The sequence below is a fragment of the Lissotriton vulgaris genome, chromosome 3_1 (genome assembly GCF_964263255.1).
Source record: "Lissotriton vulgaris chromosome 3_1, aLisVul1.2, whole genome shotgun sequence".
NCBI classification, from domain to species: Eukaryota; Metazoa; Chordata; class Amphibia; order Caudata; family Salamandridae; genus Lissotriton; species Lissotriton vulgaris.
Genome location: NC_141689.1, coordinates 595581131 through 595653219, shown reverse-complemented (window position 1 = coordinate 595653219; position 72089 = coordinate 595581131).

The following is a 72089-nucleotide window of genomic DNA, read 5'->3' as shown; positions in this document are numbered from 1 at the left end:
AAGAAAAACTACTACTATTAACAACTAAGTAACAAAATGTTATTCAATACACACCCTTTACCCATTTAAAAGAAAAAACAAAACACAAAAAATAAACATTTACACCAAATAAATATCAAATAATTAAAATTAAGTAACAGCTATATATTAATTAAGTAAACACAAATTACTTCCCACCCTTTACTCCTATAAACACTAAAGCACACACATAAAATTAATTGCGCAATTACCATAATGAATTGCCAATTAATTAATTAAAATGAATTAACAACTAATTATTAATTCATCAATTAAAAATATTATAATTCCCACCCTTCACATCTATAAAAACTACCACACACAAATATAATTAATTACACAATTACCAAACTGAATTATAAATTAAATAATTAATATTAATTAACAAAACATTATTAATTTATAAATTCAAAATACATTTCTTCCGACCATTTTCACCTATAAATGTAAATGTCCAGTATTTGTAAAGCGTGAACAATTACCCGAAGCTGTCACGGAGCGGAGGGCCGTCGGGAAGATTAAGCGAGCTATTGCCCAGAGTCACATGGTGCTGGGAGACCCCTGCCACGGGAGCCGGGGATCGAACCGTGATCCCCAGTGTCCAGCGTCAGTCGCCCTGCCCGCTGCGCCACACCTCTTCAATAAACATCACAACACACCCCTAAAATTAAAAACACAATTATCATAATTAATTACCAATTCATTAATTAAATTTAATTAAGACCCAAACATTAATAATTTATTAATAAATACATTTACATATTTAACACTATAAAATCTCAATTAACCCCTTCGGTGCTCATGACGAGCTCAGCTCGTCATGAGGCACAGTGCTTCTGTGCTCATGACGAGCTGAGCTCGTCATGACCACACCCGTTTCTATTATGGTCCAGCACAGGAGATAAATACCTCAAGCAGCCAAGGTACTAAACACATATTAATAAATATAAAATAATCAATTAATTAAATATAATTAAATTACTTCCCACCCTAATCCCCTATAAACCCGCAAGCTGCTACGGAACTAAAAATGCAAAAATATTTTTTTTTTTAAATAATACTTTAATATAATCAAATTACCTTCCACCCTATTCCCCTATAAACCCACAACCCGCTACGGTACTAAAAACGCCAAATTCAAATAACAAAAACATTAATACATTTCATATAATCAAATGACTTCCCATCCTATTCCCCTATAAACCCACAACCCGCTACGGGACTAAAAGTGCAAAATTCAAATTTTTATTTCAATAACTATTAAAAATGTAACACATATATTAAAAATACAAACAAATCTTATACAGAAAAACATACATAACGTACATATAAATTCATGACAATAATAAAAAGCAATATTTTTAACAACTATATTTTTGCAAACGATATTTAATACTTCGATAATTTTAAAAACAATATTTCTTTCCTTAAATCGATATTCTTGACCACAATATTCTTGCTGTCGATATTCCTTACCCACGTTATTAAGCCCTTTCGCTGCGGCGGCTATTCCGCCGAAGCGCTAAGGGGGCAGGGGGCCGCGCAGGGCACCCCTGCTGGTGACGGAACCGCTCCGTCACCAGCCTCGGTTGAGCTGTGCTCATGACGGAGCGGTTCCGTCATGGCCCCGCCCACTCAATAGAACGCGCCATGCAGGCGCGAAATCAGCGCCGCGTAGGCGCGTCGAGCGGGCCATGACGGAACCGCTCCGTCATCAGCACAGCGCTACCGTGACTGATGACGGAGCGGTGCCGTCATCAGCGTGGAAGCGGTTAATGACTCAATATTTGTACTCGATATTCTGTCTCAGCACCTTCAGCCATGTTTAAAACCAATATGTTTGACATCTGGGAATGGGGACTATGAAGAATACCATTCCTCAAAGGTTGTCTGATTTAGAGGCAGGAATTGCATGGGATGAGGCGTGCGGGCTGAACCTGAAATAAGCAGGAAACAAGCATCCCATTAGCACTGACTGGGAAGCAGCAGTGTGCTATAAAAATGAAAATAAAAAGAATAGAAGGCAAGAAATGAGAGTCAACTTGAAAAAAGAGAAAATGAAAACTAAAGGCAATCTGACTAGCTCACATACTAAAGAGCATTCATTTTACATTAAATGTGCAGATTGGATTAGACAAATACTCTCACTCACAGGGCAAGTGAGCCAATGATTGTGTTATGTTTCATAGGGTACCCCAACATAAGCTTGAGTAGTTACCTAACCTTTCACAACATTTACCGTACCATTGTACTACATAACGGGATTTGGTATTGACCTTTTACCAAGTTAATCACTGCATAAATATTGTGCTTTATTTCCCCAAAAACTAGCCTAATTAATTATGCATGCAGAGTCTCAAAATCACAAAAGGATTACCATCTTCTTCATATTAACTATGTATAAGCACTGACGCAAGACGCTGAGGTTCCTGCATGCAGACACTCTAGCAGGCATCGGTCTGGCATCCCTTCAAGGGTGTCCATCTCAAGCCCAAGACAAGGTCCCACAGTCTATCACTTCAGGTAATGAGGTTAGCTTCAGCCTAGTGTGCTTCATGGCTCTACACCTACATACCTGCTAGGTACAATTAGGTAAATCTAGTTAGGGTTGCATCGTGGCAGTACGCATTATTATTGACATGTATTTATATGCTCACATCTATTCATTGTTTTAGCACAATGGTCGAAATCTACCATCCTTTTACTCTATTGGTGCTTAATATCGTTTATATATATTTCTGTTTTATGGTTGTTTCAGCACACATATTTTACACTAGAATGACAGTAGTTCAATAAATACTTATTGAAAACGCCCCCATCATTTATTCTGTGTATCTCTCTCTGAGACTGAGCACGAGTGACAGAGTGAAAAGTACTGTACGCTTGGAAGAGACAGAGCGACTTGGCCGTTCCTAGAAGCTTGCACACTGCGTCCAGACATTGGCACAATGCCTGTAGCAGGCTTATGTCCACTACACAAGGAAATAATAAAACTTTACCAAAACCTGACACCGTTCGTTATGAGAACACTCAAATTTCAGCCAACAAGGGCTACACCAGCAGGACAAATTCAGGGATCTACAACCAAAATAACTCCACAATTATTACATGAAGATATGGGTAAAATGCCCAATAAACATGAGCAATGCCGTTCTGGATAGCTCAGAAAATAACACAGTTAGAGGCAGTGTTTCCACACACAAGCCCTCAAGAAAAACACAGAATGCTAACAATCTGCATGCCAATGGGGATAGCTCACCAGATAGTGGATTGTACCTCTTGCGTACAATTTGCGCGGCCATATATACCAGAACTCATGTTATCCTTTCAATAGCAGCAATGCCAGATGAATTAAGAGAAATACAGAATGAGATGGAGCATACCCTGTTCTGAACTTAGGAGCTCATTAGGATGGCTGAACCTATACGAAACACCAAAAATGTTTCATAGGATGGCTGGAATTGAGTTAACAAGTCGTAAAATACAGCCTGCTGGGGTCACATCTTTTCAAAGCCCTCTGTTCATCTGATTGGTATCAATATCCTTTATTTTTGGCCTGTGCGTCTTTCTGTGCTTAAACATTGGTTCTATTTCCCTTAATAAGGATGCTCTGTTTAATAGTGGAGGTGAACATACCCTCCAACCTCCAACCTCCCTGGCTGCCTGATGGACTTTGATTTCTCTGCTGTTTTAATACAAATATATTTCACTTATTGGGTCTGTGCTTCTTATGTTTTTTTCTTTATCTCTTTCATATATTTTTTTCTGTTTCTTTTGTACCTTACTTTGGATTTTAATAATATATTCCCAAACTACATGAAATAGTTAAACCAGTCCCATATCCTTAACAGTTGTCATGTATTCTGACTAATTTACCTTTGATAGTTAAACTGGACGTGCATTTCAATGCAAGGGATCCTTTTTACAACGTTCATAGGTGGAGAGGTATAAGAATGTCAACCATTTGTGTCTCCTGAATTTTTAGGATTTGTATAGTGCTTCATGGCAGCAGTCGAAGTGCATTAAAACAGTATGAATACTGTGATCCTAAGTACAATGGGAAGGGCAAGTACTGAGTGTGGGGCGAGGTCAGAGACAGGATTAAAAAAAGGAAATGCCAACTATTGTTTACCTTTAACCTATATATGACGCAAACACGGTAAATGAAAATATATTGCAGGTAAACTAATCTGTGAAATACGTTTTTCTGTTACAAAAGCTCAGTTGGTTAATACATTCACTTAAGATATCTAACAGGAGTCCCGATTTGAATATTGCCTGGTGCAGTGCCAAATAGTGACACACATTTATATAGCTATGACATCAGATTATGTGACAGAAAGCACTGTGAATATGCACTTCTCTAGTTAAGTAAATGAATTACACACTGCAGGATGGCAATCTGCTATCCTTTGATTAGCTGGTAGTGCACTATAACATACATAGGGTCAATTCCTAGATACCACACACATACTGACTCGTATCTTGCGCGCTAACTGGAATGCCGTGGCAATAGAACCACCAGCCCATGCTGTTGTACAATACCTCACCATCATGAACAATGGGTGGATACTAATCATCTTGTTGGCAAAGGCTATTGGAGGGCACTTCCAGCCCGGCCTTCAGGAGAGATCGGAGACGGAACATGGGCGGGCCTTTGCTCAAGGAAAGGAACGTGGTACTGGCCTACCCGGCCTCTATATCTGGGAATGCCTGGTTTAAGATTATCCCATTCTTTCTGCTGCATATAATGTATTTATCTCCTGTCAAGATTTACAAGGTTTTCCTTAGGGTGAACACTAGCTGTCCTTGTTGCCACCTCCCATCTGAGCATCAGCACAGCACCTCCTCCGCATCAGTGCAGCACCACCAGCGCAGCCCAATCTCTGCACCACTGCTCCACCTTAGCATCAACTCAGTACTAACACAGCACCTCCTCAGCATTACCGCAGTTTTACCTTTCTCTTCTTCCTCTTTCTCTCTTCTGTTTGTCCTACCACTCTTCCACTGACAATTCCCTCTCGCTTCTTTTTCTTTTCCTCTTTGCTGCTCTTTTTTCTGTCTATCTCTAGTCTTCTGCCTTCTCTCTTTCTCTGTCTTACCATCACCCAGGCACTTATACTCTAGTTATTTTAATCTCTCCTATGGTCACTCTCATTCTAACTCGCACTATCTGTTCCCCCTCTCTGGTTCACCTATTTTCTCTCTCACTTACTCTATCTCTCTTTCAAGAGTGCACACCCACCCACACGAACACATGCATACACACAATTTCTTGCTCTTCCTTTGTCTATTGTTTCTCTTTCTATGTCCCCCTTTGTCCTTCCTGTGGGTATCATTCTTTCTATTCCCTTGCTCTTCTCTCATACTAACTCGGACTGCCTTTCTCACATTTATTTCTTTCCCCTACATATACCCCCTTACCTCTGTGTTTCATTCTCTATATCTGACATCAATATATCTATATATATTATAATATACTGATTTCAGACTCTGTACACAAGGTTTTTAATATGTTACATTGCCATAGGCTCAGTCTGCCTTCAGAATCTGGCATCCGTTGATCCACCTCTAGTTTCCGTCTGCTGCTTGTGTGGTAATGCTGGTACTATTTCCCAACCTTCACCCTCCTGTTGTTTACCTCCTCATAACAAAAAATAGCTATAACAAAAAACATTAGAGTGGCAGGAATAAGTCACCAGCATTTCAAAGACAAAAAAATATAAAACATTTTTTATGTTCTTTCGTTTAATTAATAGGGTCATTCATTTGCACTCAATGTCTTTCTTGGTTATATATATGGTAACAAAATGTAAATGTAAATGTATGTATACTTGTGAAGTGCACTATCACCTGACAGGCATCTTGGCGCTGTATACCGCTGTGGAACCCGTCCTGGCTTTCCCTGTGAGATGCTCCATACTGGGCACCCCCAAGGTGAAACCAGACATCCCAGCGCTTTAGGGCCGTTGTGGAGATTAAGCAAGCTATTACCCAGAGTTGCAGAGTGGGGACCCATGATTAGAGTAGGCACAGAAGCGAGAATTAGCGAGTCCGTGGACATTGAGCCCAAGACCCTGCCACGTCGGGAATTGAACCCTGGTCCTGGCCAGACCTCTGCATCAGGGTCTGCCACTCTAACCATTGAGCCACACTTCTCCATAACACTTTTTTTATCATACATTTTCAACATGCCTCGCAGCTGCCACCCTGCTCTCCAACATAGATTAAAGACATTTCTGAAGACAAAAGCTCTGGCTAAACATTTATAAGGTCCCAAACGCGAGACCTATTGGATATGCCAATGCTTGTTTAGTATGTTGTCTGGTTGGATGAGGAGTGGGTGTTATGTTTCATAGGGTACCTCAATATAGGCCTGAGTAGTGTACTAAGCTTTCACCTACATTTACTGTACCATTGCATTACATAACAGGTTTTGGTATTGACCTTTTACCTAGTTAAGTGCTGCATAAATGTTGTGTGATTTTCTCCGAAAACTAGCCTCATTAATTATGCTTGAGGTTTCTCAAAATCACAGTAGGATTACCATCTTCTGCATAATAACTATGTATAAGCGTCATTCCTGCCGTCATCCTCGACAGACATGACACAGCAAGGTAGATTCCCCTGAGGGTACCTTTTGGGTTTATATATACCATATCTTTGTCTGCGCCCGTCAGCGTCCCGGCGGCGTCGGGGGACCTTGACCGGCACTACTCTGGCTGCGATGATCTGCTATTCTTCTGCGTCACTGTGGGACTTGCGGGGCCATTCTAGTTCCTGCCGCTCCGTTTTTCCGGGGCGGTTTAGGGGCAAGCGCTGCTGCCCGTCCTGCGGCTGGAGGCCTGCCTTGTCTTGTGCTACAGTGTCACGCCAGGTAACTGCTGATGCGAGGCATCTTTGTATGCTGCTGAACACAAGGTCGGTAGGTCGTCATGCCCTGCATATTCATGACCTTTTGGTCAGGGAAAATCCTCTGTGCCTGCTACTGACGGAAACCTGGCTCGGAGAGGCATCCCACCCGGACGTCTTCTCCGCCATTCCGCCGGAATATAACATCTTCCGGCAGGACAGAGCGAAGGGTAGGGGAGGGGGAGTAGCTGTGGTGGTGAAAAAGTGCGTCTCCTGCTCAGTACTTCCCTTGAACCCTATTGGGAATGCCGAGTCGCTTGCCTTCACGATCAGATTGTCCCCGGGTCAGGCCCTGAAGGGGTTGTTGATCTATAGACCTCCAGGTCCTGTGGGTTCCTTCTTAGAGGATCTACAGACAGTTGTCTCCGAGCTGGCGCTATCCACTCAGCACTGCATTGTGGCCGGCGACTTCAATTTCCATCTGGATGTGGCGGATGACCCTGATGCGGCCAAATTGATGGATGTTACATCTCCGCTTGGTCTTATTCCCTGCGTATCAGTGCCAACACATGAGAAGGGGCATACCCTGGATCAGGTGTTTTCATCTGTTCCGCTTATGGAGGTTGCTACCCTGCAGATGCTCTGGACCGATCACTGGTTGATCAGCTTCTTGGTGCTGGAATGAGCGCGTCCGGATCACAGAGCGCCTACCTTGCTTAAACCGGCCTCGAGAGCGCTTCATAGAGTAACTCCTGACTTGCTTGAGCAGGCACTGCTGGAGCACCCCTGTCTTCTCTCGGGTGACCTGGATAGTGACACGGAGACTCTGCAGCGTTGGCTTACCGATCGGTTGGAAGATCTCGCTCCCAAGGTTGTCCCCCGGTCCACGGTGGCTCGGCATTCTGCCCCGTGGTTTACGGAGGCGCTCCGTGTGGCTCGTAGGCAGTTCAAGGTGGCCGAGAGGGCCTGGCGCCTTGTGTACGATGGGGAGGCTAAACTTGCCTACAAGGCGGTGTTGAAGGCTTACCATCGGGACATTCTCGGTGCCAAGAGGGTGTATCTAGCTAGGAGGATAGAGGCATCTGCGAACTCCTGCAAGGAGATCTTTAATATTGTGAAGGAGTTTACGATCCCCAGCTCCCATCCGCCCCCTCCAGCTTCGGCGGATGCTTGGGCCTGCGATCTCGCTGGTTTCTTCACAAATAAGATCAAGGCCATTCAGGCCACCTTTGTGGAGGAACCGGATGGAGGGAGTGGTGCGAGGCTGGACCTTGGACTGCCGCAGACTTCGGTGGCAGTGCTGTCCGACTTCCCTACTGTTTCCAGCGAGGCCTCTCTTACGTTGTTGGCCAACCTCAAATCTGGCTCGCCACTTGACCCCTGCCCGGCCAAATTTTTGGCCAGGATGGCGGCAGTGGTGAACCCTTTGGTCAACCCTATCCTTAATGCCTCCCTGAGGGAGGGACGGGTCCCTAGCTCTTGGAAAAGAGCGATGGTGATCCCCCTCCTAAAAAAACCGGGCCTTGACACCGAAGTCTTGGCGAACTACAGGCCTATCTCGCTGTTACCAGCACTAGCGAAGCTTACGGAAAAACATGCTCATGGCGCTCTCTCTGGTTTTTTGGAAGCCAATAATCTGCTCCATCCATCTCAATCGGGCTTCCGACCTAATTTTAGTACGGAAACAGCTTTGATAGAGGTGACTGAGATCATCAGGGAGACTCTGGATGCCGGCGGCAGGGCCATGCTGGTCATGTTAGATCTCTCGGCGGCTTTCGACACCGTCCCCCACAAGGCGCTTTTAACTAGGCTTTATGACATCGGCCTGAGGGGGACGGTGCTGAGGTGGTTTACTTCTTTCCTGGAAGGCCGCCGCCAGACGGTCTGTGTCTCCCAGAGCTCCGCCGAGATGCCGCCATTGGGAGTTGGGGTTCCACAGGGCTCTGTGTTGAGCCCCACATTATTTAACATCTTTATGTCCCCTCTGGCGGCCTTGGTAGAGGCGTATGGGGCCCAGATCGTCTCCTATGCCGACGACACGCAACTCCTCTTCACATGCGGGAAAGATCAAGAGTTTGTGGGAGAGAGAATCCGGGACTGCCTTGCGCTGGTTTTCGACTGGTTCCAGCGGAACGGTCTGAGGGCCAACTCAGGAAAGTCTGAGATTTTATTTTTTGGTTGCGTTGCCGACCCTGAGTGGCAGCATTGGTGGCCGTCCGACATGAGTCCTCCTGCACAGTCCTCAGTGGTGGCCAAAAACTTGGGCGTCAAGCTAGACAATCAGCTGTCGCTCCGAACTCACATCCTTGGCCTGGCCGGCACCTGCTACGGATTACTGAAAATGCTCCGCAAATTTTTGCCTTTGTTATCGGAGGAGCACAGGAGGATTACAGTGCAGGCTCTGGTCGGTTCGAGGCTAGATTATGCCAATGCTCTTTTTCTCGGCCTTCCTGATTATCTGGTCCAGCGCCTTCAGGTGGTGCAGAACTCTGCTGCCCGGGCGATCTTTGGTCTAGGGAGACGAGCTCGAGCGTCTGGGTTGCTCCAGTCGCTTCATTGGCTCCCCATTAGGAAGAGGATCCAGTTTAAATCCTTGACCCTGATGCACAAGCTCTGCATGGTTCAGGAGCGGGATATCTGCAGCGGAGACTGACTTTTTATCGTCCAGCTCGTTCCCTCCGCTCGGAAGCTCTGTGCAGAGCGGTGGTTCCTCGGGTGAGGAAGGCCCGCGCGGGAGGGCGGTCTTTTGGCTACAGAGCCCCCCAGCTTTGGAATCTGCTTCCATTTTCTCTTCGGAGTACTGCTAATCTGCTCCAGTTTAGGAGGGGCCTGAAGACCTGGCTTTTTAACTCCTAGTCTGTTTTTATTGCCCATTGTTTCTGTTCCGTTCTGTTGTTTGTTTTTAGCTGTGTTGTGTTATTTCAATATGAGTTGAGGGTGGAAAGCGTCGGGACACTCCCTGTGAGTAGCTGTACGCTATACAAAAGCTCAATAACATAACATAACATAACATAACAGAGCGGGCAGAGGAAAAAGACTTCCATGCTGATGCACTGACACGAGACGCTCAGATTCCTGGGGGGATTCTTGGCTCTACACCTACATACATGTTAGGTACACTTAGGTACATCTAGTTAGGGTTGCATCATCGGAGTACGCATTATGAGTGTCATGTAGTTATATGCTTGCATATATTCATTGTTTTAGCACTATGGTAGAAATCTACCATCCATTTATTCTATTGGTGCTTAATAGAGTTTATATCTGTTTCTGTCATATGGTTGTTTCAGCACACCTATTTTACACTAGAATGGCACTGGTTCAATAAATACATATTGAAAATGTCCCCACCATTTATTCTGTGTGTCTCTCTCTGAGACAAAGTGAGCACGAGTGACTGAGCAAAACATACTGTGCTGTTTCCACGATCACTGATGGGACAGGGTTGTCATGTTCAATAGTTGCGAAGAACTATTCTCTCCTTGGTAAGAGGAGTTTACAGTGGCACTGTGAGCTAGCTGGTATACATCCAAACATAACCGGTTGCGGTGTTTGGAATCAGTTTGGACACCAATCCTACAGTTCATGGTGTCTAAAAGTGCAGATCCTACATAGGATTAATGGAACTACATGACAAATGAAGTGGGCTGACCCTTACTCAACACTGTATGGTGTTGTGTAGATAGAAGCAGAGCGTAAATAACATACATATACAGCCCAACGCAGAAGAGGGCTGACCCAAACCCCTCTATATGTGTATATGTATTTACTCAAATTGTTTGTTTTGAATGGTGTTTTTAGTACAAGATCCTAACAGACATGCAAGCCCGCAGACTGCCTGAAGAGATTCTACAAAGAATAATTACAGTGCAAATCATTAACATGATGAAATAACAAACCACCCTTACAGGCCTATTGGATTTAACATATCTGCTTCCTACTAAAGAAATCAGGCCTAATACCTTAATCGTAACTTTCATAGCAAACAGATCAGGCCTATGGCATCTCAAATATTTTTCCCAATTAGGAATTCATGCTTATTGCCTTTATCATTGACTTGCCACCTTAATCAACTGAGACTTATGGGTTGGAACATAATATTTTCAGTGAGGCAACAGTCAGGTAACAGTTATTAAATTACAGATATTTGCAAAATTAAGGATGGTTTGACGTTGCAATATACTGTTATCTGCTTGCACACATAACAGTTATGGCCCACAAAAATAATAACATCATAGAACACAGTGGTCAGCAACAAACTTAAATGTATACCTCTTAAATTTACATTAAAAAAAATCTGCCCTTAGAGTTATCGATCACCAGTACAGTACAGTCAAAAATCAGACATCATCAAATGAAAAGGCATGGAATAACTGAAGAGATTTGTCAGACATTACTGAACAATTTGAAGGACTTTAATCTAGTTCCCCACTGCAGGTCCCAAATTTCTATATGGTTTCACAGCATATTTACATCAGACACTCAGATACAGCATGATAATAAAAATGCCCATCCAAACAGATCCCTCCACTTCTCTCTCTCTCTTCTACCATGCCAGCTCAGGACCACAGCTATAAACAAAATAAATCTCAGATTGGACAACCCAGTGTAGTAACCAGGTCAGCAGAATATATCATAAGAAGTACCACAAAAGGGCATGCAGAGCTGTTCACAGTTACCAGCAAACTAAAAATCATAAAACTGTTGTCTATCTCTCTATCTTCATCATCCACCACACTGCTACGTGCTGCTTCCAATAACACAATACTCACCCCTCAGTGGCTATCACACATGACATGGATATACTTCTCACTTAGGATCATTACAAAGTCAATATCCTTTCAACCATACATGGTGTAGCGTGCTACCCATGTAGTCAAGCTCTTCAGCCTCCCACATATAGGTTATATGTGCTGTATAAATGCCGCCATACAATACAGTACAATACAAGCACTACTCAAGGGAACCAACTTGTGGTCCAAACCCAAGCTCTAAGTAATACTTCTGAAAGTTTTTTTTCTATTGATCACATAAGGTTTGCTACAGCTGTGCTGTCAAGCCAGACGTAAAAAGGGGGTTATATCACGGCAAAGGCAATGTTGGAGCTAGGATGTCTATGAGGTATTGGTAAGTCTGGGTCTATAAGAAGGTTGTCACGACTTCTGGGGAAAAAGGGAGGGGCATATTACCAACAACTAGCGATAATTATCGCTATGTTGGTTTAGCTGCAATATTTTTATCGCCTAGGAACCTTGCTATTATCAAGGTTTATCTCCTAAGCGATAAAAATCGGTCGAAATGCATGAATATCGCTGAAAGGTCAGCGATATTCATGCATTACAGAGCTAATGATCTTAGCCATGTTATCCACCTACCATTGGATAACATGGCTAAGAACTGCTCAGGGGCTGGTGTTAGCTTTTGGAGATATTCGCGCTTAGCGCGAATATCTCCAAAAGTTGGTAATAGGAGATAGCGATGTTAGCGACTGTTTCCAGTCGCTAACATCTTGGCACGCCCACTTTGCATGCCATTAGTGATAAATATCACTGACATGCAAAGCGGGGTCCAAGATGGTCGCTATCTCCTACTAGCTGTCGCTAACTGTTGTTAGCGACAGCTACGTAATAGGGAGATAATTTTATCTCCACTTTCTTGGCTTTTAAAGCCAAAAAAGCGGAGATAAACCCACTTGATAATATGCCCCGGAGTTCTTTATTTGTGACAGAGCAGCGCGCAGAAGCAGGAGTTCATAATCGATCATGACGTTTGGTGTATATTTAATCATTATAATTTTGTTTTAGTGCTGTAAGCATGCCTTTCACTCTGTGGTTCCATCATTTCAGTTATATAATCTTTGCTTCTACAGATTTCTGAAACTCTTCAGGTTATGATCTGTACTAAAAAAAAAAAATCTTTTTAAACAAAAAATAATCATTAATGGTATTTCTGGTTTGCTAATTAACAAGTTGTGAGTAGCAGTAATAAAGGAATTTACACGATGAAGGGACATTTGTCCCTTAAATGCTGCAATACTAGCTACCACTGCGGTAATATTTTTTACTTTAATTGGCTTAGGATTATAGCACGATAAACCTATGTGTTCTGATATCCACATTTTACCCTTCATATCAGAGTGAGCCGAAGACATTTCATCTTTTTATAACATCACTCACTTGGGAAGTATGTTGACATTTCACAAAGTAAAGGCTAACTGTACTTAAGCAGAAGGAGGAAATATTAAAATTTAAATCAACTTGCATGTTCTTCAAATACCTTCTCTAAATGACAGGGCAAACTTTACACAGGCTGGTGAAACAACTACATTTAATTCCTAAGAGCACAGGTATTCATCATTACAGCTAGCAGTCTGACCCAGCATACAGTCACCTTACATCAGCTCAGGGTCTTTCATTCCTGACTAATGCACTGCCTCGGCATGGCACTGCATTGTGAAGCTACTTCGGCATTTCAGAATTTGGCTCTGTTTGATGCAAAAATACCTAAAGTCTGAAACACTTTGTGAATCCTCTCGATCTTTCGGCCTTACAAAATGTGTTGAAAATCTGAACTCTGGATAAGGGATGAGATTAATTTGCATTTTGTATCCCTGTGTCATGTTTAAAGACATAGCAGGTTCGAAGAGATTTAGATTTCTTCTTTTTTATTTTTTGCTTTACTGTTTTATTTCCAATGCTTTTCAAAGAGAGGTCTTGTTCACTTTGGGAAAAGAAATCAATGTCAACCACATACACTTGCCTCTGCAACAAATGAAAAACCCTATATGTCTTCAGTGATATGAACAGGGCTCATACATATAAGTGACATGCTCATGAAAGTTGAGCTAAATGTGTCCCTCAAGAAATATCTTCTTTCAGGAAATAAATTAGGAGTTAAGGTGAAAGAAATAAAACCCCTCATGCACTTGGGGCCATATTTACAAAGAATTCACGCAACACAGCGTCACAAGTAAAGTTTCCGTAAATGGAAAGGATCAGAACTGCGTCATATCTTCAAAGATATGGGGCAGTTTAGCATTTTCCCTGTGCTGCCTAGCACCAATACAAGTACTCTTCTGCCATAATGCAAGGGTGCCTGTGTTATGGTCAGGATACTTTTTGAGAAAGGAGGAGTACTCCCTACACAAAACCTATCATTGGGGGCGTTTTCCTCACTGTATGTATGCTGCACACATGCAAAGAGGAAATAAGACAGAGAAATCCACATATTCCTTCTTGTTACTCCAGCGTCCGACAGGTGCACTATTTTGACGCAAACCCATATCTACATCTGCTGTAAATATGGAAAGGGGCGACCACTCGGTCCCCCCGAACGTATGGCAGAGTGCCTCGATCCCCCCGGGAAGCCATTTTGGGCGGGAGGCGCGTCTCGGCTGGTATGCCCGAAGCGGCGTAGCCGGGGCGCGCTTTTTCCCGCCCTAGAGTGGGCTGGCCTAGACACTGACGCGGCTGGCCACGCCCTCGGGGCAGGCAGGGGCGGGTTTACGCCCGCCCTGAAGATGGATAAAAAGGGACGCAAGACCAGAAGACATCCTCTTGTTCCTGTGCTCTGAAGCTGCACCCCCTCGCTGCACGTGAGCTCGAGACGGAACGAAGAGCCAATTTTGAGCGTTTTAATCGTTCTTGTTTGTTTTACAGTTACTTTGTTGGAGAATGCCGAAGAAGGTGGGAAAGCGCATGACTACTGACCAGATGCTGCGTGTTCTCATGAAGGAGATGTCCGAGCTAAAGAAGCGGGGGACAAGAATGAGGAAGGGGGTCCAAAACGTCCTTTGGCGGGAGCAGCCCCGGGAGGGAAAAACAAGAGGCCTAGGAGGGGGGCAGCGGGTGAAGACATCCCGGGTCCCAGTGCCCCGCTCGAGGCTCCAACTCCCGTGCCGGAGGAGGGGAATCCAATTCCCGTTGTGGTCACCCCCGTGTCCGAGGATGATATGCCGCCCGAGCTGGCAGCACAATTGGCAGCGTGGTTGGGTAAAGGTAACGAGGGCGCCACGGCTGTCGATGCGCAGGCGCTGATAAAGCAATTGCGTGAGAAACGGGAAGCAGCCAAGGTGCCCGTGCCGGCTGCAGTAGGGGACAAGACACCAGGGACGATTGCGACCACAGAGGCAGCGTCAGGTGCAGGTAAGCAGCCATTGCCGATTGCGAGGGATGAGTCAACACCCTCTCGGAGAGAAAAGTTGGGGCAACATGTTCCTTTGGCAATTAAGGAAAAGATTTGGGCGGGGGAGTATGTGAACATTTTCTCACTGCTTGTTGATCATTATGAGGTAGAGCATGTAAAGAGTCAGAAGGATCTCATGCATCCGAGTGTTTGGCGCGCAAAAATGGCCACCTTTAAAGTGAATGAGAATATCGGCAATTGGGGCAATGCTTGGGGAATATTTACATCAATCTTGGGGGAACGTAGACCTGAGTTGCTTTCCGAGTTCCCAATCTATCAATCACGAATCATGGGGTACTCGACATCGCACCAGGGTAATCATTGGTTCTGTTACGATAATCTGTTCAGAAAGGAAAAGGAGCATAATAAAAGTTTAACCTGGGATTGTTATGATTCCTTGACTTGGGATAAAATGAAGGAGTCAGGGATGTTGAAAATGCCGTTGGTGGGAAGTAATGTTGGCGAATCCTCCCGGCAATATGCGGGGACGCCCTTTCGATCAGGTACGGGTGCCGACGAGTACTCGAAACCTGCCGGCAGTACCGGAAAAAGGGGTTTCTGCTTTAATTTCAACAGGGGTAAATGTACTAGACCCCAGGGATCGTGTAAATTCAAACATGAATGTAGTGGTTGTGGGTCGTCCCATCCTGAGTCCTCGTGCAGAGCCAGAACGGGTGATAATGGGGGGAGAGGAGGTGCCAAACAGGTCTAATATAGTCCGAGGGGCGCCTTTACCTACCCCGATTGATACCCTGGCGATGATTCCCTGGCTCAGTGAATACCCGGATCGTACTTCTGCTGGGGTGCTGCGGAACGGTTTTTCGTATGGTTTCCGCATCCCGGTAGGGGACTTTCAGGGTGTGGAAAAGTGTAAAAATCAACTTTCCGTCCTGCAGCATACGACCGTGGTACAGGATAAGATCCGAAAAGAGGTGACTCGAGGTCGGGTCGCCGGCCCGTTTAGTGTACCCCCGGTCCAGAATTTTGTTTGTTCTCCCTTAGGGGTAGTCCCCAAGAAAGACCCCGGTGAGTTCCGACTGATTCACAATTTATCAGCTCCGCGAGGTCTTTCCGTAAATGATGCAATCGATCCAGAAGTGTGTTCGGTGCGGTACGCATCCTTCGATGAGGCCGTAGCCATTTTGAATCGCCTGGGGCCCGGGGCGCTGATGGCGAAGTCAGATATCGAGTCAGCGTTCCGATTGCTCCCGGTACACCCAGACGACCAGCGTCTCCTAGGATTCAGGTTTCAGGGTTGTTATTACATGGATAGGTGTATGCCAATGGGGTGCTCTATATCCTGTGCTTATTTCGAGAAATTCAGTAGTTTTCTACAATGGGTCTTCACAAAGAAAACAGGTTTCCAAGATGTAATGCACTACCTTGATGATTTTCTGTTTCTTGGGGCGGCCGGGGATCTTGAATGTGGCCGGGCCTTGGCCGAATTTTGTGTGTTAATGAAACAGTTTGGTGTGCCATTGGCGCCGGGTAAAACAGTGGGTCCTACGACTTGCCTCGAGTTTCTGGGGATCGAGTTGGACTCCATTGAAGGGTGTTTCCGTTTGCCAGCTGAGAAAGTGTTGAAGTTCAGGGCTGCGCTGCAAATGTGTATAAATGCATCAAAAGTTACGCTGCAACAATTACAGCAGTTGGTGGGACAGTTGAATTTTGCCCTGAGGGTAATACCAATGGCCCGCCCCTTTTCCCGTTCAATTGCCCAAGCGATGGTCGGCCTTAAAGAGTGCCATCATCGCACGAGACTATCGGCCGAGATCCGCCAGGACATGCGTATTTGGTTAGCATTTCTGGCGGACTTCAATGGTAGAATCGTCTGGAATGAACCAGCCGTGTCTTCTGAAGAGCTGGGGCTATGGACAGATTCAGCAGGAAGCATAGGTTTTGGCGCCATCTTCGGCACGAAATGGTCGGCACAAAGATGGCCGACATGGTGGCATGAGAATGGTCTGACGAGTAATATTGCTTTCCTGGAACTGTTTCCCATCTTGGTGGCCTTGAGAACATGGCCCGATGGGTTCAAGGATCACTCTGTCATATTTTGGTCTGACAATATGACCGTGGTCGAGTGCATCAATAGTCAGGCAGCACGTTGTAAACTGATTTTAAGACTGCTTAAGGAAATTGTTTTACTATGTATGCAATTGAACGTGCTATTCAGAGCAAAGCATGTTCCAGGGGTGATGAATCAGGCGGCTGACGCACTGTCTCGTTTTCAAATGCAGGCTTTTTCGGGTTTCCTCCCCTCAGCGGACCCAGAGCCGGCACCCTTTCCCGAAGCTCTCTGGTCTCTCGGTGCCCCAAACTTCGTCACCTCGTGGGAGAGAGTCTAGCACCAAGGACGAGGAAGGCATACGAAGGGGCGTTTCGGGCCTATTTAGCCTTTTTGGGGAGTGATAGAGAGCGACTTTGGGGTTACGAGGAATGGGTAGTGAATTTCCTGATGTCCTTACGTAGGGCTGGGAAATCGGTGGCTACGGCCCAGAGGCATCGTGCGGCCATTTCCTTTGTTGCCAGAGCACACGCTATCCAGGACCCAACAGCGTCTTTCGTTGTACAGAAAGCGCTGCGTGGGTGGCAACGCCTTGAGGGTCGCAGAGTAGATGAAAGGCGCCCGATAGGTTTGGATAGATTGTCCCAGTTGTTGACCACACTCCCGGCCACATGTTCATCTCAGTTTGAGGCGGTGCTGTTCCGAGCCGCTTTTACGCTGGCATTTCACGGAGCAATGCGGGTAAGCGAACTAGTTGCAAGGAACAAACTGGATGTGGCAGGGGGTTTGTGCCAGGAACACGTTCAGATCAGGGGAGAAACAATGACTGTCTCCTTTGTAAAATCCAAGACTGATCAAGATGGGATGGGTGACTGCGTCATCATACGCAGGATTCCTGGGTCCTCCATATGTCCGGTAAAGTGTTTAGAGGATTACCTAGCACGAAGGGTGGCATCATGGGGGGGGACTTTGTTAAGACACGCTGACGCCACCCCACTGACGAAATTTCAGTTTCAGCGGGTGCTTGCGATGTCGATTGCCGCTGCGGGCTTGAACCCGGGCGAATTTGGGACCCATTCCTTTCGGATAGGGGCTGCTACGGAAGCTACAGCCAGGGGTCTTAATGTTGAGCAAGTGAAACGAGTGGGGCGTTGGTCCTCCAATTGTTATAAAAGATACGTGCGGTTGCACATGTTGTGAAGCTGTAATAATGTACTCACGCTTCTTGTTTTTGTTTGGTTTTCAGTTACGTAAGCTTACGAGGCGGGGCGGACTATGCAGTCGACCCTACACCGGGCCAGCGGTCAGACATCACCGGCTGTGAAAAAGGAGGTGTGGGTCGTGGGCCACTCATACGTGAGGCGTGCCGCAGACGTATTCAAAGCAGGTGACATGATTCACGTAGCTGGGGAATACGGGTACAGGATGTCCTTCTACGGAAGGGGCGGTCTCTGTATTGACCAGTTTCAAACATTTTTCGAGGGTTTGTTAGGGCGAACAAGGTCACCGCCGTCTATAGTTATAGTGCATGTTGGGGGCAATGATGTGGTCACCATCGGTAGACGACTACTCCTGGAGGCAATGCTTTCCACTGTAAGTTGGTTGGCGAGGAGAGTTCCGGGGTGCACGATTGCATGGTCCCATTTGATTCCACGAAAAGTGTGGCGGGGGGCTATCTCTATTCCTTTGAACCATTCTGTTAGGAAGCTTAACAATAAAGTGAGTAGGTTGTTCCGTTCCAGGACATTGCATTCTATTTCTCATAGCTGTATTAATGATGACAGTATGTATTTGGGGGATGGTGTGCATTTGTCTTGGGTGGGGAATGAGTTACTCTTAGGAGACTTCTTAGCATGGTTAAAATCGTTGAAACATGACCTTTAGGTAGGAGTTGTGTGGGGGGTCCGGATAGCCGGTCAACTATCCGGCCTGTGGCGGTAAGGTCATGATCGGTGAGCACTAATTGGAAGATCCCTATGAGTGGGCGTCACCCAACACGGATGGGAGCGCTCGGGGGAGGTGGCCTTTGGCCCCTCAACGGGGAGGCGGTCCCTTCTAAGGATGGGTCGCCGAAAGAAGAGGAAAGGCGGTCAAGGCCCCTTCCTGTGTAGGAGGGGTTACAGCCCCCTCCTGGGGAATTTCCCGGGGCCAGTGACATCTGCGACGGCAGATGCGGTAAGTTGTGTGGGGTTGGGGGGAGGTCTACGATACCTTCTAGATACCTCACACGAGTCTTCGAACGACCTTTAACTGGCGTCGAGTTGATAAGTGCCCCCGTCAAGTCAAGGGAAATTGGTAGTAGTTGCACTTGAGTACGCCTCAGTGCTGTCGCCCCTCCAAGTGGGGGGGGTATGTCTGGTTAGGGATCTTGACACCGGTTACGACCTTGCCGTTGGCCCTTAAACGTTAGGATGTACAATTTCAATATTTCAAGTAAATGTTTTGTAGGATGTTAGTTCGGCTAGGAGAACCTCTGTATTAGAGAATCTGTTAAGGTTAGCCAAACATCGCAATGTGGTATGAAATTGTACATTAATGTTTAAATGTTTTTAATTTTTTGTTTTAATAAATACGGCCGGGAGGGTCACTCCCTCCCACTTCCAAAAACTTCAAGAACTGTTTCCGGTTTCCCTTCTTTGGGGATTGTGTTGAGAGGGGGTGGCGGGTATCTCAGCCATATGGTCTTGCATCAAAATCCATGCTGGGATGAACTGGAATGCCCATCCATCAACCATGGAATGCTTTACTCATGCAAAGTATCACAGGCTGGGTTAGTTTTTCTTACAATGCCACACAAATCGACATTTGCATGACTTTGGAAGCATCGAAAAGGATTTTGTGTCACATGGAGTAAAAATATGTACTCAACCCCACTGCAAAATCTTTGTAAATGTGTGCCTTGATTTGTTACGTGAGCAGTTAGGACCAGACGTGGGCAGAAAAATCCACCTGTGACTTTCAAACATCCATATTGTGCCCAGGACAGATATATGTATAGGAAATGGAAGAGAAGAATCCCTTCTGATACATAGTGACTGGTTCTGTCGCAGAGATAACGCACCACCACAAAGAGCGCCGAGCACTTTCCCCGCCTTTGAACCACAACTTGCTGAGTCTTGGACAAACCGATAACCAGGGGAAATCGGCTGCCGCCTGACACCGGAGTCAGGTCAGGGTCCCTATGCAATCCCATTAAAGACTGGGAAGCAACTTGGGAGGTATCACAGACCAGGGAACGGAAGACCAACACGTCCCTGGTACAGCAGTGTTGAACTCACCGACCTGTGTGCAGCGAGCTGAACAAAAGAATGCAGCAAACACCATGCCGAGTCAACCACGCACGAGGGGACTGGCAAATCAGAAATAACTTTTGGCTGCAACAAGACAATTGACACTCAGCTGCACAGTGGCCCCACACCATCGCCTTGCAGCAAACGTGTTGTGAATGGACTGAAAATACGCGCAGGACTTCAGGTACCATAATGCTCAGCGAACCTCTAGGGTCATCAGAGGCGGAGCATAAATGGGAACGGAATCACCTGAACCCGCTGTTAAACCCACATGGACTGAGGCAACACCTTTGAAAAAGTTTTAAGCCAAAACGAAACGCGTCAGGTGCCTCACACTGTGAATAAATTGCTGCTTGCAACCTGTAATACCGTGTGCGTCTCCCTTTTCATCACTTCGAAATGGAAGAGAAGAATCCCTTCTGATATATATATATATATATATATAAATATATATATATATATATATATATATATATATATATATATATATATATATATATATATATATATATATATATATATAACCTATTGGCGGTCGCCAGTAGGTATATATAGTTAGGATTTTTTCTCTATGGAACTTTTGAAAATTCTATGTCTAATAACTTTGGCGTTTGTGGACGGAATCGGCTGAAATTTTCAGGAAAATGGCACATTTTGTTTCTGAGCAGCTCCTGAAAATTTGGGGGGTTTCGTCAAGGGGGGGCCAAGAAAAAAAGGGGGTCCCAAAACGCGTTTTTCCCATTCATTTTTCCATAGGGCGTTTGGCCTCACTTTTAGCTCGAACGGCTGAATGGATTTACACGAAACTTGGCAAAATTGTAGGGACTGTTAGCCCGATGTGCCTTTGCTGGGTCTCAATATATGTGCTCCAGTGGATTTTGAGAAATTAACGTTTAAAAAAACAGATATATCTGTGACAGCGTCCCGGATAGCGCTCCAGATCGCGTACTTTTCGCGTAACGGAGCTTTGCGAAGCGAAGCTGATTGGTTCTCCGGTGTCTGTCAACATTCTAAACAGTCCGGTGTGGCCGCCATCTTGTCTCTCGGTAGGATCGAGAAACAAGAGGAGGAGAAAAACGAAGGGGGAATTTAATGAAAGGGGGCAAGGTAGACTCCTCTTGATCCCCTAGGAATGATGTTGGGGTTATTAAAGGGTCTCGTGGGGCAAATAAAAAAAAATTGATTTTTTGCGGTAGAAGCGCTTCTCGGTTCGCGAACCGGGTCGCAAACTGGTAGCGAAATGGGAATTTTGTCATTTTGTGTTTTGATTTAATTAAATTACAAGATGGAGGAAAAGCAATGTGAGTATTGGGTATAAGGGGGTATGGGAGACGTATCCTGACCCTCTATGTTTTCTGAGGGTGGTTGAGGAGGCTCATATATGTTGATACTTGTCTTCCGGCGGTTGCGCGTGAGCGTTTTTTTTCTTTTTTTTGCCGCTTGACTTCTGTTAACGTTCGATTCGAAGGAAATCAGGAAGTGTTGACCGCCATTTTGACACTGCGAGTAAATATATTGTTAAAAATAATTGTTATAAATTAATCCGTATTGATAAACATTGTCTGCGCCATCTTGCTTTTTTTCCAATTTCCACTTTTGTCGTGCACGGCAGCCATTTTAGATGCCTTGACCAGACCCACTCTCTGCACGCCGCCGATCCTCAGCATGGCTCCCCACCCTCACAAGCATCTCCCCCACGCACTGGTCACCCCCGCTCTCTGTCTTATGCATGGGCCATAAACCTCCCCCCATCTGCGCTGCTCTTCCCTGAGAATCACACCCTGTGCCTGCCCGACACCACCCTTTCACCCTATTCACTACCGCACCCTCTGACACTCCTCTTCCTCTGTGCCCGATTGTCCAGTCCGGTCCCAGGCTATCACCTAGCCCTGCGGATGTAGTTTATGGCCCCAACTGTAAAGAATCACCCCTGTTCAAAGGAGTTACAGTAGATCAAGGCCCCCACCTCATGAGATCCGTCACACCACACGCGTTCCTACTATCTGATAACGATCCTGTATTGTGATTTGGGAGGGGATTCTCACTGTAAGGGTGTGTGGGACCGAGCCTGAAGCGGAAGATTCCAGGGATGCCTTTTTGTACATCAAAGTCTTCACAATTATGTGTCACATTAAAAATATATAGCACTCCAACAAAGTAGTAGTATTATAACACTTTAATAACTTATAAATATATACAACGCTCCAACAAAGTAAACACGTTAAAAAAAAACTTTTTAAAGAACTATTTTCATGACATTGCTTTAACCAGGATAAACAAAGAAATGACACAGTGATGTAAAAGTTTGTGAAAGAAATGCCAAGAACGTCCCATGTGAAAGTGAATTTTATCTGGCAATTTTTTTCTTTTCCTTCTCATGAAAAGAAAGTTAATGCCAGGTTCGTTACCTGCCTCATCTGCAAAAAAAAAATCTCGAGAGGGACCGAAAAAAAATACAGCTATGGTAATCATACCATGCATCGGCACATGGAGAGGTGGCACCCTCTTAATTATTCTAAAGCACAACTTCGAGATTTGGTGGATAATCCCCGACCGGCAAAAACATCCACCAATGACTTAGCAATAAGTGAGTCAGAGGCAAGGGAAACGGTCCCAAATCTGTAAAAGAACTTTAGGCAGATGAGATTGACTTGTGTAGCATGTGGAAAATTAATTTCATGCGGAGAGATGAGTATTACTTTAATAAATAGATCATATGAAAATCATCAATGTCCAAAACGTCCTAGAAAGTAATTTTTGTCATTTTTGAGGAAGAGAGATAACCTACAGTGGTACAGGGTCGTTTTCGTTTGTACTAGGGGGGCCAGGTGACATTCGTTCGGGGTGGCTTAGGGGCATTTAAAACAACTTCCCTGATACAGGTAGCATATAAAGTAGAGGCTAAATACCAGGATCTTTATCGATTGCTTTATGCTGTACAAAAATGAAAAACACACAACAAACCTGGACCATTCATATTTTCAATGTTTCTGCGTACTATACTTTTTAACCCTTAACTAATTCAGCTGCTTCATTTCACCTGCTTTTTAAAAAAAAAAAAACAAATCGGAAACAGTGGCCATTTATTCGAAACTTACCAATCTACGCGTTACAACTACTTTTGCTTTTTCAAAAACCTTTAATAAAAATGTTGGTGCCCAAACACGGGCCTACAACCCCGTGGGCCGGCCACGGAGCAGGCTGGAACTGTAAATGGGGGGGGGGGGGTATTTATTTGTGGAAAACATAACAGAGTCAGTGGTCGTTTATTTCATAGTAAAAAGTGCGACAAGTGCAACAAAATCATATCCATAATTCATTGTGAGCAAGTACCAAAAGTGTCGACAATTCGAACCTTCAATAATAAATACAGTAATCAATGATGCATTAGAACTTAATATCAATTCATTGTTCGAACGTGTAATCAGTACCCGTCCCATGTCAATTCATTGTTCGAACGTATAATCAATACCCATCCTGGATCAATTCATTGTCCGAACATATAATCAGTCTTATCCCATATCAATTCATGTGCTAAAAACTGCATACATATCTCATGATATCAAGGCTGAGCAATCGGGGCACAACAAGGAGTTGAGAGTTTCATTTGTACCGGCGCCATTTTGGGTGAGGTCAGGAAGGTCCAAGTATAGTCAAAATGTCTCCACCAACTCGTGGTTGGACCGGGACCTCTTTCGGCAGTCCAAAAGTTTTCGTTGAAGGGTAGCAGAGGGGACTGCCGACATGAACCATCAGTCAAAGTGGGGTGGGAGGCAACAATCTCTCCTACCGGGTCATTCTGGTGTCCCACCGGAACTGATCAAGTTGGTAGTCTTGCAGGATTTTGGTGATTTCAAGACTGAGGCCGGCGCCGGCATGAGCGCGCCGACGTCCCGCGGCTACGTCGTGGTTGTTCTGTGGGTGATCATGGCAGGCATTCCCCATCGGGGGACGGGGGCCCCCGTGGCTCTTATAGAATCTTCAAAGTTGAGGAGAACGTTTCTGGACACAGGAAACTAGAAGCGTCGTTGCACCGCAACAGTGGACGAGACCCCCGCTGGGTGAGCGGAGCATCATTGCCTCGCAATAGTGGATGAGACCTTTTGTCGGGTGAGTGCAGCGCCGCTGCATCGCAAGAGTGGAGGAACCCTTTTGTTGGGTGAGTGGAGCGTTGGGGGTGCAGCTGAGGGGGGTGGGAGAGGCTCGTTCGCGCCGCCTCTCCCTCCCAGCGCACCCCAGGCCGACACCTGGCGTTGATATCCGTGATGTCCAGACCAGGCGATAAGAGGGGGGGGTCGGAGGCAGAGGCAAGACATCCCCCCCGTGGCCTGCAGGGCGCCGCTTCAGGACCGAACGGGGAGCTCCTATCAAGCCGGGGCCAGACCAGGAGATACGAGGGGAGGGGGGGGGGTCGGTGGCATGTGCAAGACATCCCCCCCAGTGTCGCAGCCATTATTGAAAAAAGAAGAAGATACCGTCGACCTCAGCTCCTCTCCTGGTCCACCTTATGCGACGACCCTTTTGTTGGGTGAGTGGAGCGTTGGGGGTGCAGCTGAGGGGCCCCCACCTGGGGGGGTGGGAGAGGCTCATCCGCGCCGCCTCTCCCTCCCAGCGCACCCCACGCTGACACCTGGTGTTGATATCCGTGATGTCCGGACCAGGCGATAAGAGGGGGGGGGTCGGAGGCAGAGGCAAGACATCCCCCCCCCCGTGGCCTGCAAGGCGGCAGAAGAAGGGAATCAGGAGACCAGTACATTTCGGGCCATCCACCCCACGGCTGATGGCGGTTAGCCGGGCCCCGCCCTGCACGTGTCGAGGCCTCATCTTCCGGATGGGCGTAACCGTGGCCATGTTGCACTTCGGGAGTTTCCGGAATGGGGGTAGGTATCTGCTGATTTGTATCTATTTCATGTTACCGTTATTGGGCGTGGCGGGCGGTGGGACAGACATGCCTGGAGCAGTGGGGGGGGTGGCGGAGCCTAGCTACCTCGTGGCTGCCGTAACGTCAAGCTTGGCTTCTTTCACCACTTCCATGTTTCTTATTTCTAGCGAAGTCAAAAACTCATCAGTGGCCTACTGATTTTGTTCGATTTCTTTCCCTTCCTTTTCAAGTGTGTTTCATGCTAAAGTTTCTGTTTAACAGGATACAGTGATTACTTCGTATTTTACATATGTCTTCTTCATTAGGGGTACTCTCCGGTTGAGCCAGATGATGTATCTCTAATAAATGGTCCGGGTGGAACTAGTTTCTCAATCAGTGGGGAGTAGATGGGCATGACAGATTACAACGGGGGACAAAGGTCCGCATTACCCACCCTTCACTACTTGCAAAGACTAGACAGAATATTTCTATTCCACGTTATTTGCAAACAGAGAATACCTCGTGAGAACTATTCCTTGAACAATAAATGTCCAGCCAATCAATCAATCAGTGGGGAGAAAAACAGGCATGACGGATTACAAAGGGGGACAAAAGTCCGCATTACCTATCCTTCACTATCTGCAAAGGGAGACAGAATATTCCTATTCTTCTCTGTTTGTAGACATGGTCCGATTATTGCTCTTTGAGATATTCCCTGTGACAGGGAATATCTCAAAGAGCAATAATCGATAAAAAATTAGTAGGATTATAACACTTTAATAACTTATAAATATATATATCGCAACAAAAACAGTAAACACCTTAAAACATTTTTTATTAAAACAGAAGCAAAAATGACAACTAACAGTAGTGATATCCTGGGCGGGTGATGGAACTGGGATTGTTAATGGAAAAAGATCTACAGAGAAAGGTATTGGTGAATTATACTTCTCCGGAAATTTAAAACTCACAAATGTTTTATTTGTGTAATCGTTTCAGGTCAAACGGATTGTGGGACAATGTTCAGAATGGAAGAGTCACCAAAAGGCAAAAAGTTCCGCTTGACCCCGGGAGCCGGCCGCCTATGTCGGGTGCGATCTCAGGCCACACCAGGGCAACAAGACTTGGGGAGGGGGTCGGAGCCAAGCGTCTTCTCCGAGTCCGCGCCATCACACCGCCCCTCGGGGGCCTCCGTCAAGCGGTTTAGGGAGGTACCGTATCACATTGTTTTCAAATGCAGTCAGGTCCACAAACGGCCCCCACTTACTTTGAGAATAGTGAAGCTGCAGCAGGTGCAAATAAGCTTTAGGTGATCAGGCAAAGAAGTCCCACAATTGACCCTGGTTGGGTGGTATGACCTTGTAGGTGCCCAAACTTATGTTTTTACAAATACCAATCACACATTGTTGTATGCAAAACCTAATCGTAGCTCTATTAGCTGGTGAAGCGGCCAACGCCTAGATACAAACAATTCAGGAGATTTTTAGTGCTCTTACTTTCCTTTAGTTTTATCAAGTTCTAAAAAGGACAGGACGTGTAGGTTTTTAGAAAAATATAACAATGTATATTTATTTCAAAGTCGAAAGTCATTCGCAAAACACAGGTAATTAAAAACAATTTATACAATAGCTAGATTAAAAACAAGATTAAAAATACAGTGGTGTGTACTTCAAACAAAAAGTTCATTCATAAGAAATATAAACACAACAATTTTTTACAAGAACAGGGGTCGACGCGGCGTTTCGGTTTTTGGAGAAACGATTAAAAACCTTCTTCAGGACCAAGTTCTAAAAAGAAACATATAATTACTTTTTTGCGTGTGACAGGTATTAAGTACATATACAAAGCATTTTTTCTACTACCTTTTCGACCTAAAACACATCCTGACAATTATGGAGACAGAACACCTTGTTTCTATTCGTGGTTGGCCATGACCTGTTTACAGAACTAAGTAAAGATATTGGTATTTGTAAAAAACATGTTGATTCCAAGGCGGGGCATGTCGCTAGTGGGTACAAGAGATAGGTATTATAATATCTCTCCGATAATGCTAGCAATCGCTATCTAAACCCACCCGAATTAAGGGAAATACGTAATCACACAGGGTATAACCCATTCAGCAGCCGCCAGCACCCTCGGTAAAAAGAAAAAAAGGGGAAAATAAACATGCATAGCGGTTTGGCGATATATAGAGCTGTTTGGGTCTCACATATTACGTCTCGAGAAACACACTGGGCATTGCGGCGCTAATAAATGAAAGAAGCACGCTCTGACACGAGAGTATAAGATTCAGGAAATTCACCAAACACGCTCAAGGTTTTAATAAACCAGAACTAATGAGCTTAAGACGTAGTACATGTTTCTTATACGTTCAGGGCTTTATAAAACTGAACCCACTAATAACAGACTCGCAGATAGTGTTTACATAGCTGTAGCTATTACACAAATAAAGATAACAGCTAAACACGCCGACTTTACATCATTAAAAGAAGTAACTGCAGAATAGTAGCAGGTTTTCAGCAGTAATTTATCAACTACTCCTCCCTCTTGTTCATCCACAGTGCAAGGAGCAGCGCACTAATATAAGGCAGCGCTTATCAACACAGCGCCAAATGAAAAGGTGGTGTTGACTTGGGGATCCAGTAATTAAATATCTGGGTAAGTTAAATACGACATAAATACAAAACAGCCCCCCCCCTGTTTTCGGAATATCGAGTTAACCTCTAAAAAATAGAGATTGAGCGCATTCTCTTACCAATCTATTTTTCAGCCCTTTGAAATACATATATCGGTGGCTCCTACTACTAACGCAACAACTTCCTTAAAGAAACTATAAGGTAGCTATAATCCACCATCAAGCCCTTCATTTTAGATAGTTTGCCTAGTCTAACATAGGCCTTTTCAACTCCATTCTTCTACAGGAATTGCAACTACCTGCAGACCTGGCAACATGCACTGACCATGTCATGAATGATGTAATATGTGACATCATCAGCAGTGGATTGCGGGTGCGCGATATATAGTTATTGCAACTAACTATATATTCGAATTTCTATGGTTTTGTGCGAGTAAATTAAGGTTTTGTAAATGCTAATTCCTAACTATATATGGTCTATAACCTATGGTTTTTTCAGTGAATTTTCTAGGTTTTGTAAATGCTAATTCCTAACTATATATGGTCTATAACCTATGGTTTTTTCAGTGATTATATATATATATATATATTCACTGAAAAAACCATAGGTTTCACACCAGTTTTAGTTAGCTGGAGATTTTACTGACATAAAACCATTGAAATTCCATGTTATAGTTAGTTGGACTCACTATAACTTGCGCGCCTGCAATGCACTGCTGATGACGTCACATATTACATCACTCATGACATGGTCAGTGACATCACTCATGACATCACTGATGACACCATCCAGTGAATGTGTGTCTTTCTGAAAAATAAATATGTTTTATATATGTATATGTAAAGGTCGATGGAAGAATAAATGTTTAAATAAGTGTCTTAATGAATGTTTTTTTTTTAATTGATTGGTTAACTGGCTTATTAAGTGTATCTTAGTGAATACATATATTAGCGAGTAACTTTTAAATATTGAAATGTATGTATCAATGTTTCACTTTGTGTATAAGTGGCTGCATGAGTTGGTGACTGACTCACTGTTTGTATGTGTTTTGAAGACAGCATGTGTACAGGACTGTATGGATGGATGAGTGTGTATACATGTGTGTTAGTGAGTAAACGACTGTCTCACTATTGTCTTTATCAGTAACGACATATGCTTTAATCTAGTATATGTGAGTATTGATATATATAAGTGAGTATATGTGAGAGTGAGAGATTGTAAGAATTCCTGTTTAAATAAGTATGTGTTTCTATAAGTGATTGTTTAAGAGAGTAAGTATGTGTAGGTTTCCTTAGAAGTAAAGTGGTAGTGTGTGTATAGCTGTATATGCAAATAAATGGATGTTCAATAGTTTATTTGCATGTGTGAATATGTGTGTGAGTAACTTTTGGATGACTGTCGGTGTGTAACAGGATGTATAGGTGTATCACTACACATGATGAGTGAATATATGTATAAGTGACTATATAGAACTGTTGGTGAATGAGTGGATGTGTATTAGATGGTGGTATTACTTTTTTGAAAATGTTAGTTACTATTTTTGAATATGTGTTTCAAGGGTTACTTTACAGTGAAAGGAGGTCTGTCACTCTGTCACAAGGACGGTGTCATCAGTGATGTCATGAGTGATGTCACTGACCATGTCATGAGTGATGTAATATGTGACGTCATCAGCAGTGCATTGCAGGTGCGCAAGTTATAGTGAGTCCAACTAACTATAACGTGGAATTTCAATGGTTTTATGTCAGTAACATTTCCAGCTAACTAAAACTGGTGTGAAACCTATGGTTTTTTCAGTGAATTTAATAGGTTTTTTAAATGCTAATCCCTAACTATAACTGGTGTGAAATCTATGTTTTTTTCAGTGAATTTCATAGGTTTTTTAAATGCTAAACCCTAACTATAACTGGTGTGAAACCTATGGTTTTTTCAGTGAATTTCATAGGTTTTTTAAATGCTTATTCCTAACTTTAACTGGTGTGAAACCTATGGTTTTTTCAGTGAATTTCATAGGTTTTTTAAATGCTTATTCCTAACTTTAACTGGTGTGAAACCTATGTTTTTTCAGTGAATATATATATATGTATATTAATATAATACCTTTTTTTTAAAGTATATTAATTTTTTTTTATGTTTCACCATGGAGCGCTCCCGTTGCGCGCCCCGGTGCGCGTACCGGGGCGCGTCCCGGCAGCGTACCAAAAAAAATAAATAAAAAAAAATAATGAAGGAGTGAGCATGAGCAAAGGGGACAGAGACAGTGGTGTAAAGAGAAAGAGAGCTAGAGGGAAGAACACAGGGACTGTGTAATAGATAATAAAACAGAGAAAAGGTATAAGTGGAAGTAACTGAGAAAAGGAAAATGAATAAGGGAGCAAAAGAAGAGAAGAAAGAGGAAGAAGACTAAAGCAGAGGTTCTGGGAGAATGTGAATGGGTGATGAAAGTAAAAGGAAGGAAAGTAAAGGATGGGGAATGACGGGTAGTGACGGAACCAGAGAAAAGGAACAGCGGTGACTGAGGGAAAGAAAAGAGCAGTGAGTGTAAGTAAAGAGAGGTGAAAGAGGGTGGATAAAAGTGAATAAGGGTAAGACATGGGGAGTGACAGAGAAAAAGAACAGAGAGAGTAAAGGAAGGAGTGATAGAAAGGGACTGAGTGAACCAGAAAAGAAAGGAAAGTGAGGGAGTGTGGGTGAGCAGGAAGACTGAAAGAAGTTGAATGTGGTAGGAAAGTAAGGAAAAGGGAAATAAACATGGAGGATAAGAATAAGTGATGGAAGCAGAGTAAGGAAACAGGGGTGAGGTAGGGTGAGAGAAAAGTAGTGAGGTTAAAGCAAAGGGTGATGACAAACTACATTTTTTAGTCACACTTACCATATAATTAATGAAAACTTAATTGTATGTTTAAACTACACTTTATATCTGTGAAAGACAAAAGAAAAAAAAAGTTATAATTAGTAAAATATATATTTTAAAATAGAAGAAACAGGTCAAGAGGTAAAAAATCAAAAAAAGTGTACTAAGAAATAAAGCAAGAGTGAAGGATACAGAAACGGAAATAAAGTAATGTAGAAAGACAAAAAAGAGGGAAAAAGAAATAGAAGGAGAACAAATTACTGAAGGTAAGTAAGATACTAAAAGAATGTGAGATACCAAAACGAAATCAGGAAAGAGAAGTAAGTAAAAGGAAAATGAGTGAAAGGGAAAGGAGTCTAAATGAGGATCCATTTGCAAGAAAGAGGAATGGAAGATGACTGAGAGTGAGTGAAGGGGAGTCACAGAGTGAAGGGATGAAAGGAATGAGGTTAATATAGAACGATAGAGGAAAAAAGAGTCAGGAAGTAAGTGCACAGAAAGACAAAGGGAAGGACTGAGTGAAGTGCAGTACAATGAGTGAAGAAAGGAAAAAGAGTAAAGGAGCAAAAGGAGGAAAGAGAGGGGAAGATAACTAAAGCAGTGGTACTGAGAGAATGTAAGAAAGCTGAAAAGTGGTGCAAGGGAGAGAGGAAATGCAGACAGTTGAAATTGGATTGAGGAGTTGTGAAAGAAGTGGAGTAAAGGAACAGCGATGAAACAAAGTGAAAGAAAGGCAGTGTAAGTGAGTAAAGAGAGCTGAAAAGGGTGGAAAAGGGAAAATGAGTGTGAGACAATGGGAATACAATATAAATTACACAATGCAAACTATAGAATAACTTATACAACATGTTAAATAGTTTATTTTTGCTGTTCTCAGAATATATTGAGTTTCACTTAAAACAGTGAGTTCAAACTCTTCATCATATAACAGCGGGAAAAAAAAACACAATCTAAAAGATTGTGTTTAAAAAAAAACATATAAACTTACAAATCATGTTTGTACACTAATCTTTGATTCACTTACTTTTCCTTGAGGCCAAATAGTAGATAGTGAAGGTCCTTTTCGTAGGAAAATACTCTGCTGTTCTCTAAAACTTCCATTTCATCGAATTTCTATGAAAAAAGATCTAAGAACATCTGAAATAATTCTCAACGTTTTCATTTTCCTCCTTGTGATAACTTATGACTTATTACTCATACCTTGAACTTTCCTTACGGCCAAATAGTGTCAGATATATAAATATATTTTGAATTTTCTCTAATTAAACTCTGAAATTACCGTTTACCCGAATTTTTCAAAGAAAAGCTCATATGACATTTTCACAATGTTTAAAAATTCATATTCTCTTTTTTGATCACTCATGTTCAACATTTCCTATAAAACTGATATCACTTACTATGAGATCCACTTACAGTACCTATATGAGATAAACAATTTTAAACATTAGACTAACTAACTAACTAACTTTTATTACCTGCTCCCGTCTTCAAAGGCCAATTACCTTTACTAAAACTTTGGTCCTAAAAACACTAGGTAAGAATTTTTTAAGTCAACAGGCAAACGTTATTTATAAGTCAAATGAGAATCATTGCAGTAACTCCAACCTTTTTGACATTTTAAGTAGAATGTATAATGTCCTGATGTTGTCGAAGGACCGTCATGATAAATAATAGCTACAGTTGTAAAGGTTCTTCCTGAAATTGATAACTGAGAAGCCACAACATTTTTGATACAAGTTGTCAATTTAGTTCCATCAGGTCTACATCGTTGGAAAACTAAAATGACATACTGACCATAAGTTTGTATAAATAATGTGGACAGCATTGGACACTTACATTGGGTACACACCATATTATGATCAGATGCTTTAACTAGATTATTAAATGACACTGATTTGCAGTCTGGTAAAGTCAAATATATAAATCTTTCAGTGTCTATTCTAGTAGTACTTGATAAACTACAATTGTCGCAGTCATGCCGCCATTGATAAGAAAGGCTAAAAAGATTTTCTACATCTACACCTTCATCTTCCAAAACACCAAACATATACATTAAAAATTCCTGACAATCCTGTTGAATGTTCTGTGGAAATTTATCTTGACCAGAACACATGTCTAAAATATTTCGAATTTCTGTTACACTTTCTATTTTTGCTCTATCACTGCTACATTTCTGAAACACAGAATTCAATAAACCACACAATCTTTGATCCCGATTTTCAACAATCTGTTCTTGTAAAGTTTGAAGAAAAAACCAACATTAACCACTACATTAGCATAGCAGTTGACACCAGAACTGTTTTCAAACTGAAATCCAACAACATTTTCATCAGAATCCTTTTTCTTTCTGTTTTCAATTACATTTTCATCTACATTTTGTCTTTTTGCTACTACCTCACTGCAATTATTCTCATTTCTTCTTTTTCGGCCTACCACACGTTTTTCAAACAGAGGATATTGAGGCAAATGTGGAGCATACTCTCTTCTTAACCTATTGTATTCTTTAACACAATCTAGATCTGCACAAATCTTTGTCTCATCACACTCAATCAAGTACAATCCTGATAAAGTTCTAATTTGTGATAATGCCACATATGCCATACCCTCTTTAAACACAGAACTTCCAATGTTCACCAAAGCACTATCTACACTTAAACTTTGAGATTTATGAATTGTCACCGCATATGCCAAACAAACAGGAAACTGTTTTCGGCGAACATATAAGTCTTTTACAAGCAAAAATCTAGCAGAACAACAACTGATTTGTTGTACTTGCACAATGCCATCAAATTTTATTTTTAAAAATTCAATTCCATCTCTATTTCTATAATTCACAAAATCAACAACATGACCCATTGCTCCATTTACCAGACCTCTTTCAACATTTAAATTCCTTCTCAAAATGATACGACAATTTAAACACACATTCAGAGTCTTTTCAAAACCAGCTGTTTTAGATATACTTTTCTCTAATGAATCCAATTTTGTTTTCAAATTTTCTGACAAAACAATTGTTGCACCCAAATGCTCTATTTTATCTATTGCTTCCAGTTTCACAATCTCTTCATTTTCTAACTTTAAGATTTTGTTTGTGAAGATTGAACATTCTTGCAGAGTTGGCATCAAACATATTCCAGATTTCTTCTCAGTAATTTTTTAGAAAATATTCTCTGGAAGAATGTTTTCATTTGGATACAAATTTGAAATTAATCGAGCATGTAAAGCTTCTTTCCCAAGCTCACTTACTTTTCCGATTCTTACATCTTGTAGAATATTTTTATAATCTTCATCCTTTGCCTGTCGCATATTTTGAAGCAGTTCTGCATATTTAAAATTTAACCATATATTAATGTTTGCAATGCTTCCAAGAGACTTCCTGGTATCTTCATTTTTTTTTTTTTTTTAACATCATTTTTATTGCATCACCAATATGACAGTACAGACAAGATATACAACATGATGAGTATGACATGGACCAATTCAGTTGGATACATTCGCTTTTCGACCTGGGGGCTCTCCCCGCTTGCGATGCGGGCAGCTTCATCTCCGCCTTGGTCTCATACTTCTTACATTGTCTGACCGCTTCATTGTGCACATAACCCTGGAATGCTTTTGTGATTTACGCCCCTCCCCCTCCCCAATTTTCGGTACCCCAACATCCCTCCAAACCAGCTTCCTACCCGCCCTCCCCCGTGGTCGCGCTGCGCTTGAGTAACCATGTATCAGTGCCTGGTGTGTTGCAGGAGGAAGCAAACAATCGCTAAGGTGTGTTCTCCTGTATAGTGTTAGGGTCTGCTCCGGCTAGTTCGCTCTCGCCTTCCTGCCCCTCATCGTCCACATCCCTGAGCGCCTGCACCATCACCTCCCATGCAGTCGCCCTTTCCAGTGCTTTCTCCTCATTCGACCTCCAGGCCATCTGGTATCGTAGGGTACTATCACACGCGGCCCATCTCAGACACTCCCCAAACCATCTTTTATACGTGGGCCCCACTCTGGACTTCCAGTTTCGTGTGATCTCCCGCTTGGCCAGGATAAGCCCTAAATCTATAAATTTACTTGACATCGTATTTCTAGGTGTGTGTGGGAACCAGTGAAGGATGCCAACTGCCTTAGTGTATTGGATATCCCTGTCCGTCGCCCCGTTAAGGGCCCGTCCAACTTCCTGCCAGTAGTCGCCTAAAGAGGGGCAATCCCACAGCATATGACAGAGATCCGCCCCCGCTGTATTACATCTGGGGCAAGCAGCGTCGGTCGTCCCAAAGTACTGTTGGATTTTCCCGGGCGTAAGGTATGCCCTGTGGATAACATAGAAGTGGATCAATTGGAACCTGGCATTCCTCGAGCTCTTCCGCGCCCTCCTCAGCAGTTGGCCCCAGGTCGTGTCTGGTATCTCCACCTGGAGGTCCAGCTCCCACTTGGCCTTCAGGGCTGCCAGAGGTTGCAAGGCCTCCCGCTGCATCCGCGAGTACAGGCATGTGACGGCCTTAAAGGTTCCCGCCGCCATCATGGCGTACTGGCAGGCCATTGAGGTACCTGGTTCCTGCAGCCCTTCTCCCCAGTGGGCTCGCATGGCGCCTGTGACTGCCGCGTGCAGCAGATAGTCACCCCTCGGTAGGTCAAATCTCTCTTGCAGGTCCCGAAACGGCAGCAACACCCCATCGTCGTAGAGGTCACCCAGCACGTGTACTCCCGCCTCCTCCCACCCGAGCAAGCGTGACCAGTCACCTCCATGTGGGAGGGCAGTGACCATTCCCAACGGTATTTCGGGGGCGTACATAAGGCGGACACCTGCCCGCTTACGGGCCCGGTCCCAACATAGACGGAAAGTCTGCTCCTCGACCGTCAGGTCTCCCACTCGGAGTTTCTGGTGCAGCGTGATATAAGCCAGAACGTGTCGCGGGGTGCCTTCGACTCTCGCGTCCTCGGGACCTCTATACACTCTTGCCACCTCCTGAGTAAAAGTCTGTAGCTGGGCAGCGAGGTAATATCCTTCGAAGTCCGGCACTGCCATGCCTCCCTCATCTTTGGGGCGTAGCAGCGTGTCGAGCGCTATGCGTCTCCTACCCGTGCCCCACAGGAACGCTATAATCAGTGACCTCAGGCGTTTGAAAACCGAACTCGGGATCCATACCGGCAGTGTCCTAAAATAGTACAAAAGCCTGGGCAGGGCTATCATTTTAAGCAGGGAAATTCTACCAGCCAGAGAGAGCGGTAGAGTCGCCCAGAAGTCCATAGATCCACGCAGGGCGTTAATACAGCGAGTTACGTTGCCATCTAGCAGGTCGGACGGGGTGTGGTAAACATAAACCCCTAGATAATGTAGGCAGCGCGGTTCCCACCGGAGTTCCTGAGCAGTGAGTGGGCACGGCTCTCCCGGCCTCAGGGGAAACAGACAGGATTTAGGCCAGTTGACCCTCAGGCCCGATAACCTACCGAACTGCTCCAGTAGCCTCCGGGCCCCCTGAAGTTCGGCGCCGGCATTGGCCAAAAACATCAACAAGTCATCCGCGTAAAGGGAGATGAGGTGCGGCCTCCCCCTAAAAGGCAAACCTGCGTAGTGGCGGCCCAGTCTGGCTACCGCAGCGAAGGGTTCCATTGCTAACGCAAACAGTAGCGGGGACAGGGAACAACCCTGTCTAGTGCCACGCCTGATCGGGTATTGTCTCGAGATCAGCGCACCCACCCGGACCCTCGCCACCGCCTCAGTATAGAGGACCTTGGTCCATTGTATATATCCGTCTCCCAACCCGAAGCGGCGCATCACCTCATACAGGTATCCCCATTCGAGGCTGTCAAACGCCTTCTCAATGTCGATGGACAGGACAAATGGGGAGACAGTGTCTGGCCAGTCCACACCCATCAGTCTCGTGAGTCTGCGGATATTATGAGTGGTGTTGCGTGTCGGTATGAAACCGCACTGGTCACCATGAACCAGGCTCGTCATGTGCACCAGCAATCTGTTGGCCAGAATTTTACTGAGGATTTTGTAATCCGCCGTCAACATAGATAACGGACGGTACGAGGACAGCGCCGCACCCTCTCTGCCCGGCTTCAAGAGTGGGATCATAAGGGCCTCACACATAGAGCCCGGGAGTCGGCCCTTCTCCTGCGCCTCATTGTATACCTCGCGCAGCCGTGGAGCAAGATGCTCTAGGTATTTGCCATAAAATTCGATCGGTAGACCGTCAAGGCCCGGGGTCTTGTTTCTAGCCATCTGTTTTACAGCGCAACCTATTTCTCCGAGGGAGATTGGCCGCCCTAACTCTTCTGCCTCCGAGTCCTCCACTCGCGGCAACTCTAGCCCGTCCAAAAACTCCTCAAGCTCCTCCGTCCCTCCCGTATCACCACTCAGATAGAGCCCCTCATAATAAGCTCGGAACTTGTTCAGGATCCCGGGTTGGGTGTGGCAAGGCTCCTCCCCTGGCTCCTGTATCCTCATGATCGGCCCTCCCCCCCGGATAGGGTTAGCAAGCCAAGCCAACATCGCCCCCGCCTTATCACCTTCCGCATGCGCCTTCGTCACGTACGCCTTGTGGTCGAAGCTACGCAGCCGCTCTAGCTCTACCGCCAGCCCCTCCCGCGCCCCGCTGAGCCCCTCCTGCAATTCTGGGTGATTCGGGCGCCTCTTCTCAAGATCCCTCAGCCGTATCTCAGCCTTGTCTAAGTCATCCAACAAAGTCTTCCGTGCCCCTGCCGTGTGCCCAATACAGTGTCCCCGCACCACCACCTTGAAAGCATCCCATTCAACCGCCCTCGTGGAAGCCGAACCACTGTTCTCCTCAAAATACCTCTCGATACGGTCACTCAGGGCCTCCCTGAACAACAAGTCGTCCAGGGTGTCAGGTTGCAGGCGCCATGTTGGCACGCAGTTAACAGTCACCATCCATTCCAGAGACATCAACAAGGGGTTGTGGTCCGATATCGTCCTTGCCAAGTATTCCGCCCCTCCCACCGCAGGGAGCACACATTCCGAACAAAGAAACGCATCCAGCCTCACATGTAAATCATGCAGGTGCGAGTGAAAGGAGTAATCCCTAGTGGTGGGGTGCAACGCCCTCCATGCATCCGTGAGGGCCCAGCTCTCCTGCCATTCTAATCTACGCTTGGCGATCCTATGTGCTGGGGACGCGCGTAGCGGGGGATGGGACCTATCTAGTAGCACATCCTCAACCGAGTTGAAGTCCCCCCCCAGGAGGACCGGCCCCGCCAAGTAGCCCGCCAATTTGCCCGAGACATTAGACAAGAAAGCGGGCAGGTCTACATTAGGAGCATACACACTGCAGAGCGATATCATCCTGCCTCTCAGCCTTCCTTCCACCGCCACATATCTGCCCTCTGGGTCTATCGATGACTTCGAGACTTGGAAGGGGACCCCCGCCCGTATCCAAATCAATGTCCCCCTCGCAAATGCTGAAAATGTCGTGTAGAATAACTGCCCCCTCCAGCGCCTTTGTAGAGCCGCCCCTTCCTGCTTATTTAGGTGCGTCTCCTGCAGGAACGCTATGTGAACCCCCCTACGCTTGAGGTACGCCTGAACCTTATGTCTGCGCGTCATGGACTGCATGCCCCGCACATTCCAGGTCACACATTTCAACGCTCCAGTACTAGCCATTCCCCCCTACACAACCGGACCATACAACAAAGAACATTGTTCGCCTAAGTCCCGCGACCACGGGCCCTCCCCCCCACCCTCTCCAAACAGGAAGCCAAACCCCTCCAACAACTACAACCCCTTGAGCAACCCCAACTGCTCGCAACTCCCACCCCCCCAGGACAGGCCCCCCCGCAACTGGAAGTACCCCCATCCAAACCAACACTCCCGATCACCCCTCAAGGAAAGGTGGTAATAGTCGCAGTCCCCACTGCGATGACCTTAGGGGCCAGTAAGGCGCGGCTCAATGCTATAAAACCTCCAACAAATCAGCCCCGCGCGCTCCACCCCACAATCCCCACATTACAGATCCCCAAAACCTCAATCAATGTCTTTCCACTGCTGCGGGTCCATCGCCCCGGTGTCCAACCAACGAGTCCATTCCGCCAAACCAGTTCAACACGCCTCCAGTATCTCTCCCGAGGTCTGCGGCGTCACAATAGGGCCCCGGGCTCCACCAAATTCCGATTGTCCTGTCTCTGAGCCCGTGCCCGGGGCCTCCGAATCCGTGCCCTTCCCAGACTGAGTCCTGGCTCTAGATAAGTCCACCACCGCCTGTAGGGCCGCCTGCCTCTCCGCCTCCGTCTGCGACATCGAGGGTTTCCCGGTCCTCCTGCGATTCTTTCTGATCCGTTGGGACTGTCTGATCGGCTTTTCCATCTTGGCCTCTTCCTCCCTGGCCTTAGCACCGTCCGTTCCTGCCTTATAAGTATCCCACCAGTCCCATGCATCCGCGGAAGTCGTAAAGAATAAAGACTTTTCGTCCACCACCACTCTTAGCTTGGCTGGAAACAACAGGGAGTACTTGATGCCTTCCTGGCGGAGCTCGCGCTTGAGGGACAAGAAGTTGGCCCGAAGTCGCTGAGTCTCAAACGTGTAGTCCGGGAACATGGTGACTCTGTTGTTTTCCACTTGAAAGGGCCCTGCCTCTCTCGCCCTCTGTAAAAGCCAGTCTCTGTCCCGGTAATGGAGCAACTTGAACACCACCGGGCGAGGAGGAAGGCCCAAGGCTGGCGGACGCGCCGGAACTCTATGTGCCCGCTCCAGGGAGAAGAAGGGGGACAGGCCTTCAGGTGCCACCTCCGTCCGCAGCCAGTTATCCAAGTAGCCCACCATGTCGTCGCCTTCAATTTTCTCCGGCAGGCCCACTAGGCGTACGTTGTTGCGCCTGTTCCTGTTTTCTGCATCCTCGGCCCTCCTTTCCAGTACCTTCAGACGGTCCATCACGTCGGCCATCTGGGCCTTCACCGTTGCCTGGGCCGGGGCTAAGTCCTTAACCGTGGTCTCCACGGATTTCACCCTGTCCTTAAGTTTGTCGTGGTCGGCCTTCAGGAGGCCCAAGCCCGTTGCCACCTGAGCTATATCTTGCTGTAGGGCATCCTTTGTGGTGGCGATGGCTTCCAGGATGCGATCCTGCATCCGCTGTAACGCCGCCTGGTCTCTCTCTGCTCCTTCCGCCGCCTCAGTGTCGGTCGCGCCATCCCCCTTCCCCTTCGGTTTCCCCATCTGGGCCGGGATGGGCGGTGGTCCTCAAATTGTTCCTGGTCGCCCTCCGAGCGTCGCCGAGCACCGTCCTCCGGCCGGGTTCTCAGGTCCAAAAATGTCACCAAGAGGCAGGAAGCACCGAGCGGCCGTGGCTCGGCCAGTGCCAGTTGCGCCTGAGATCCGGGGTTCTCGTCTCCGAATCACTGTCGCACCGTTGTCGTCCCAATCAGGAGACGGTCCTCAACCACCGCCCAAGGGCGCGCCCAAAGTTCTACCAACACCTGGGGAGAGGCGCGACGCGGCCGCCAGCACCTCTAGCGTGTCCGGGAGCGGTCTTCAGTGGGTCTCCGGGCAGATGTCTCCGTCACAAGCGATCTCATGCCATCGCCGCCATTTTGGGGTCCGCGACTTCTCGGCCGAGTTCAGCTTTCGAAGTTAAGTTACTGCCGCGGGAAGGCTCGGTGTCGTCTTCCGCGGGTCCCAGACCCTCCGCAGTACCGTCCAGTACCGGATAATGTCCTCTATCTCGGGGTTCGAATGAATTTTCAGGATATTTTCCGGGATCGGGCACGGAGCTCCGAGCTCACGCTGCCTACCTCCTCGGCATCCAAGCCACGCCCCCTTCCTGGTATCTTCATGCGTGAGTATTTTAAACACTGGTTGTCCTTTTACTGGAGTCAACTGCAGTAGATCTCCAAAAACAATAATGTGCTATCCTCCAAATAATACATACTCTGTTCTAAGAATGTCTTGCATTCTCAAATGCACAAAAGCAAGCATTAGATTTGAGACCAAGCTTACTTCATCAATGATAAGAAGTTTCATTTTCTTCAGGACTCTGGAAACTTCAGAACATGCATCTCCAGATAGCTTGTTGTAATGCAATTTATTATCATGCTCAACTGGCAGCATCAGTAAACGATGTAGAGTAATCCCTTTAATGTTATGTGCTGCCAGTCCAGTTGGAGCGGTTACAACACAAGACAGCGGTGATTCAGTCCTTTTCTGCAAATAAGTTGCAATGGCTTTAATCAGAAAACTTTTTCCTGTTCCTGCTTCTCCACTTACGTACAGTCGGACAGGCTTAAATGATGTACATGAGCACACTTTTTTCTCATGTCTGAATCGATGTTCAATCTGTTCTGTGACTTCGTCATATATCTTTTTCTGCTCAACATTTAGTTGCTTTACCAGCTCTTTTAAGTTAACTACATCCTCTTGAGCTTGTTCCATAGCTCTTTCCACCTGATCCATGGCAGTTGCAGCTTCATTTTGGATAATTGGTCCTCCTAGTGGAGCCTGACTCAATAAAATAGAACTCTGACTATCTTGAGAACTGTCTCTAGCAATCTCTTCAGCAATTGTGGTTTCTTGGTCTATTTCTTCGTTCAACATTTGCAGATAATTTGGAAAAACAGGACATTCTATGGTATCCTTGGTTGAATTAAAAGAGTCTTCATAACAGAGAAAATCTCCAAGTAGTTCCTATTCTATACGCCATGGCTATAAGAGTTGCAAAAGAGCTAAATAGTAAAATTCTCTGTTGTCTGGAGCTACGCAACTCAATTTTCGATGATTAATCAAATGGCCTTTTCTCTGCTTCACTAGACATCCTTCATACACAATGACAGCATATTTTCCATTATTGATATCTTCTGTGATGTTCCTCTTATAACTGTAGTTTTGCAGAACTTCATACAAACAAGTGTTCTCAAGGTGAGTACTTCTATTTGGATAATATGTATCCAACATGTTTGTCTTCAAAATATCTGTACTGTTGAGTTCTTTCTCCGCCAAATATTCAATTTCTTGTACAGATTTCAAAACTCGGTTTCGTGTTGCAGCAAGACCTAGACTCACCCAAATGATTGTTCTTGATTTGGCATACAGACTTGCTGATGATAACCGATCAGAACATTCATATGCTCCAATTTCTCGATGCGACTACATCTTCAGACTGAAACTGTATAATTTTTTACTTATACTCTTTTCATGTGAAATGTCTTCCCACATTTCCTTCAGTTCAGTCTTTTCTTTTTTTGTGATGTAAGACGTCACATATCGAGCCACAGCAATAGAGTTGTCAGCAACGAACTGAATATCCATGTTAGCATTCCACATGGATAAAATCACTGGGTTGTAGTCGTTGATATACTTGGACTCTTCGTTTCTTTTTAAATTGTATGTATTTTTTGGGTGATTTCCTTGTCACAGTATGTCGCAGAGAAGACATCAAATTATTTACTCTTCCTTTAGAAATCACTGGTCTTGGAAACGCGAAACGACATTTCGTGTAGAATTTGTCCTTGTTTTAAAATTTTCGACGACAGTACTTTCCACAACGATGAGATTGAAAATGTAAAACTTGTTGCCCTAAACTGTTTTCTTCAGTAGTTTTCGGAACAGCACATGTTGAATATTCTTCAATGAAACTCATCACTGTGTCATCCGAATCAGTTCCAAATTTGGGTGCATCTTTAATCCATAACAACATATGTATATGAGGAGCACCTCTCGCTTCATACTCCATCCTCCAAAAGAAATCCAAAACCTCTCCAAAGGGAGGATTTTTTTTGTTGGTAATAAAAGACATCATAGCTTCGAATCTATGATTAAAATATCTGCAAACATTCACTGGATCCAAAGAACACAGTTCTCCAGGTGTTTTCAATTCCTTATTTTGTATGTTTCCATTTGCCTCTCATAGAAATTGAAGTAAGTCGTCCCATGCATACTCAGCACAGCTAAGAGTGAGGAACCATGTAGGAGTTCCTAAGTTTCTTAGCATACATTTCAATTCCCCATGACGACGGAACCAATACTCGTTTGTTCCACGCTGACATGCCATGAGATTGATTAGCTGAGATTCCAAAATACTGTCTTGCAGATTGACTTTCTCCATAAAGTCCCTCGCCGAAACATTTTGCAGATGAGCTCCACTTTTCAGTATATGATTAACTGCATAAGAAAGCCCAGACAAATCACTTTCATACAGTAGATGAAACAAATACGGAATGCATTGACGAAACCTTGGATCTTCAGCATATAATCTTAAAGTCCGGTATTCAGCTGCAGGAATTTGAACTGGTCGATCGTCATATCGTCCACCTCAACCTGTTGGAATTAACTGTGGAAAACAACGAGCTTCCAAACTTTCTTCCCATACACTAATAGGACTTCCTTTTGCTGTTTTCATTTGAAACAAGTCAATTGCATTCCCCATTACTTCTTTGGAATGCAAAGGATGAACTGTATAATGTTCATATATTTCTTCACTTCTAGACACATCAACTTTTTCAATTTGACCAACTGAACAATCACTGTCTTCTTCTGTAGCTGTTTCCTCTGCTCCAACACTTACATCTTTGTAGCACTCATTGTTTTTGACCAAATACAACGTTGCCTTTTTGACTTTCCTAACATCCACTAAATCTTGCCAGATTTTCTTACTCTTTGTCGGAACCCCATTAACTAGAATAACCAGAGGATCCTCTTCTACTCTTTCTACACCAATTGTATCAATATTTTTTTTGACATCTAGAGGCAAATAAACAACTCTTCCCTTTAATCCTCTTTGTAAATCTGTAGGAGGTAATTTCCCTATCTTAGGCTCCATGCGAACAATAGCTTGAAAAGGATGGACACATTGAATCAAAATTGATTCATAAGTATTTAAATCCATCAATTCAGAAGGAATATCTATCAACTGAAGATTATTATGAACAGCTCCAGCAGACATTCTATTTTCATTTAATTTTTTCAAACAATAATTACAAATACGCTGATCAAAACTCAAATCAAAAGAATTCTCCACCAACAAGTAACTTACAAAATGCGTCCATTCACTATTATTTTCCAATTCACATTTTGCATATAAATCAACTAACCTAGTCTGAATCTTATAATGAGTCCGTCGACAACACACACAAGTTAAATTAGGCCTTTCACTTGATTTCACCTTAAACTTGGTAATTTCCTTGTCAAACTTTTCTATACTTGATATCTGTACATTGTCTTCCACATTACCATTCATTACTATATCCATTTCTACACTGTCCTCTTTGTTCCCAAAATAACAAAACTCAATTTCTTCACAAATAGTCTTCACATCTACTTCAGGTCCATGCAAAAGAGCACTGTTTAACTGTTTAAGCTTAAGTGCTGTACTTTTTGCATAATACAACCTTCTCACTAATTTCCTCACCTTATTATGATGCACTGCTAACATCCTAAAATGATGAAAAACACTCTGACATACTTTTCTAGAAAGACAAGCCAGCGAATGCCCATGCAAACCTGTGTTTTCTCTCACTCTGCAAGGATCTAACTCTTGCAAGATCTTCACTTTCTGTTTTACAATTTTCTTACAATATGTACGTAAGAAATTTTGAAGCAAATCGATTGAATCCTGTCGCACACTACAAATACTACCGCACTTCCATGTGTACACTGGACCCTTAGTACGTCTCCCTAAAACTTCATCAGCTAACACCTCTTCTGCATCTCTAGACACAAGTTTCTCTTTTTCCATCGGAAAACCATCTTTCACCTCATATGCTCGACCACTGGTGTCAACTGCATGCACCAAATCATTTTCCTGAAAGTAACTCTCCTCATTAAAAAATGGCTCAGAACTTGAACTATGCATCCATTCTCCAGAAAATACTTCACAAAAATGTGTCTGATTAATTATTCTTTTCCATCTACTGTTCGATTTGAAAACATCAATTGCCTTGTTAAGTATCCTAATTCTATTGATTACTAAAATAAATAATTTTTTCTTAACTCAAAAGCCTGATCAACAATCTTCTCTACACTTTTCTTTTTCTTGTAAAAAGCAGCTCTCTGTTTACCTTTCTTTTCATTTTTAGCAAATTTAAAACTACCCTATTGCGAAACATTCATCTACGAATGTCCCTATATTGATTTTGCCTTCTATTGCTATCCATACTCTTCTCTCCTGCTCCAGTAGAGAAATTTTTTGAGTGCCTCTCCTTCCTTTTTAAATTTGCTCTCTCCTTCTGGATCTTCACATTACCGTTAACATTTGTTTTTGTTCTACATATGTTGCAAAAAAAAAGACTTAGTTGTCTTACCAGGAGCTTTTTTGGTGTTTTTTGAAGTACTTGTTGTAGAGGATTCCTTTAATTCCGTTGCTGATTTTGTTCTTTTCCGTATGGTATTTTTTCTTCTCCTTTGCCTTGACGGCATTTTTGCTTACTTTTGAAATGTTGATTTCAATCTGTGGGTAAGAAAAAAATAACACATTATAGACCACTATTAGCAAACAACAGAGCAATGACAATAAGCAAACGATATAAACACTAATTTGAAACATATCTACGTTTATACCACAGCAACTTTATAACTAGGGGTAAGACAAAGAAAAACAGCTAGATGGAGTAACACAAAAACACAGAGAGACTCAGACAAAGAAACAGGTAGAGGGAGTAAAACATACAAAAGGACTAAGACAAAGAGAGTGTATAATATGTTGAAAGACAGAAAAAGGATGTAATAGGGAGAGGGAGTAAGTCAAAAAAGGGAGTAAGTCAGAAAAAGGATGTAACAGGGTGTAAAACATAGAGAGGGTGTAACAGGAAGTAACACAGAGAGAGGGTGTTAGAAGAGAAAAGGTTGTAAAAGAGACTAAAACAGAGAGAGCCTGTAAAGGAAGAGACAGAGAGTAAGTTTGAGAGAGGGTGTAAGAGGAAGTAAATCAGAGACAGGATGTTACAAGAAGTAGGTCAGACAGAGGGTGTAACAGGAAGAGAGAAAAAAAGTCAGAAAGAGAAAGAGAGGCGGTATAAAACAGACAAAAGGTGTAATAGGGAGTAACTTAAGGCTAGAATATTACAAAGAACAAGGTTGATTAGATAGTATCTGCATGATTCAAAAAATATATTAGCACATTTCACAATCATGTCATCTATGTTTCCTCAGATTAGTCATATTATTGGATAATGCGTGGTTAAAACATTTTGCTGCTTAGAGAAATGGTCTTTTGTGAAATAGTGAAGTTTCAGTAGTGAAATTGAATGCTTGTACATAGGACCTGTGCTGTGTTTCTAAAATGTAATTTTAAAAACGACTTTGGGGTAATTGAATGGCTTTTATATTTTTGATAAGGAATTAATAGTGTCTTCCTCATTAAATAAATATATTTGAACCTTTTACAATGATGTCATCTGCATTACCTCAGATTAGGAAACAGATTGAGCTTCTTTCTTGTTGGTTTGTGTCATGTTTTTTGATAAGGCTTGGTAAAAAGATTTTGCTGCATAGAGGAATTGTATTATGTAAAATTGAGAAGTTTAACTAGTGACCTGGAATGCTTGTACATAGGACCTGTGCTGTGTTTGAAAAATCCTCTATCTTGCAAATCTTGATAGCAAGCATTATCAAAAAGCAAGACACAAACCAACAGCAAAGAAACTCAGGGCCTTATTTATGAAGGCCTTGCGCCACCGGTGCGTCACTTTTTTCCCATGTTAAAAGTGACGCACCGGTGGCACAAGGCAATCATAAATAAGGCCCAAATGGGGGGGCGGAGCTAGCCAGCGTCGATGGCGGACGCGTGAGCCTTCGGCTCCTCGCAAAGCCCCAGAATTATCCTGCTTACCTATCCTTGCTGTGCTCGAAAAAGCCGTAGCTGACTCCAGAACATCTGCTGGCACCCCCGGCTGCGCTTGAGGACCTCTTTAGCCGACTACGGGCGAGCTTTCCTGATCATTTCGGGGTATTGTACCCGGAGGCGCGGCAGTGGCGGACTAGGCCGAAAGCAGCGCACTATCCTGGAACAGAGGCCGGGCGACGTCACTGGACGTGCGGCCTCAGCACTGGCAGTTGTCGGGCTGCGTGCGAACTGTCTCGCAGTTGGGACTTCTCTCGGATCGAATCGTCCTCTGCTTACTATTTGACAAAGACCCCGTGAGAAAGGGGCCTGGAGACTCGGCGGAGTGGTGAAGCAAACAACACCGGAGCCCGGCGCCACGAGGTGGGGCGGTCACTGGCTCGGTGCCGCAGCCTGATCGTTACTCTGCAGTCCCGTACAGCTCTACCGACCGCACCTATCCTATTGAGGGCTAGGTTGCCTGGGGCTGGCATTGTGGACCTGGCCGCCTTTGGGGCTGGGAGGTTTTGAGACTTGTGAACGGAAGGGTTCTGTCCGCCATTACAGTCGCCATTTTCGGCGCACCGGACACTCGAATACTGGTAGCAGTGTATCGAGAGCCAGCGAAGATCCTGTCACTGCCTGATCGGTCTGCCTTCTTGTTCGGTACTATCACACGTTGGAGACTGCAATGGGGAAGAACGATGCAACTCAGGGGAAGATCTCCTTTGAACGGCGCCGTCTGAAAGGATCGGAGGTGGCAGCACCGGACACGTCACCGAAGGGAGCTGCTGCGGCGTCGACCCCGGCACCCACGGAGATCCGGGACATGTTGGCCGCAGTGGAGAAAGGCATTCAGGATAGCATTGCAGCGGTGGGCACCAAGATAGACGCTCTGTCCTACCGCATGGATCGAATGGCGGAGCGAGTGGACAAGCATGCGGAGCGCCTAGACATGGCGGAGCGCCGGCTCACTGAGGCTGAGGAAGCCCAAATGGAGTGGGACAAAGAAAGAAAGCAGTTTTATAGACTCCTGACTGTTATCAGGGACAAAACGGAGGACTTGGAGGCGCGTTCCCGCAGATCCAACCTCCGTATCACAGGAGTGGCGGAATCCACACAAACGGGGAAGATGGAATTATACATGGAGAAACTGCTGAAACTGCTACTGGGTGAAGAGGTCTTTTCCCCCATGTTCATTGCGGAACGCGCGCACCGCACGTTGGGCCCACAGCCTCAACCTGGCGCACCACCTCGCCCCATAATCGCAAAACTGCTTAACTATCGTGACAGGGACACTGCTTTGAGAGTGGCGAGGGAGAAGGGCAAACTCCAGCATGAGGGCATGGATATTTCCCTCTATCCGGACTTTACAGCCAGGGTGCAGAAAGAAAGAAGACAGTTCGCGCCATACAAGAAGCAACTCCGTACTCTGGGCCTGGACTATGCGATGCTGTATCCCGCCAAACTCCGGATCAATACTGGTGGGAAGTCGTATTATTTCACGGACCCTAAAGAACTCCATAAGTCCCTCAAGACCTGGACATGGGAACGGAAGGAGACCCGACGTGGCCAAGAAGACGAAGCCGGCTCGACATCGAACCTGGAAGAACAGGACTAAGGGCGGTTAGGGTGAGGATTGGCACTCTTCACTACAGATGGTTCATGGGCCCTGACGACATGTACGCTCCAGCTTTGCAGAGGCGTTCGCCTTATTGTTTGGGGATGGAAACCTTGATTAAACAATGGCCTCGTGCACTGCTGGTAAGGTGATGTAAGCATCAGGGGAGAGTACCTTGGACAAGCGGGGCAAGCCCGGGGGGGGCCAGTTTGGGTGGGAAAGGGTCATACCTCTTGATATGCTTTGGGCACTGACACTCGAATGGGGCTGGAGGGGGCGCTGTACAGACATTCTCTCGGAACAGTTCGTGGTGTACTATATTGGTGCGCTCTGCCCTGGTGCCTTTGGTTGTCTTACTCTCTGAGGGGTTAGTGTTGGACTATTGAACACTACACCTGTTGAGGGTACATGGGGGGGGGTGATTGGGGTCTGTCTGACCAGGTTGGGGGAGGTCGGCTGTGGGTGGGTTGATGTCCTAGGGGTGGGAACTAGAATTTGGACGGTTGGGGAGTGTGATTGCTTGGGGTTGTTTGTGGGGTTCGACTGCGAGGTGTGTGAATTGCAGTGTAGTGCTGTGCCTGTTCGGAAGCGCCGGCTGGCGGCTTTGAGATTATGTGACCTGCTGCGTCCTGAATTACCTATCCTCAATGACTATGCACTAAAGAACCTTGGTAATGGCTGATACTGCGCCAAGTTTGCATGCACGTGCCCCGAGTGAACTGAACCTAATGACTTGGAATGTACGGGGCCTGAACGACTTCCGTAAAGTGAGGAAGGTCCTTAACTATCTCAGTAGACACCATGTAGACATAGCTTTGCTGCAGGAAACACACCTGCCACTCTCCAGCAGAATGCTAAAATCCAGGGGTCTGGCCGGGAACATAGTTGCTGCGGGATTCACTACACATGCCCGTGGGGTGTTAATTTGGGCCAATCCCTTGTCACAGCTGCGACTCATTCCTGTGCACTCTGACCCGGAAGGCAGATATGTCCTAGCGAGATGTGTGGGTAAGGGGATAGACTTGATGATAGTGAACGTTTATGGCCCTAATTATGATCACCCTGAATTTTACGCGACTCTGTCCGCTCTTGCTAGAACATATGCACAGCCTTGGATGTTGTGGGGCGGGTACTTTAACTTTGTGTTCGACCCAGCTCTGGACCGCTCTGCGGGCCCTAATCGGCGACCTGTGGCCTCGGCCTCGTACATGGCAGCTGAAATGATCAAATCTGACTTGGTAGATGTCTGGAGGGAGAGACATCCAAAGAAGGGTGGGTTTACACATTACTCAGCATTCCACGATGTTCATACTAGGATAGACTACTGGTTGGCGCCCCCCCTGGTACTTGGCAACATTAGTGCATGCGCAGTCCTCCCACGCACACTTTCGGACCACTCCCCTATTCTTCTCCGCCTCGCTACAGCCAGGAAGGGGATCCCGGCCTTCACGTGGCGGTTCCCGCCTTTTGCGTTGCTTGATGAGGCTTTCAGGGGGGAGCTTGCTGAAGACATAGAACAGTACTTCGCGACAAACATAGGCACTGTGGACGACTTTTTTACGGTCTGGGAGGCCTTTAAGGTCTACATCAGGGGGGTGGCGATGTCGAAACATTCTAGTGTGTTACGATCCATTCGGCGGGACCTCGCTACTCTGGAGAATAAGATAGCGGAGCTTGAGGCTAGGCGACTGCAGCTGGGCGGCGACGCGGAGGGACAGGAGATCTCCCACCTTCTGTCCGAGTTTCAGGCGCTGGCGGACAGGGAGGTCCTCTATATGGGCAAATATGCCACAGCTAGACAGTATGGGGAGGGGGAAAGACCTGGAGCGTTGCTTGCACGCATGGTCCGCAGTACTAGACGCCCACTTGTCATTGAGGAGCTGAGGACTCCGGAGGGAGACACAGTGACGAACGAGGAGCAGATACTAGAGACTTTCAGGAGATATTACGCAGATTTATACCAGTCCAAAACACAGGGAGTGGAGAGCGAGATGGATGACTACTTAGATCATATTGCCATGCCGTTCCTCAAGAACTCGGATAGGGAATTCTTGATGGCCCCCTTCCACCAGGATGAAATACTAGAGGCGCTAGCAGGTATGCGCTCGGGAAGCGCACCGGGCTCGGATGGCCTCGCGGTTGATTTCTATAAGGCCTTTAAGGACTTGCTGTTGCCACACTTGGTCGCCCTGTTTGATGCCATCTGCGAGAACGGTGAAATGCCGACTACTATGCGTGAGGCGCTGCTCATAACTATACCTAAACCGGGAAAACCGCCAGATCTTTGTGGCTCGTACAGGCCGCTCAGCCTGCTCAGTGTCGATGCCAACATTTATGCTAAGGTACTAGCCACTCGACTGGCCCTATTGGTTCCTGGGTTGGTCGCTCCAGGGCAATCCGGGTTTGTCCCGTGCAGGAATCTAACTTACAACATCCGCACAGTGTTAGGCGCGATGCAACATGTCAAGCAGGAGAACAGCGCGCTGGCAATCTTCCTTGACATGGAAAAGGCGTTCGACTCGGTTGAGTGGCCCTTCATGGTCCGCGTGCTGCGGAAACTGGGCCTGGGCGAACCGTTCCTGCAGCAGATTGGGGCGCTGTACCATCGACCCTCTGCCAGGCTGCGTCTGGGATATAGGGTGACGGACCCGATATGCATTGGACGGGGCACGCGACAGGGCTGCCCCCTGTCGCCGTTGCTTTATGCACTGGTGGCGGAGCCCTTGGCGTGTGCCATGCGGGAGTACCACAGCCTGGAGGGTATCGACTTATGCAGATGATACGTTGCTGTACGTTAGAGACCCGGAAGTCAACTTGCCCGCGGTACTCCGTGAGGTGGTCCGCTTCGGCTCGCTGTCGGGCCTGAAGGTGAACTGGGATAAATCGATCGCGTTCCCGCTCACCCCGGTGACGCGACCGTTCGCTATGGAGTACCCATTGCAGTGGTCCACCGACTCGGTTCGCTATCTGGGCATCCGCCTTCATACGGATCCTGAGGTCCTTGTCCGAGACAATTACAGGGTGGCTTATAGCAAATTGGTCGATGATGTGGATAAGTGGATCAGACTCCCGCTCTCCCTTTCAGGTAGAATCGCTCTAATGACAATGGTGGTACTTCCCCGTTTCCTGTTTCTCTTCCTGAATTTGCCTGTGGTATTATCGAGGGCCTTCTTTCGGCAGCTCACCTCGGTGTTGGTGAGGCTGGCCTGGGGGGGCAAACAGCCCAGAATTCGTTGGACGACTCTGATACTCCCTTGCGAGATGGGGGGACTGGGAGCACCAGACCTAGAATGCTATTATAGGGTCGCTCAAGCGTCGCATTTACACTCGTGGGTGCACGGTGATGCTCGGACCCCGCACCTCATATTGGAGCGGTTGTTTGCAGACCCGCTTCCTCTGCCCGCCACAGTTTGCCTGCCCACAGACCGCGCGATTGGCCGGATGGACTCGCTGAAGGCGACCAATCATGCCTGGAACTGCTTGGGGAGTTCTCGGGGCTGCACATTGCTGTACTCCCCATTGCTGCCTGTGGAGTGGGCCCTTTGGCTTGATCCACTAGGTGAGAAAGGAGTGATTAAAGCCTTGCGTTCTCTTGGTATAGTAAAAATGGAAGACCTGTTCGAGGGCGGCATACTTAAATCATGGGACCAGTTGACTGCCACTGAGGCAGGCCACACCCAGCTACAAAAATTCCAATATCACAGGCTCCGCTCGGCATTTCGTGAAATACTGGGCTCAGACCTGGAGGAACCTGAGGAGATCCCGGAATTGACCTATATACTTAAGTCCACCTCTTCGGCGAAGCTCATTTCACAGCTTAACAAGCTGGGTATGACGCAGCAGCGACTGCAGCCGTCAAAGGCCAGGGAGGCCTGGCAAGCTGACCTTCAATCCCCCATAGATGACGGGATGTAGCGATACTGCTGCTCCAGCACGCGTAAGATTTCCCTGAACGGAAGGCACCGCTTGGTGCATTTCAAATATTTACAGCGAGTGTACTATACTCCTGAACGCCTTCATCACTATGGTCTCCGTACCACGGCTGACTGCGAACGCTGCCGGACAATGGTAGCAGACTTTTTCCATTTGGCATGGCAGTGTCCTGGGGTGCAGGCATTCTGGGGAGAAGTCTTTGCGGAACTCGATCAGATTCTAGGGGAACCCCTACCTCGCACTCCTGCCCTGGCGCTTCTCGGTTATTCAAAGCCACTAGCCCCGGGACTACGTCGCCTGGTGGACATGGCGCTGCTTTTGGCAAGGCGGGTGGTTGCGGCGTGCTGGATGCGAGGACCCCTCCCCACAAAATCTAGATGGTTAAGGGATCTACAGTACTGCTGCACCCAGACAGAACTGTACAGCGACCTGCTCCCGCCCAGAAGTAGGCCCAAGAACTTCTGGGATCTTTACAAAGAGCATATACAGAAGGGAGAGGAGGACAGCTCTGACACCACAGAGGCGGTGGAACTGCAGGATAGAATAGAGGAGCTCGATTCTGACACTGTTCACTGTGGCACGGGGGAGGGAAGGAGTGGGGACGTTCCTGGTTAAATGGGGGCGGCTGTGAGAATCCGGGGATGCTTTGGTGGGGGGCTGCTGAGGAAGGGCTGTTCTTTATGGGGGGATGGGCGCGGGTCACAGGGTAGGTACACTCGGGAACTTGTTAGTTGGGACAGGATAGGCAGACACACGGACACACACTAGCTGGTGGGGGGGGAGTTTGGTGGGACCTGTTTATTTTCTTGTTGTCGCCTCGATGTTAGATCGCTGTATTGCACTTGCACAAGTTGATTGCCAGTTGCCGCACCACACCAGCATGTAGCTTGCGGTATGACCTCCGAATTGGCACAGTTATACTGTTTATGCATTACCTCGCCGCCGGGCCTCCGGGATGCCGGCACAAAGGCTGTGTACGAATTGATCATTGGCTGTTTACGAGAAGTTGGTACTGCATCCAGGGGTACACTGTGTTCATGTGTTACAATTGGTGGTGTCAATGGCTTTGCTGTCAATAAAGATCTTTTGGATAAAAAAAATAAAAAAAAATAAATAAGGCCCAAATGTAAATACCATTGATTTGCCCCCAAAATCGTTTTTTGAATAACATTTTAGACACAGCGCTGGTCCTATGTACAAGCATTCAATTTCACTACTGAAACCTCACTGTTTCACAAAATACAAATCCTCTATCTTGCAAATCGTGACGCACTGGCGGCACAAGGCAATCATAAATAAGGCCCAAATGTAAATAACATTGATTTGCCAATAAAATCGTTTTTTGAATAACATTTTAGAAACACAGCGCAGGTCCTATGTACAAGCATTCAATTTCACTACTGAAACCTCACTGTTTCACAAAATACAAATCCTCTATCTTGCAAATCTTGATAGCAAGCATTATCAAAAAGCAAGACACAAACCAACAGCAAAGAAACTCAGGGCCTTATTTTTGAAAGCCTTGCGCCACCGGTGCGTCACTTTGTTTCCCAAGTTAAAAGTGACGCACCGGCGGCACAAGGCAATCATAAATAAGGCCCAAATGTAAATACCATTGATTTGCCCCCCAATCGTTTTTTGAATAACATTTTAGAAACACAGCGCAGGTCCTACGTACAAGCATTCAATTTCACTACTGAAACCTCACTGTTTCACAAAATACAAATCCTCTATCTTGCAAATGTTGATAGCAAGCATTATCAAAAAGCAAGACACAAACCAACAGCAAAGAAACTCAGGGCCTTATTTATGAAGGCCTTGCACCACCGGAGCGTCACTTTTTCCCATGTTAAAAGTGACGCACCGGCGGCACAAGGCAATCATAAATAAGGCCCAAATGTAAATACCATTGATTTGACCCTAAAATCGTGTTTTAAATAACATTATAGAAACACACCGCAGGTCCTATGTACAAGCATTCAATTTCACTACTGAAACCTCACTGTTTCACAAAATACAAATCCTCTATCTTGCATATGTTGATAGCAAGCATTATTAAAAAGCAAGACACAAACCAACAGCAAAGAAACTCAGGGCCTTATTTATGAAGGCCTTGCGCCACCGGTGCGTCACTTTTTTCCCATGTTAAAAGTGACGCACCGGCGGCACAAGTCAATCATAAATAAGGCCCAAATGTAAATACCATTCATTTGCCCCCAAAATCGTTTTTTGAATAACATTTTAGAAAGACAGCGCAGGTCCTATGTACAAGCATTCAATTTCACTACTGAAACCTCACTGTTTCACAAAATACAAATCCTCTATCTTGCAAATGTTGATAGCAAGCATTATCAAAAAGCAAGACACAAACCAACAGCAAAGAAACTCAGGGCCTTATTTATGAAGGCCTTGCGCCACCGGTGCATCACTTTTTCCCATGTTAAAAGTGACGCACCGGCGGCACAAGGCAATTATAAATAAGGCCCAAATGTAAATACCATTGATTTGCCCCAAAAATCGTTTTTTGAATAACATTTTAGACACAGCGCAGGTCCTATGTACAAACATTCAATTTCACTACTGAAACCTCACTGTTTCACAAAATACAAATCCTCTATCTAGCAAATGTTGATAGCAAGCATTATCAAAAATCAAGACACAAACCAACTGCAAAGAAACTCAGGGCCTTATTTATGAAGGCCTTGCGCCACCGGTGCGTCACTTTTTTCCCATGTTAAAAGTGACGCACTGGCGGCACAAGGCAATCATAAATAAGGCCCAAATGTAAATAACAATGATTTGCCCCTAAAATCGTTTTTTGAATAACATTTTAGAAACACAGCGCAGGTCCTATGTACAAGCATTCAATTTCACTACTGAAACCTCACTGTTTCACAAAATACAAATCCTCTATCTTGCAAATCTTGATAGCAAGCATTATCAAAAAGCAAGACACAAACCAACAGCAAAGAAACTCAGGGCCTTATTTATGAAGGCTTTGCGCCACCGGTGCGTCACTTTTTTCCCATGTTAAAAGTGACGCACCGGCGGCACATGGCAATCATAAATAAGGCCCAAATGTAAATACCATTGATTTGCCCCCAAAATCGTTTTTTGAATAACATTTTAGAAACACAGCACAGGTCCTACGTACAAGCATTCAATTTCACTACTGAAACCTCCCTGTTTCACAAAATACAAATCCTATATCTTGCAAATGTTGATAGCAAGCATTATTAAAAAGCAAGACACAAACCAACAGCAAAGAAACTCAGGGCCCTATTTATGAAGGCCTTGCGCCACCGGTGCATCACTTTTTTCCCATGTTAAAAGTGACGCACCGGCGGCACAAGTCAATCATAAATAAGGCCCAAATGTAAATACCATTGATTTGCCCCTAAAATCGTTTTTAACATTTTTTTAAATAACATTTTAGAAACACAGCACAGGTCCTATGTACAAGCATTTCATGTCACTAGAGAAACTTCTCAATATAACATAATGCAATTCCCCTATGCTGCAAAACCTATTTACCAAACATTATCCAAAAACATGACACAAACCAACCAGGAAGAAACTCAATCTGCATCCTAATCTGAGGTAGTGCAGGTGACATCATTGTAAAAGGTTCAAATATATTTATTTTATGAGGCGAACACTAATAATTCCTTCTCAAAAATATAAAAGGCATTCATTTACACCAAAATCGTTTTTAAAATACGATTTTAGAAACACAGCACAGGTCCTATGTACAAGCATTCCATGTCACTAGAAAAACTTCTCAATTTTACATAATGCAATTCCTCTATGCTGCAAAACCTATTTACCAAGCATTATCCAAAAACATGACACAAACCAACCAGAAAGAAGCTCAATCTGCATCCTAATCTGAGGTAATGCAGATGACATCATTGTAAAAGGTTCAAATGTATTTATTTATTGAGGCAAGCATTAATAATTCATTCTCAAAAATATAAAAAGCATGCATTTACCCCAAAATCGTTTTTTAAATAACATTTTAGAAACACAGCACAGGTCCTATGTACGAGCATTCCATGGCACTAGAGAAACTTCTGAATTTTACATAATGCAATTCTCCTATGCTGCAAAACCTATTTACCAAGCATTATCCAAAAACATGACACAAACCAACCAGAAAGAAACTCAATCTGCATCCTAATCTGAGGTAGTGCAGGTGACATCATTGTAAAAGGTTCAAATATATTTAATGAGGCAAACACTAATAATTCCTTCTCAAAAATATAAAAAGCATTCATTTTCACCAACATCGTTTTTTAAATAATATTTTAGAAACACAGCAAAGGTCCTATGTATGAGCATTCCATGTCACTAGAGAAACGTCTGAATTGTACATAATGCAATTACCCTATGCTGCAAAACCTATTTACCAAGCATTACCTAAAAACATGACACAAACCAACCAGAAAGAAGCTCAATCTGCATCCCAATCTGAGGTAATGCAGGTGACAGCATTGTAAAAGGTTCAAATATATTTATTTATTGAGGCAAGCACTAATAATTCATTCTCAAAAATATAAAAGCCATTAATTTACCCTAAAATCGTTTTTTAAATAACATTTTAGAAACACAGCATAGGTCCTATATACAAGCATTCAATTTCACTTCTGAAAATTCACTATTTCACAAAATACAATTCCTCTATGCATTAAAATGTTTTAACCAAGCATTATCAAAAAACATGACACAAAACAACATTAAAAAAACAATCTGCAAATCTTCTCTATAGAGCATACAAGTGTCTATCTAAATTAAACGAATCATTTCTTACCTTTACAAATGCTTTGGGAGATAGAGAACAATGTCAGACACACACACCAATTTTTATTTAGCAGAGCAAAAGGTATGCATTACACACACTGCAACCATGACTGGCACAGAAAACCTCTAATTCTACACAGATATGCCTCATTTCAACCAATCAAATCTCTTCCCTCACTATTTTCAAACCAACATCCTTCCCCCCTCAGCCCTTTCTGTCTGTTACCATAGCAACTCCCTCCTTACTGAACTCTCAGGTTGAAAAGTTTATTCTACAATGTTGCAAATGAACTAAGCAAGGATTTTTGACCTCTCAATAAACCAGCTTATCCGATGAAATGTTTCTTTAATTGGCTTTTTCTTAACCATTCAAATTGCTTCTTTCAAAAAACACAACCATGCACCCTAACTTTTAGTTTTCAACTATCTGAATCCACCAATCATTGCTTGTGATTCAAGAGCAGTGAAACTCCACAATTATTTTTTTGTAAATTCCTACTATTCCAACTGCCATTTCATTCCCACACTTCATTTGACTGCACCAGAACCTTCTCTCATCATGTATTCTGTGTGGATTATTGGACATAGCTACAACCACTCGGCTCAAAGGTATGCAGCTAGCCGAAATTTTCACAACCTCGATTTATCAAATGTGGAAATCAAGTGGATTGGCCAGAGAGGATTGAGATGTCACCAATTGATACCATTGGTGAAAACCTTTTTGCATCTGCCAAACCCTAACCTCTTAATAGTGCACTGTGGAGGAAATGACTTGGGCACTTTGACTGGGGTAGGTCTGGAAATGCTTTTAAAGGACACCCTTGATCAATTGATGACACTTTTTCCACAAACTGCCTTGGTATATTCCAACATATGTCAAAGACAGAAATGGAACTGGTTTTTAGGGAAGGACAAGTTGGAAGTGGTGAGACTGTACCCATATTTATGTAGAACTTTTTCTAGTAATTGCTTAAATATTGATCATATCAGTCAGTACAGAAGTGAGGCTTTATCCCAGGCCTCTGCCATTAGCAGGCTAGGCAAGTATTGGGGGAAAATACATTTTGCCCATGTTTTGGCAGTACATAAAATAAAAAATCTGCCTTCATTGAGTTATGCCTGTGAATCAAAGGATGAGCAGTCTTGGGCCTTTTTCAAAAAGGTTGGAGGCTGTATTTGGTGCCAAATACGTAATTTGAACTCTTTAGTTGGTCCTTCGGCTTGAATTTGTGCTCCCCTCTACTAATGTGTTTGCTATGGCAGCTGTCCTAACGTGGGAGAATAGCATACTGAATAGTTACCCAGCCTCTACGGGGGCTGCATTAAAACATTGAGGGCCAGATGTAGGTAATTCCGATTTACGGACTCTTAAATACCGAATCATACCGATTCGGTATTTAAGAGTCGGTAAATCGGAAGGGGGCAGATGTAGGTAATTCTAATTTGAGAATTACCGAATCTGTATGATTCGGTATTTACCGATTCGGTAAATACCGAATCAGTATTGCCCATTGATTCCTATGGGCCTTGAAGCCCATAGGAATCAATGGGAAATACCGATTCGGTATTTACCGAATCGGTAAATACCGAATCCTGCAAGGGTGTAGGGGGTGTCTCTTTGACACCCTCTAGCACCCCAAGTACAGGCGTGTGTGCCATGTGGCACACAGACATGCCCTAAGGGCATGTCTGTGTGTCACATAGCACAGGTGTACATGCACAGATATGCATGTGCACCTGAATTCGATATTTTACCACCAAATTGGATTGGGTGGTAAAATACCGAATTCTGAAGGCCTGTAGCACTGTCAACAGTGCTACCTACATTTGGGTTTTACCGAATCGGTAAAATTACCGATTCGGTATTTTACAGAATCGGCAAATTTACAGAATCGGTAAATTTACCGATTCTGTAAAATAATGGCCCCTACATGTCAAAAAACAACTTAATTGGCGACCTACATCTGGCCCGAAATCGTTCTCTGCCTCAAGAGAAGAAGTGCTGTCTTCTCAAACTATATAAACGCTCTCGATAAGTTTGGAATTGGTCAAAGTAAAGTGGCACCCCTCTCAAAGCTTATTTTCAAAAATATGATGAAAAAAATCAATTTATGAGGTTAGCCGGAAAAGGGCTGTTTTACTGTGTACTCGGCACATTAGGAATGATATAGTGGTGGAGAGAAGCGTATGTAAAAAAATGTCAACCGTAAGTGTTATAGAAACTTCCCCATAGTGTGGGTAGAACTACTTTGCTATTAAGGATGGGTTTTCTTCCTCCACAAATTATTACTGGAGCATGGGAAGGATTTCATAAGGAATGGAGGCTTTGTGACCTCTGCAGGAAATATATCCAAGATCTAAATCATGTGTTATTTGTTTGTCCTCTCCTACGTTCATTACAACATTAAATGTTAAGACCATTGTTTTTAAAGCATTATATTACCTCGATAGTGGAGCCCTGAAATGCTTTTTTGCACCACCTTTGAAAATTGTTTATTCAAAAAATAATAAAATGCTTTAACATTTTTTAGATATGACTATAATAGCTGCATTTGCCTCATATTTAATGAATAGAGCTCTTAAAGAGAAATAAGACTTTGTAGAGTTTAAACGAGATTTACAGTATTTGTATTGTTTAGTAAAGTTGATTACACTGCATTATATAGAATTACTGTACTAGAGTTGCACTGTAAAATACTTTGCACTATTTTCTTTCTACATCTTTTGTGGTTGGATAGTCTCCTATATTTTTTGAGAAGTTCTTTCATTGATTGAATTGCGTATTTCCACTTTATAAGTCCATGGGGCTTTTTCTGCAAGTGGGATTTGTTTGTACCTTGAACTATATTGTTGTGTATTTTATTCCTTCCACTGTATACTGTGTGACCAATTTTTGTATTGTTTATGTGGACCTCTTTGAGTTCCGAATCATAATAAATTTGACTTGACTAGGAGACATGCAGATCCCACAATTTGGCCTTAACTTGGTTGAATGATTTGTGCTGAGTCAGAACCGTGCAGATGTAGTCCTGGAAAATCAGTACCCGTCCTGTGTGAAACTTGAGGTCTTTGATCTGGCGGGCCCCTCGTAGGACTGCATTGAAATTTCTGTAGTTTAAGAAGCAGGCAATTAAAGGCTGGGGGTGATCTCAAGGGGGGCTTAGCTGCCAGAGAGCGATGCACCCACTCAATGCACAAAGCCGAAGGAGAGATCCCCGGGTTGTAGCCAGGTATGGATCCATTGTTCAAGGAAAAGTTCAGCAGACTGGCCTTCAGATTCCTTCAGGAAAGCTAATAAATCATAGAATGTTTCACCATGCTCTGTTCTCGGCATCTTCCATATGGTCTTGGGGGAGTTTTGCATCATGAAAAAGTCTTACTACTTCTGAGGAGAGTTGTTTAACATTGTCTTCAAGAGTGGAAATTCTTGTTTTGGCCTCCAAGACTCTTTTGACTGTTTGGCAGGGGAAACATCCATCACAACGCAGGCATTATATTGCAATGCCTTTACAACATAAACTTTTAGAATGCAAGTGCCTTTACATCGCATGCCATTGCAATGCATGGCATTGCAGTGCGTCATTACAACGCATGCCATTACAACGTACACCATTACAACGCATGTCATCACAACGCATTATTAGGTTAGTAATGGGGAATTTTAAGTTTTATGGTGGGTATGGGTTTTGGAGTAGTTGGGAATAGTAATTTTTACCTCTACGCTATCCAACACTTTCCTTACTGTTACACTCACTGGACTGTGAATAGCAATCTTCACCCCTACACTATCCTACACTTTCCCTACAGTTGCATTAAAAGTATTATGCGTTGTAATGGTTTGCATTGTAATGGAATGCGTTGTAATGGCATGTGTTGTAATGGTAGTTTTAAAAAATGGTTTGTAATGGTATGCATTGTAAAACCATGAGATGTAATAGTAGCTGAATTGTAAAAACTGTGACGTAAAAGCATGCATTGTAATTGTTTGCATTCTAACGTCATATATTTGTTTAGCAGAGATCTTGTAAAAGTAGGAAAACATTTGTCTTCACCTCCCTAATTTTAGTCTCCGGGAGCATTTTAGAGTATTTGTAGGAAGAGGGACGCATTGTTTTTAGTAGAGGGGGCCTCAGGATCTGTCCCCGAGGTGCTCCCCATGTTCCCCAGGGGGCCAGTGTCCATCTTGGTCCTGACCTGGCTGGCCTATGTCCTGGTCCATGTTGGCCCTGCAAAGGTGGATGATGCGTGACTAGGGCATGGAGATGGCGGGCAGCACAGCACCAGTCCACCCAAAAGGAAGCAGGTAATAGCAGACTATTGAGGGGGGCAGCGCAATAAACCACTACTGACCCACTTGCGCCAGTCACTGGACCCAGGCAGCATGAGCAGTCAGTGCCAACCCCCAGTCACCACGCTGGTGGCACCGAGGTTATCCCACAGAATAGCCGAAAGGAGAAGGTCTCCACATTGTTAGGCAGTCTCCCAGTCAGTCACAGACACCTCCCACCGGGCTGGAAAATGTCTCAGGCATGGCCTCAATTAGATGGAGGGTCCATCTAGGATGAGTCCTCTTTTGTGCACACGGGTGGAGCCCCACCAGGCTGAGCGGCAGCCCCACAGTCCACCCACCGCAGCCTCTAGGCATCTGGGCTGCTCTATATTTCAAATCAAGGGTGCCACCAGAGCCCCAGTTTTCTATAGGGAGGAGGATGGTCTGGAGTGGTCCTAGGATATGGTGCAGTTCCACAAGGCTCTGTGCCACATGAACGCACTTTGTTTGCTTGTGGCAATGAATTACGCAGAGCAGACAGCCTGCAGGCCTCACAACTCCCTGATGGGCCCCAGTGGGTCCGCAACGAAAGCTGGTCTGGCCAAGGGGCTCTCATACGGGCCCACCAGTGTGTATAGAAAAAAGGGAGGAAGACAGACTCCCCACTCAAGCCAGCGGTTTAACATAACAGAGGGCCTTCAGTGAGTCCGGTGAGGGCTGAGAGGTCAGAAGAGGGAGATTGCAGTCCCACGTTAACTCAAGCAGGTTGCCAGAAGGCCCGTATGCGGTCTCTGATGGGTTGGGTGAGGCCTGCGTCTGAACGGCTGACTGTCACTATGGCACGTCAGTTCTTGGGAACCCTGACAGTGCCAAGCGCCGCGGCAACCCAAGCGCTACCATGTGACTCACCACAGATCAGCGGAGGGCGCAATCAGTCCTAGGCCGCCACGTTGGAGGTTATGTATTCCAGGATCAACAGCACGGCAGTGGCCAGGGGGCAGTGGTGGCTCCTCCACTAGGGCAGAGTAGCGTTGCCCCACTACTCTGCAGCAGCAAACGAAAGGAAAAAATAAAATGATAATAACTAATGTTATTATCATCTTATTTTGTCCTCCTGCTGCGGCAGCTTGCGTTAGCTGATGGGCGAGGCTGCAGAGTATGGGAGTAGTGGTACAACCATCCCAAGTGCACAATGACTATTTGTTTGGACCTCTCAGGCCTCCCAAAACGGTCATGTGCACTTTCCCTGTTCTCCATGTAGGCTGCATTATAGCCTGCGTGGAGAACATGCCCACCCCTCCAGCCCTAGGCTTAGTGCCGTGTCACGGCGCTCAGATCAATCACAATGCTGCATGGCAGTGCTGTGATTGGTAAGGGGAGACTGGCTGTGCTTCCTGTTCCTGAATTCAGCCGCAGGAGAGCAGGAGCGGAGACGCAAGACTCAGCGGCAAGGTAAGTTATAATTTGTTTCTAATTTTTTTTCACTGCGACAAGCGCCCATGCTCACCTGCAGCGTGCCCCCGCCACAACACCCACGAGCTGTGCCAACTGCCACTGCCATGGGACACCGGCAGTACTCTGGTTCTTGACGTTTGGCAGGCACAGTGTCGCGGGGGTTAAACACCAGCCCCATCCCTCAGTTCTGGCACCAGCACCTAAATTCATGAGCGGTGGGATTTACCGATCGGGAGATCCGGAGCTAGCGGCTGCCATTTTGGTCATCCAGGCCGTGCCCCCCTCCCCCAAATATTACCATGTTTTTACCAATGCATGGTGCTTAAGCATATGCTGAATGTCGATATACTAGATCAACCCTTCTTGATTCTTCCTGCCAAACACTCAGACCGCCCATAAACTTAACAACACCAGAACATGTTTATCTAATTAACTCCGCCGGTCCTCTCTGGCTACAAACTTAGCCTCATATAGTTAGAGATGAAAGAATACCAAATCATATTGGGGGAGACACTGCCTTCATTCAGTACATGTTGGGTGTGGCCAGTGGAAATGGCCTTGGCTACTGAAAACAGGCATACCGCATATAGGCCATGAGAGAAAGGCTTTGCCCAGTGTGAAGTACCCTCTGGGCATGGTCACGTGGTAGATCCTTCGTGCACTGTGTGCATGACCACAATTATCTGTATGTACTGCCGAAGATGGCAGTCTACACCTGGCCTTACTGAAAATCATGCCACATGTGTAGTACCACAGAATTTGTGAATGTAGCCCGGGAGTCATCTGTACCGCAGGTTTTGCCATGTGAATATATTTTACCCAACCCTCACTTGCCGTTTTTATGTCGACAGCCAGGTATTGCCGGACACATTAACTTTTGTGAAAGTTCGTGAGTTAACAAAATATATTTTCTTTTAAGTACAATATAGCGGCAAGCAAACAAACACCGACATGTACATCTCCTTCACCTGCAGCTTTTGTCAATGAGATTCACCAGGACACTACTTATATTATGTGAAACCAGTAATGTAAAATGTATAGTCAGTATGAAATCAACAGAATTTATTCAGACCGTCCGACCATAATAATTCACTCTGTTCGGGTGATTATACATCTAATTATCACCTCTGAGAGGCCCCCTGGGGATCCTTATGCAAGGGAGACATCTATGACTACAAATCACGCATCCAACTGTCTTTCAAAATGATATCAGTATGTTCAATGGTCATTATCTCGTTATAAATGACATGAATTAGTATTAGGTATTTCTACAATATCAGACAATTCTCCTGTTTTAAATGGTCAGAGCTGCCATTTTTCTTCTGCTCGTGGCCGTGGGAAGGATGTACAAATCCATAATGCAAACAGCAGACTAACAAACTGCAAGTACATTACTCTTTCAGAATTACATGCATCAAAAATCCTAGATGTGTTGCTTTTTAATAGTTGATATAAATCTCCATTTCAAACGTTTTATTCCTGTGTAGTAAAAAGGGAATGTCTCTTCATCTTGTGTACAAAGGAGTACGATCCACACCCAACCGCCGTAAAATGTAATCTCAGAATACTAGTCATTTTAACAAAATGTGTAATGTTAGTGCTTAATTTGAGGCAGTGACTACAGGTGGAGCTCATCATCAATCATTTTTGGGGACCAAAACCTGTGGCGGCCGGCACATCCCACTGGTGGTGAGGTGGGCATGGGGGCAAAAGAGGGGGGGGGGCACAATGTAAAATAGAAATACAAAGAAAAATACACTTACCTTGCCTCCAGGCCCCCGTCTCCACGCCTGCTCTCATCTGTATCGGACTCTGAGAAGCACAGCCAGGCTCCCCTGACATATCACAACGCTGCAATGCAGCATTGTGATTGGTCTGAGCTCTGTGGTTTGGCACTCAGCCAGGGTCTGGGGGCCTGGGCATGTTCTCCATGCATGATGTAATGTAGCCTGCATGGAGAACAGGGAAAGTGTGCATGACTGTTTTGGGCTACCCTAGAGGGCCGGCCAAACAGTCATTGCACACTTAAGAGGGTTCTACCACTCCTCCCCTGCTCTGCAGTCCCACCCCATCACGCAGCAGGAGGACAACATAAAATTATAATAACATTACGTTAATATCCTTTTATTTTTATTTTTTTCCAAATATTGTGATTGGTTTTTGCAGGTTACATATTATAAGAGACATATTGTTGTTTTTGCCATTGTTCGTATAGGGCAGCAATGGATCATTTATCACACTCTGATATTTTGTTTGTCAGCCCCCCATAGACTGGCCCGCTTGTAACATAAAACACATAATTTGTTGTGATTGGGCGCGTATCTGGTTGGAACATAAAACATAAAAGCAGTGTGGCTGTTCTTTGGTGACAGAACGCTGAAACCTTGAGGGTGCTTGAGCTGGGTTAGAATTGGACATGAACTCACTGTCTATGGGGGTTTGTAAGTGTTTAGGAATTTGTCTAGCTTTGACCACATCCCTCTGTTGGGGTACCTCCAAGATGTTTGTCTTAGTGCAGTGTTATCCGCTCCCCTGAGAAAGGTCATCCAGTTCAGCCACCCCTTGAACATGGCTTTGGAGGTGTCCTTTCATTTGGTTAGTACTGCTTTGATTGCTGACGTAAGGAGGAAGTCTAGGAGGTATCTGTCCTCTGAGTGGCGATGTTCGATGTGATGTGTGCTGTGACAGTTATGGCAAATGCTCGTTTTATGCTGCAGCCCAAAGTTCGGCTTGTGAAGTTGAGCACCTTATTCCAGAAATGTTTTACCTTAGTGCAGCGAAAGATGTGGTGCTCTAGGTCGCCCCTTTCTGTACCACAGTTCCAACAGGTATTGTTATCTCTAAGGCCTACCAAAGCGAGGCGGGCTGGCGTCCAGTATGCCTGGTGTAGTAGCAAGAATTTAGTTTGTGCCAGCACTGGGGATATCATATTTTTTGATGGGCATGCCCAGAGGGATTGTAGTTCTAGTTCCGTGAGTTAGGAGCCTATTTAGGTTTCCCAGTAGTCAGTGTTTTTAGCGTTGAGATTGGTGGAGACAGGTCTGAGTAGTTTGTAAAGGAGTGAGATTTGGTGTCCTGTCTTGTTTATGGTTTCCATAAACTGAAAGGTTGATGGTTTATGTTTGTCTAGTTTTGACTTTGTTAGGGCTGTTTTGATTGTCAGAAAATTGTACAGTTCTATGTCAGGGAGGTTATGTTTTGTTTTCAGGCTGTTAAAAGTGTAGGGTTCTCCCTCTGCTTCCAGTTGAGCTGGGTATGAGATTCCTAGCTTCCTCCATGACTCTATGTCAAATGGTTTCCCTCTGTATTTAATCTTAGGGTTTGCCCAGAGTGTTTCCCAATGCGAGTTCTTGATGCTGACTTCGAGTTTCCTATTTACTTTGAGCAGTGCGTACCTTGTGAATCTTAGGATCGGGTTGTTCTTGAGTGCTTGTTTGTTGGATGTGAGGTGTGTCAATGGGTCTGTGTTGTTTAGAATGGCTTTATCTATGGAGAGCCATGTCAGCGTACCCAGTGCATTCCTTGTCTGGATTTGAAGGCAAGTTGGAATGTTTTTTGGTCCGCCACGTTGAGCCCTCCCAATTTCTTCTCTAGTCTCAGTTTTTGGAGCCCTATTCTGGGCTTTTTGCCCCTCCATATACATTTGTTGATCATTTGGTCTATTTTTTTGTGGAAATCTTCTGTGAGAGCCAAGGGTAGCATCCCTGCTAGATAGTTGACTATCGGAGTGATCATCATCTTTACAGTGTCTATTCTGCCCCACCATGTGATGAACTTGGGTGACCAAGTTTCAAGTAGCTCCTTGATCTTTCCCAAAGTTGTTTTCTCATTCAGTTCTAAGGTGCTTCTTAGGCTTTTCCCAAATTGAATATCCAGGTATTTGACAAAACCAGGTTGCCATGCCCGCCCTGAGGTCCCCATTACCTCTCTGGTTGTGTGTATGTTGAGGGGCATGCATTCTGATTTGTCTCTGTTGAGTTTGTACCCTGAATGGTTAGCGAATGTTTCGATTGTTTGCATGAGTGCCGGTATGGATTGGCCTGGATTCTCTGTATTGTGAGTAAATCATCAGCATAGGCAGCCAGTTTGGCAGTGGTGTTGATTGTTACACCTGCTATGTCGCTGTTAGCCAGAGTATCTCTAATTGGGGGTTCGAGTGCTAGTAGCAAAAGTAGCGGAGATAGTGGGCAGCCCTGTCTAGTCCCTCTCTCAAGGTTAAATTGGGTCGAAGTACCTCCATTAATGGCTATCTGTGCCTTGGGATTTTTGTACAGTGCCATGACTTTCTTTGTGTAATCGTCTCCTAGGTTGTATGCCTGCATGCACTTCTCGAGGAAGTGCCAGGATACTCTGTCGAAAGCCTTTTCTGCATCTAGCCTGATTGCTACGGCAGAGTTCAGTGATTTTGAGGAGTACTCTAGGACTTGGCAGAGGAGTCTTGTGTTGTCGTGAGGCATGCGTGACTTCATGTAGCCTACCTGTGTATTTCCAATCAGTTGCGGTAATAGTTTGTTTAGTCTGGTGGCTAGCACTTTGGCGTATAACTTACAATCTAGGTTTATTAGTGATATTGGGCATTATTTTTTGGGCCATTGCGGGTCCTTGCCTTCTTTGGGTATGGCAATTATGTTGGCTTGTGTCATGGTTTCTGTTACTATTCCCTCTTTAGCACAGTGGTTCATGGTTTTGGTTAGGACTGGGAGGAGATGATCTTGGAACGTTTTGTAGAAGGGTGCTGTGAATACATCTGGACCTGGGGCTTTGTTATCTTTTAGTGATTTTATAGCTAAGGAGATCTCATTCATTTTTAAATCTTTGCCTAGTGTCTTGGCTTCCTCATCCGTTATCTTGGGTAGGTTTAGTCTCTCTAGGTAGGCTGAGCTGCCCTCCCGGTCAATGTTGTCATCCCTTCTGTATAGGTCCTTGTAGAATTCCCCGAACGTGTGTAGGATTTCTTTGTGTCAGGTGTGTGTCTTGTTGTTTGAATCTGTGATTGTGGAGATTCAGTGTTGTCTCTGTTTGCGTTTGAGGTATGATGCTAGTATTTTCCCTGACTTGTTGGCTACACAGAGGTTGATTTGTTTATATTTCCTTATCCACAGACCTGCTCTTTCGCTAAGGATCCTGTTGAATTCGTATTTCTTCCCTGTAAGTGCTATTAGGATCTCTGAGTTTGAAGAGTCTATCGTATGCTTAGTTTCTAGTTGTTTAATGTCTGTTTCTAACTGGTCAAGCTGACCTCTTGCTTCCCTGTCTCTTCTGGCTTTAATTCCTATCAGCGTTCCTCTGATGGTTGCCTTCAGGGCGTTCCATAGGCATTTAGGATCTATGTCTGGTGTGTCATTTTCTTTTATGTAGTCCTTGATGGCTTCCTCTATTTTGTTTTCGTCTTCCTGTTTCGCTAACGTTATGTTGTTGAGTCGCCATCTACGGGTGGTGTGTTCGTTATGCCGTCCAGTTAGCTGTATGCTGATGCAGGAGTAGTCTGAGATCATCCTTGCTGCAATATCTGTGTGTTTTATCAGGTGTGTGTGTGAGCTTGAGATGAGGATGTACTCAATTCTGCTGTAGGAGTTGTGTGGATTGGAATAGAAGGTGTAGTCTCTAGTGTCTGGGTGTTGTAGGCGCCATGGGTTATGCAGATTGAACCTATTACATATGTTTTTCAGAATGCTACAGGGGGGTGGAGGCCCTGTTTGGGAGCCTGATTGTCTGTCAAGGGTGTGGTCTAGGACTAGGTTGAAGTCTCCAGCCACAATGCTCATGTCATTCATCTGGTTTGCCTCCAGTTCTCTTGTCACCCCCTCCCAGAACAATTTGTCCTCTTTGTTTGGGGCACATATGCTGGTAACAAGTAACGTTTCATCTCCTCTTTTGAGTTGGGTGTTCAGAAGCCTTCCTTCGTTGTCGTGCTGCGCGCTCTCAATGGTTAACTTAGACTTAGTGTTGACTATGGTGATTACTCCCCGTTTTTTGCCTACAGCTGGTGAGCAGGCTAGCTGGCCTATCCATCTCGCTTTGAGCTTATTCGCGCCCTCCATGGGGAGTTTGGTTTCGTGCAGGAGGATAATGTCGCCTATAGTCTTTGCTAGGTAATCTAGAATTTTTTTCCTTTTGATTGGGTGGTTCAGGCCCTTGACATTGAAAGAGATAATCTTTAGGTCATTTAGCAGTGTGGTTTTGTTATTCATTATGATGGTAGTTGGGTCGCGGTCTTACCAGCTTGTGATTGCATATCTCGCTGGTTACCCATGGTCTGTCTGTGTTCACCAGATGAGTTGTTAATGGTCTGCACATTGATCCATGTTTTCTGTCAAAGGATATGGTATGGACATGGAAGTGACAAACTGAACAAACTTGACAAACAGGACAAACTTGATTAACAGGACGAACTTGACGTACGAAACAAAACCCCTCCACCCAGATCCCACTCCCACCCCTCCCCGCCCTCCCTCCCAATGTGTCAGACTGTAGGCGTGCGACAGCAAGGTCCCTCCCGCCCCACTATGCCCTTGGGACAATTTAATACAGTTCATTCTTATAGTGATTTAAAGGATATAGTTAGTTCTTTGGTTGGTCTGGGCAGGTTCTCCTTCTCAGGTGCTTGTTCTTCTTATCTTTCCGTGAGGTAGGAGCTGTTTTAGACTATGATGTTGCTTGCGAGTTCTTGAGGTAGATTTCCTTTACTTTAATGTCTGCGGTAGTTCATCTAGTCCATCTAGTCCCTCTATGAGGTAGGTTTCTTTGTAAGTTGCGGCTGTGCTTGTATGCAAGTGACCCTTTACACTGGCCTCCCTGAGGTAGAATCTTGTGGTCTGCTTGAAGTTTTTTTTTTTTCTTTCTGTTGTTGGCGGTCGGGTATTGTAGTCTAGCAATAGTCTAGTCCGCTTCACTATGGAGTTCCAGTGAGGCCCTCCTTTTGCTTGATGTGGCTGTCATTTCCATTTCTTGTGATGTGTGCCCCGCTAGATAACGTGATAGTACAGATGGATCATCAAAGGTTATCATGGTTCCTTTGTTGTTTATCCTGAACCTTGATGGGCCGGTGAAGGAGAAGTTGAGGTTTTCTTTGCGTAGCTTATCTCTTTGTTCCAGGAAGCCTTTTATGATGTCTGCTGTTGTTTTCGAGTAGTCCTGCGTGAGGATGATCTTTTGACCGTTCCATTGCATGTTTGGGGTCTTTCTCGCCACTCCGAAGATGGCTTCTGTTTGGTGCGAACGTAATGGTTTGCATATTATTGGCCTAGGCGCCGTTCTGTTAGCTTGTTTGAAGGCCGGGACTCTGTAGGCTTTGTCCAGAGAGAGAAAGGCAGCAAATGGGAAAGGAAAAGAAAGATGGATAAACAGTGACAAAGGCAGAAAACAGAGATGGGAAATGACTTGCAAGAGTTAAAGTGGCAGGGAGTGTCTGGGTTTGGAAGACAGAGCCATGAATGCAATCAAGACTATGTAGCCTTGCTACTCAGCACCCCAATCTTTGATACCGCTGTACACCGGCTATTGATAAATATTTGGGCCAGACACTTAGGGCACGAGGGCCTAGTTCCACTGTTACACTACTTTTTGTGACACAACGGTGGCACAAACCACTAGATCATATGTGTGAAGCTTGGCAAAGCCACTTTGCATGACTTTGAATGGGCTCATATTTATGAGGTACGGCAAGGCAGCAGAAATCACTGTGTTGGTTTATTCAGTGCTAGTAAGGTCTGCCATGGGTGTTGCGGTGGGTGTTTTCATGCAACAACAATGGATTTTGATGCATCCCCAGATTTATACAGTCTGTAAACCTGGGGATGTGCCAAAACCTTACGCCTCACCAGGAGAGGTGCAACAAGAATAAATATCCCTTTTTCTCCTCGTTTTTTCCTCTTTCTATGTATGCTGCATTCTGCAGTACACATAGGAAGAGGGAAAAGCCCCCCATGATTGTTTTTGTGCAGGAAGGTACTCTTCCTGCGCAAAAACAGTCCTGCATGCAACGCCAACACCTGCACTATGGTGCAAGGGTCCTAGTGTTGGCGCTAGTCTGATGAAACAGCACCAATACAGGGGGAAAGTACTGGAATGAACCATATGCCATAGATATGGTGCATTACTGCCCTTTCCGTTTGACGCAGGGCCGCATAGCAAGGTGACTTGCTGAGCTGCCATGCACCAAAATGTTATAAATCTGCCCCTTAATCTTTTATTTATTTATTTATTTATTTAGCAATTTGTATAGCGCCTGGTGACCCGAGGGCATCCCCGCGCTGTTAATACTGAGTCCTGCTGAGGGGGAGAGAGGTGGAGGGTCTATTTAGGGAACAGAAGGGTTTTAAGTTTTTTCCTGAATGTCAGGTAGTTGGGTTCCAGTCTGAGGGAACGTGGGAGAGAATTCCAACCGGTGGACGCTTTGACAGAGAAGCGTCGGCCTCCAGTGCGTGTTCTTTTGAATTTAGGGATGTTGGCCAGGTGCTCGTTCTCCGACCGAAGGGCCCTTGGTGCAATGTAGGGGGTGACCAGACCCCTAAGGATCGCAGGTCCCGATCCGTTGATTAGTTTATGGGCCGTGCACATGGCCTTAAACTCCACCCTTTGGCGGACTGGCAGCCAGTGCAGCGCCTTGATGGCGGGTTTGGCGGATACTCTAGGGGGTACGCTCATGATTAGGCGGGCTGCAGCGTTCTGGGTTCTTTGCAGTCTCGCTAAGGTGGCTTCCGGCGCACCTAGGTAGACCAAGTTGCTGTAGTCTAGCCGTGACAATATGAGGCCCTGTACTATTAGTTTCCTGGACACGGGCGGTAGGAGGGGGAGAATTTTGCGAACAGTTCGCAGAAGCCCAAGACAGGTTCCGGCGGTTTTAGCCGCTTGGGTCTTCATTGAGAGAGCGGGTTCTAGCCAGACTCCGAGGGTCTTGATTTCGTGTTTCGGGGTGGGGATTTCCCCGAACACGTCTGGCCAAATTGCCGGGGGGATGGTCGCCCATTGTTTGCCCATGAGCATCACCTCGGTTTTGGAACCGTTGAGTTTTAATGACGATTCACACATCCACCCGTGAATTTCGGTGAGACAGTTTGGTAATTTGTCTGGGTGGTCGTCAAGTTGGGAGAGGGAGACGACCAATTGTGTGTCGTCAGCGTAACTCACGATTTTTATCCCGTATGGTGTTACCACATCTTCCAAGGGGGCCATGTACACATTAAAAAGTGTGGGGCTCAGGGAGGAGCCCTGAGGAACCCCGCTGGTGAGTGGGAGTGTGGCTGAGTGGAATTCGCCGTCCCAAACCTGGAACGTGCGTTCAGTGAGAAAAGACTCTATCCATTTGAGTGCCATCCCGGTGAGCCCTGCTGCAGCCAGTCGGTGAAGAAGGACACGGTGATTGACCGTGTCAAAGGCGGCACTCAGATCCAGGAGGATCACTGCCACTGATCCCCCTGAGTCTAGAATGCGCCTTGCTTCCTCGATGACGGCGAGCAGGGCGGTGTCTGTGCCGTGTCCCGGACGGAACCCAGTTTGGGATTGCCGCAGGATGTTATTAGTCTCGAGAAATCTGGAGAGTTGACTATTCACCAGTTT